We start from the raw sequence: 72,089 nt of genomic DNA on the forward strand, positions 1-72,089 counted from the left end.
GATGACAGGGAGCAGCTGGGATGTTTCTCTCCCCTCCGTGGGTAGGGGGATTTTGGTGGTCCCAGGGCCCGGCGTTGTTGACTGGAAGGTGGATTGCGGGGCTTGGCCGGGTGCAGGGTCGTGAGGGCAGCGCAGTGCCAGAGGGCACGGTGGTACTTACTCAGCCAGTAACGTACACGGAGTCTCTGGTAAAACAAACGGCTGGATGGACGAGTCCCACAGACGGCTGCGACGGTCACTCCCGGTAGGTTGGCGGTAACTGTCTCTCCCTGCACCGGTGTTGTGTTCTCGGCCCCGATGGCTTCGCAGCGATATATTTGCCGGAGAAGCCCCTTTTGCCCGCAGGCGCTGGCCCTGGGAACTCTAGCTGTGGCGGTAGCTGTATTTCCCTTTAGCATGGTAGTGCCCGCTCATTACTAGTTACGAGTACAGAGCACCCGAGCATGGCAGTGCCCGCTCATCACTAGTTATGAGTACTGAGCACCTGAGCATGGTAGTGCCCGCTCATCACTAGTTATGAGTACTGAGCACCTGAGCATGGTAGTGCCCGCTCATCACTAGTTATGAGTACTGAGCACCTGAGCATGGTAGTGCCCGCTCATCACTAGTTACCAGTACTGAGCACCCGAACATACATGACTTATGATAAAGAAGCTGAACCAGAAACAATTTGCAAACCTGTTTCGTTGTGTTGCTCCTCTTCAGTGCAAAGCAGGAGATCTGATTTGGCTGGGTGAAAGTCCTCTGTGGATCTAAGGAATGGCAGGATGTGTAACATTTCTCCTTGCAGACTTGGCGCTCTCTGCAGGGAGAACAGTTCCCCTTTAGACCCGCCAGTCAGAGGCCTCTCTCTCAGCCAAATCAGATCACATACTTTGCACTGAGGAGGGGCAACACAACAAAACATGCCTCTGAAAATCAAGTTTATGTTTTGGCTTCTTATCATAAGTCATGCGGCAGGGCTCGTTAAAGGGTCCACATCAACCATTAGGATTGCCTAAACGCAAGAAGGGGGAGGTGTTGGGGGCGGCGAGCGACAACTGCTTAGTACATTTGTTATTTGTCATTCAGCCATTATAAAGCAGGACGGCGTCCGACACCCCGAGTCGTGAAGACACAAACAGCGACAACATCTCAGTTTTTTAAAATAATTTTATTCCAGTATAATTAACTGTAAAAAATACAGAAAATATAATTTTGACAATTGCATTGATATGAAATCCACCGGATGTTCAGGAGCGGCGGGCGGTGCTGGTGGTGGGAGGGGTCGGAGGGGGGGGCAGGAGACACCGCTTCCGGTCCTGGCACCTCGCGGCAGACAACATCTGAATGCAATCCAAGGCATGAAAAATAAAAATTCCAGTTTACAATTTAAAGAAAACAAAAAGTAACGCAGCACTTACGAAACAAGAGCAAATATTCACCAGGAATGTTATCCGGGATTGGCGGCCCCCTGTGAGGATGGCGCCGGAGGGAGGATGGGGGAGCGTCTGTCCTGTCTCCTACCTATAATGACCGCCCTACTCATAAGGGATTGGGGCGGGGGGGATCTGATAAGAAGACGCCTCCCATGAGGCGCAGGGTTTGGCAACACATTTTTTTTTTCCCTTTTTGAAAGGTCCGAGGACGAGCGATTATGTGCGGCCCCCGCCGGACCCTAACCGTGTATGGCTGCCCTTAACAGTGAGCGAGATGACGGCACCGGACTGTGTCGGGAGCGAAAGATACCGAATGATACTGATCCTCTCTGTACATTATTATGGGATGTGTGTGGGGGAGGGGAAAGAGTAAGGGGGGGGGAGAGAGAGGAGGAAACTGTCTCACGGGATTTACAGCAGCCACATAGATCTGGCTCATTGACTTCTGCAGGGGGGAGTGTTGTGGGCGTGCTCTGTATCCTGTGCAGAGGTCACTGTGCAGGGAGTGAGGGAGGTGTGCTGTGACATCATCTACTGTAAATGACATTACCTATAGTTGAAATTGGAGCGGCTACCACCTCATTGTGACATTTTAGCACCATCTTTGAGTTTATATATTGCTAAAGTCTATAAAAATAGAAGTTATGGGAGACGTACACCAGCAGAATAGTGAGTGCAGCTCTGGAGTATAATACAGGATGTACCTCAGGATCAGTAATGTAATGTATGTACACAGTGACTGTACCAGCAGAATAGTGAGTGCAGCTCTGGAGTATAATACAGGATGTACCTCAGGATCAGTAATGTAATGTATGTACACAGTGACTGCACCAGCAGAATAGTGAGTGCAGCTCTGGAGTATATTACAGGCTGTAACTCAGGATCTGAAATGTAATGTAAGTAAGGAGTGACTGCACCAGCAGAATAGTGAGTGCAGCTCTGGAGCATAATACAGAGATACCTCAGGATCAGTACAGGATAAGTAATGTAGTGTATGTACACAGTGACTGCACCAACAGCATCGTGAGTGCAGCTCTGGAGTATAATACAGGATGTAACTCAGGATCAGTAATGTAATGTATGTACACAGTGACTGCACCAGCAGAATAGTGAGTGCAGCTCTGGAGTATAATACAGGATGTAACTCAGGATCAGTAATGTAATGTATGTACACAGTGACTGCACCAGCAGAATAGTGAGTGCAGCTCTGGAGTATAATACAGGATGTAACTCAGGATCAGTAATGTAATGTATGTACACAGTGACTGCACCAGCAGAATAGTGAGTGCAGCTCTGGAGGATAATAAAATGTATATGTTTAAAAAAAAAGAGACACATAAATTACAGAGTGCCAGAACAGAAGGCTCTTTAAGGGCAGCCATAGATCTCATGATTCTTGTTCGTGAGTAATTAAACCCCCCCAAATTGATTTAGGAGGGTCTTAAATCTATGATTAGCTTGATTTCTACGAGACCCCCACTATTGCCAATTCAAGCAAAAGTAAATTGCCAGGTCCGCACCACTCTTGCTTTCCCTTTGTGGTTACGGCTGCATGATACATTCTTTGGTGACCCTATGGTTTTGCTTCAGCTGCCACGGATGATGAAGACCCCAATAAAGCGTACCCATCAATAAGAGTGACACTTAAACCTCTCCACAGGCGGCTGCAGACACACGCGTAATGTGCAGACTGCGGGGGTCGGCTCTCGGTGGCTGCAGTTGTATTGTGTTCTCTTAGAAATTAAAGTGAATGAAAACCTGCAGCTGCATCTCCCTCCTCTCCCCCTTATCAATTTACTTTTCATGTGCCAAGATAGGTACGCTTTACAAGGTTGCCCACGTGATCATGAAACGTTACTGTAAGATTAGAGAAGGAACGTACCGAGTTTCTTGGCAGGCGGAAATATTGGCAAGCAACGCGGAAACGGCTGACGAACAACCACCGGCAAATAACTGCAAAACACAACATCTAAAAAACGGCAGATAGGAAGAAAAACCGGACAGCTCTATACACCAGATACACGCGCCATTTCTTTCCCGGCCTCTTCGTGTTAAACTGCGAGGAGCTCAGACGTCCGTCTCCTCCTGACCGGGGGGGGGATGTACAGAAGTCTCCCGACGCACGTTTTTCCCTTACACATCCCCTCCCTGTGTCCTCCACGGCGGTTTCTAAAAATTACTTTCAGAACCATTTTCCTTTTCCAGTTTTTTTGTTTTGGTTTTTTTTTTAAATAGCTTTTTTAATTTTTCTATTAAATATAAAAAAAATATGGCCAAACCACACTGAGGCATGCAGCTCCGGAGCTCAGAGTGACGTTAAATAAAGTATATACATTATCTAGTGCTCACAGGAAGGATTAATAGGGGCGCACGGACATTTCTGCTTAGGAGTGATAAGATTTTTTGGTCCACAGATGAGGGATTAAACAAATACTCCAGTCGCACCCAGAGCTGCAATCGGAATTCTGCACCAATCCTGGCTTCCACAGAGCTGCAATCGGAATTCTGCCTATGGAGAGCCCCATGGTACCCCCGAAACTGCAGTATCGGATGGGACTGGAGTAAAAGACGCTAGTAAAATATATATATGTTATCTCAGATAGTAATGAGTAAGGCTCTGCAAGGTGTAGTTTAGGTGTCACATTTTGCCTCGGAGGAAAAAAAAAAAAAAAAAAAAAAAAAAAAAAGGACACCATTATTTTGGCAGTGCTTAAAATATAAATTAGGAAGGGGGAGACCAGGAGAATCTCGCTTTACGGTCTGTCCGGATTAATGCTAAACGATTTAAGTAGAGAGCAAATGAAGGGTAAAGCATGGAGGTGTGTGGGTTGTGATGTCACAGAGTGAAGGGGCGGAGCTTTGTATGGCGGATCAGTGATGTCACTGCCCATCCGGGCTTTTGTTTTAATGCTGTGAAGGGGGAGGGGATTATTTTTTTCCCCCCCTCCAGAAAATAAAGTATAATACAAAATAAATATGAAATGAAGAGGAAGGAAAAAAAAAAAAAAAAAAAAAAAAATATGAGCTCCCATGCGCTACTAGCAACAGGCGGCATCTGCGGAGCCGCGTGTCAGGGACTGACGGCACGAATCTGGGCGCGAATGTCAGGGGAAAATCTGCACATGTAGCAGAGCCGAGCGTGCAAATAACATACGAGATCTGCAACTTCAGACGTGCTGCACTTTAATCCTCTTATTTCCAGGAGGTGCAATAGGAGGACTGGAGAAGAGAAGAGAAAACAGGGTAACTGTTTGGTCTTCTCTAGTCCTTCTATTGCTCCTCCTGGAAATAAGGGGGAAAAAAAACTGGGTCTTCGTACTGACCCGGTCCACACAATATAAGCCCAAACACAACCGTCATTTTATTCCAGGAGGAACTACAGAGGAGTGTCGGCAGGTCACCTTTAAATAAGGGGGGCACATAAAATCCTATGTAGGTCAAGCATGGCACACTCCGCTCTGCTACATCTGTAGGTGCACTATATGGCACTAATATTCTCTCCCTGGGCAGCAGCGGTAAGAATAAAGCCCTGGAATGTGTATACAGGGGGGGCGCGGACCCTCCGGCCCGGATATATACATATAGGCCAGCGAGGTCAAGCGACGGAGGGAAGAAACCCGACAAAAAACACCGGCGGACACAAAGAACTCACGGCCGCAGGGTCCACGGGTGACGCTGGTGAAGGCACCTAGAACCGTTTGCTGTACATTCGAGGGTCCGGTGAACCTGTCTCCACCGCGGCCCCTGCCGCACGGTAACACACACGATACACATCTCTATAGTCACATGCATTGGTCCCGGGTGTGAGCGACAATCATGGCGTGTCGCGGGAAAAAAAAAAAAAAGTCTTATGGAAAAGAAAAATAAGAGAGTCTGTGATGGAATATACATCTCTGTCCCGGGCGGGAGAGTCAGCAGTTCTTCCGGATGTCGGCGTACACCACTGTTTCGGATTTGTTGATCTGGCTGCCGGGTTTTCCCGAGTGATCCAGTTGAGCGTATATTACTGGTCCCTAAAAAAACAGAAGAGAACCAAGTTATTTGAGATATTGCTGCCCGCCGTATGGGAGTCCCCCGGGACAGAGACATCACTGCCCGCCATATGGGAGTCCCCCGGGCCGGAGACATCACTGCCCGCCGTATGGGAGTCCCCCGGGACAGAGACATCACTGCCTGCCGTATGGGAGTCCCCCGGGACAGAGACATCACTGCCCGCCGTATGGGAGTCCCCGGGCCGGAGACATCACTGCCTGCCGTATGGGAGTCCCCCAGGCCGGAGACATCACTGCCCGCCGTATGGGAGTCCCCCAGGCCGGAGACATCACTGCCCGCCGTATGGGAGTCCCCCAGGCCGGAGACATCACTGCCCGCCGTATGGGAGTCCCCCAGGCCGGAGACAACACTGCCCGCCGTATGGGAGACCCCAGGCCGGAGACAACACTGCCCGCCGTATGGGAGGTCCCGAGGTCAGAGACATCACTGCCCGCCGTATGGAGGTCCCCAGGTCAGAGACATCACTGCCCGCCGTATGGAGGTCCCCAGGTCAGAGACATCACTGCCCGCCATATGGAGGTCCCCAGGTCAGAGACATCACTGCCCGCCATATGGAGGTCCCCAGGTCAGAGACATCACTGCCCGCCGTATGGGAGTCCCCGGGTCAGAGACATCACTGCCCGCCGTATGGGAGTCCCCCGGGCCGGAGACATCACTGCCCGCCGTATGGGAGTCCCCCAGGCCTGAGACAACACTGCCCGCCGTATGGGAGTCCCCCGGGCCGGACACATCACTGCCCGCCATGTGGAGGTCCCCAGGTCAGAGACATCACTGCCCGCCGTATGGGAGTCCCCGGGTCAGAGACCTCACTGCCCGCCGTATGGGAGTCCCCGGTTCAGAGACATCACTGCCCGCCGTATGGGAGTCCCCCGGGCCGGAGACATCACTGCCCGCCGTATGGGAGTCCCCGGGTCGGAGACATCACTGCCTGCCGTATGGGAGTCCCCCAGGCCTGAGACAACACTGCCCGCCGTATGGGAGTCCCCCGGGCCGGAGACATCACTGCCCGCCATATGGAGGTCCCCACGTCAGAGACATCACTGCCCGCCGTATGGGAGTCCCCGGGTCAGAGACATCACTGCCCGCCCTATGGGAGTCCCCCGGGCCGGAGACATCACTGCCCGCCGTATGGGAGTCCCCCGGGCCGGAGACATCACTCCCCGCCGTATGGGAGTCCCCCAGGCCTGAGACAACACTGCCCGCCGTATGGGAGTCCCCCGGGTCGGACACATCACTGCCCGCCGTGTGGAGGTCCCCAGGTCAGAGACATCACTGCCCGCCGTATGGGAGTCCCCGGGTCAGAGACATCACTGCCCGCCGTATGGGAGTCCCCCGGGCCGGAGACATCACTGCACGCCGTATGGGAGTCTCCAAGCCGGATACAACACTGCCTGCCGTATGGGAGTCCCCGGGCCAGAGACATCCCTGCCCGCCGTATGGGAGTCTACGGGGCCAGAGAGTCCTCATCAAAGGGGTACTCCCATCTTAGTGATTCATTTAATGATGGCTGGAGTAATAGAGCGGCATCTCCTTCACAGCAGCGCTCTCCGCTCTGAGGGGAGGCTGTACCCAGTCACATTCACTGAATGGATCACCACCACAGCCGGCTGGAAATATCCCTCTGCAGAGGAGGAACCGAAGTAGCGTTGGGGTCCCTCCATTAATTGGATCAGTTGGGGGTGGGGGGGGGAAGGGATGGAAATCCAACCCTACAAAAGTGTCCAATCACTTAAGGGCCGCTCAGACACCACCTGAGCGGGGAAGGCGGAGTCTGATGCGGTAAAATACCGCTACAATGTACAAAGCAGATTGTAACCGACAAATACAGTCTGCTTTCTATATTGTAGCGGTATTTTCCCGCAGACTCCGCCTTCCCCGCGCAGGTGTATGATATCATTTGACATTCTCACTCCGCCCTCAGCAAAGTGATGCATTATGGGACATAAAAAAAAAAGAATAATGGAATAGAATGTATCAATCCCTTATTTTTTTTATGTGCACATACCACCACCTCCAACCACACCACCTTCCCCAGGGTATAATACAATTAATTTTATTTTTTAAGACCTTCAGGGCCTAAAATAATTAAGATTGTGTAACCCTTTAAAGAAATAAGCAATTTGATCCCTTTATAACCCCAAAGCTCTGCTCCAGCAGCGAGAAAACATTTTTTTTAAATTGTATCTGAAAGTGCACTGGGGTGTGACGGCGCACTTACAGCTTCTCTGCCCTGCGCAGTCTTACTCTTGGGTTTGTTTGGGCTCCTACAGATGAGGGTTTGCTTTTTGCAAGTCTTTTAAAGTGTCTTAAAGTGTCGATCCCTTGTTAACTCGGTGTTACGCTATAGCAGTGAGAAATTATTTTTTGAGGTTGTATCTGGAAGTGCATTGGGGTGTGACGGCGCACTTACAGCTTCTCAGGACTGCACAGAGTCTTACTCTTGGGTTTGTTTGGGTTTCTACAGATAAGGGGTTTTTCTTTCCATGTGGATCTTTTAAAGTGTTGATCCCTTTGCTAACCTGGAGTTCTGCTACAACAAAGAAAAATAATTTGTTAAAGATGTATGTGGAAGTGCATTGTGCTGTGACGGTGCACTTACAGCTTCTCAGCCTCGCGCTGTATTTGCTGCCCAGTAGCATCCTTCGCTGGCTGATTAACATGTCGTTGGCGCTGATATGAGGCCAATGACACGTCAATCAGCCAGTGGAGGAAGCTGCTCGGTAGGAAATAAAGTGTGAGGCCGAGAAGCTGTAAGTGCACCGTCACACCCCAATGCACTTGCAGATACAACTTCAAAAAGTGATTTTTCTTTGCTGTAGCAGAGCTCTGGGTTAAGAAACAGATCAACACTGAAGAAAAGAAAAACCCTTATCTGTAGGAGCCGAAGCAAACCCAAGACCCCCAAATATGCTCACCCTCCGCTCCTCTTACTGTCTATAAGACTGCTGTAACAAGCAGAGCACACAGTGAAGTCCTGGGCAGGAGCCTCCACACACGGGATTAATGATCCCTATGATGACCTCCTCGTGTCAGTCGTCTTACTGTGGGGGCAGATAAAGGATTGTTCCTCCCGTATATTTGGATGTCGCGGCCCGTTGCGTACCGTGTAGTAATTTTGCTGTTAGTTGTAACTCCTTTATTCTTTTTGCTCAACCCAAAAATAATCTCTGACAGCGGTGACATTTACATCAGCTCGGAGGTGTCGGAATAATGTGAAGCGCTCCCCGTGCACAAATAGCACAAAGTCGCGGGAGGTGTCGTCCTTCGGCAGTCTCGAAAATTAACGCGAAAAGTGACAAAACCACAGCTCTAAAGTGGAGGAGCGCAATAGGGGATATAAAAGCTCCGGCTCTGCGGTGACGTCACAGCTTCAAGCCTGCTGTTTTTCCGCTGTGTAAGAAAATGATGCACGTTCTCTTGGTCACGGCTCTTGCTCCCTAGCCCCTTGTTGTCCCACTCGCTGTTCGTCCCCCTGGCACCCTCGCTCACCCCAAGTCGCTCGCCCCCAGTCCCTCGCGCCTCTCTCCCTCGCTCGCCCCCAGTCCCTCGCACCTCTCTCTCTCCCGCTCGCCCCCCAGTCCCTCGCGTCTCTCTCCCGCTCGCACCCCAGTCCCTCGCGCCTCTCTCCCGCTCGCACCCCAGTCCCTCGCGCCTCTCTCCCGCTCGCCCCCCCAGTCCCTCGCGCCTCTCTCCCGCTCGCCCCCCAGTCCCTCGCGCCTCTCTCCCGCTCGCCCCCCCAGTCCCTCGCGCCTCTCTCCCGCTCGCCCCCCAGTCCCTCGCGCCTCTCTCCCGCTCGCCCCCAGTCCCTCGCGCCTCTCTCCCGCTCGCCCCCAGTCCCTCGCGCCTCTCTCCCGCTCGCCCCCAGTCCCTCGCGCCTCTCTCTCCCCCAGTCCCTCGCCTCTCTCGCTCGCCCCCCCCCCCCAGGCCGTCGTGTCTCTCACTCGCCCCCCCAGGCCGTCGTGTCTCTCGCTAGCCCCCCCCAGGCCCTCGCCTCTCTCGCTAGCCCCCCCAGGCCCTCGTCTCTCTCGCTCGCCCCCCCAGGCCCTCGCCTCTCTCGCCCCCCCCAGGCCCTCGTCTCTCTCGCTCGCCCCCCCCCCCCAGGCCGTCGTGTCTCTCACTCGCCCCCCCAGGCCCTCGCCCTCTCGCTCGCCCCCCCCCAGGCCCTCGTCTCTCTCGCTCGCCCCCCCCAGGCCCTCGTCTCTCTCGCTCGCCCCCCCCCCCAGGCCCTCGTCTCTCTCGCTCGCCCCCCCCCCCAGGCCCTCGTCTCTCTCGCTCGCCCCCCCCCCCAGGCCCTCGTCTCTCTCGCTCGCCCCCCCCCCAGGCCCTCGTCTCTCTCGCTCGCCCCCCCCCCAGGCCCTCGTCTCTCTCGCTCGCCCCCCCCCCCAGGCCCTCGTCTCTCTCGCTCGCCCCCCCCCCAGGCCCTCGTCTCTCTCGCTCGCCCCCCCCCCCAGGCCCTCGTCTCTCTCGCTCGCCCCCCCCCCCAGGCCCTCGTCTCTCTCGCTCGCCCCCCCCCCCCAGGCCCTCGTCTCTCTCGCTCGCCCCCCCCCCCCAGGCCCTCGTCTCTCTCGCTCGCCCCCCCCCCCCCCAGGCCCTCGTCTCTCTCGCTCGCCCCCCCCAGGCCCTCGTCTCTCTCGCTCGCCCCCCCCCCCCCCAGGCCCTCGTCTCTCTCGCTCGCCCCCCCAGGCCCTCGTCTCTCTCGCTCGCCCCCCCAGGCCCTCGTCTCTCTCGCTCGCCCCCCCCAGGCCCTCGTCTCTCTCGCTCGCCCCCCCCCAGGCCCTCGTCTCTCTCGCTCGCCCCCCCCCAGGCCCTCGTCTCTCTCGCTCGCCCCCCCCCAGGCCCTCGTCTCTCTCGCTCGCCCCCCCCCAGGCCCTCGTCTCTCTCGCTCGCCCCCCCCCCAGGCCGTCGTGTCTCTCGCTCACTCGCTTACCCCCCAGGACGTCGTCTCTCTCGCTCACTTCGCTTACCCCCCAGGACGTCGTCTCTCTCCTGCTCGCCCCCTGTCCCTCGTTTCTCTCACTCTCTTTTCTCTCTATTAAAGCAACTGATCTAGCAATAACGATTTCAGGATCCTGGTCCAGTGGTCGCATCGTTGGTCTGTGGATGCCGGACAGAGCCTCCTCTTCTGATTACGAGGCCCAGCAACGTCCTTACGCTTCAGGGTGACTCACAGATGATGTTGGTGCCGGCAGGTAGGAGGTGGTTTGGAGGGCACTGATCCAATCTACTAGTTAATATCTGTAATACCACTTTAAGTGACGTTGTAAAGGACGGACAGGTCCATGGAGAGCAGGGTCCACATCTGTTGGCAAACATTAAGCTTTGCCCGTCGTGGACAATTCCTTTAAAAACACAATGAACAGCAGGACCCCCCCCCCCCCCTTGCTCCCAAAGCTGAAGAAAACCATAGCGCAGACAGACGAGCGACACTCAGCATTTACCTGAACGGTTCCAGAGGGGGCGCTGGTTACCAAAGCCTCAGTGTCAGAGGGAGACCGGCATGGCGGCTGCTTAACGGGGGACATCAAGCTTTCCGTCTGGCCGCTGTCCCCGCTGCTAGCAAGCCACGGAACGGTGGAACGTGCGCAGGTGCAAATGAAGCCGGACAATAAGGAAAAAATGGCAGAACGGTAGAAATGATGACGAAGACAAATAAGAAAAAAAAAAAAAAAAAAGGCAGAAAAATAGAAAGAAGGGGGAAAAAAAAAAGACAAAACAAAAAACACAAAACAAAATGATGAAATAATGAGGAATGTGCAACAACAACAAAACAAACACAAAAATCACAAAAAAATGGCGTCTAACAGGACTAGGGGGGTGTAACACAACACAGGGGGGCACTCAACACCGGACGTGGAAAACGATGTAAGCACTACACACAGCGGCACCGACAGAGCGAAGGCCCCCGGTAATGAATAGGGTTCCCTACACAGAACGAGGGCCCCCGGTCATGAATGAGGACCACTAGACAGAACGAGGGCCCCCGGTCATGAATGAGGACCACTAGACAGAACGAAAGCCCCCGGTAATGAGTGAGGACCACTGGACAGAACGAGGGTCCCCTATAATGAATGGGCACCCCCGGTAATGAATGAGGACCCCTGGTCATGAATAATGATCACTAGACAGAACAAGGGCCCTCAGTAATGAGTAAAGGCCCCTAGACAGAACGAAGGCCCCCGGTCATGAATGAAGACCCCTAGTCAGTACGAGGGTCCCCAATAATGAATGAGGGCCCCATGTCATGAATGAGGACCACTAGACAGAACGAGGGCCCCCGGTAATGATTGAGGTCCCCTACACAGATCACAGAACGAGGGCCCCCAGTAATGAGTAAGGGCCCCTAGACAGAACGAAGGCCCCCGGTCATGAATGAGGACCACTAGACAAAACTAGGGTCCCTGGTAATGAATGAGGGCCCCTACACAGAACGAGGGCCCCCGGTAATGAATGACGGCCCCTGGTCATGCATGATGACCACTAGGAAGAACGAGGACCCCCCAGTCATGAATGAGGAAGCAAAACTAACAGTGAATGTCCAGAGTAAGAAGGTATAAACTGCCCCTCTCCCCCCGGGTTGCGTCTTGCACTAGAACCTGACCCCCATTGACACTTTCTTACCCAGGACTGTCCCTTTAATGGCGATTCCCAATTATTTACATCTATATAAAAGCGGAATCTTGTGCTGCCGCCTATACGCTCGTCACCCCCCAGAGCTGAATTCACAGTGGCGCTTTATGCCGCTTTCACACACTGCCGTTCACCGTCTGAGTCTGGACCGGACGTCAGTCTCCTGACACCTCATTGGGATAAATGAGGGATGAGGAGACCTGCGGCCGGTCCAGACAACGCTGCCCGTGCTCAGACCGCAAAAGCTTATCTCACAATGTGATCAGCTGTAATCTGTTGGCTCGGATCGTTGCTTTATCGTACCCTGCTTGCTGACTGTCTCCAATGGATTGGAGACTTTCTAGAATATGTCCTTGTGCTGCGTTTCTGTAAGTGACTATCTTAGGGGAATGTCCTTAGTGGCGCCCTCATCCGCGCTTTTTTGTGAATTCTGGTCCCCGGCATCTTCTGAGCAAATCACAGGACAAGTGAGGAGCTTCTCAGGAACTGCAGGTGAGCATTAGATTGGGCTCCTCACTGCCGCAGCCTCCGACACTTATCACTACGGACCATGTACTAGATGCAAAGCAGGAAACAGGTGGAAAGGAGACATGCGGAGATAAGAGCAGCACACCGGGGGGGGGGGGGGGGTGCATGGAGCAATTACAGGCAAGCAAACACATAGAATACATAAGTACCAGCCTGCGGAGCAGTTACCATGAGAGAAATACAGCAGCTACAAGGCCTGAATCCACCGTCTACGTCGTGTATGGGCTCTGGAAGGGAGAGCGAGAGAGCGGCATTGTGCGGAGGAGGAGGAGGAGGAGGAAAGGTCCGGGGATCATGCACCGTCCATCAGCACCGAGGGTCAGACGTGTTTAGTGGAGGAAGAAAGAAGTAAAAAGACCCCCGAATCACCAAGCCATGCAATCCCCCCAGATTAATCCGAGCGGTCGTTCATGCAGGGTACATGTCCGGGTCACTGGCCCCCTATATTAGATACCTGACATCGGTGCCCGGGACACGGCTCCTACAATCATACGGACTGACCCTGGACCTATGGGACTTGTGCGACCACGAATGGGGTCTCATGACGTTCTCAAAAAAAAACAAAAAAAAAAAAACCTTCCTAAAAAAAGATGGCTGCTCACTTTTTTTTTTTTCGGGGGGTTGGGGGGGGGGGGGGCAGCCATGTTTTTCAAATCTCGAAAGACCCCTTTTAACCTTGGCTGATAGCGGTAGGTCTGTATTTAAAGCCACCGGTGGTGAGAAAAATGGGAGCAATTTGGGTTCTCCATAAAGGGGACACCCCCCTCCCCCCGTGTGCGCCAATCTACAAATGTCCATACGAGGCACCCGTAGGACAACCCCTTTAAGACCAACATTCCAGGTCAATCTCATTTTCGGCATTGGATTTATAGGGTCGTCCACTATAGACCTTGTTAGGCTGGGCCCATCTGACGCGAGTGCATCGGATGCGATCTCCTAGCTCCCGCTGTGCTGCGAGTGTAAGCCGAGTGTCATGCCACTATGATCCGATCCGGTCATCAGAGCACAGCTGAGGAGGAGAGGGAGGGATTAATCCCCCTATCTCCTCCATTATCAGCCTGTGCGTATATCGCACTGCACTCCGGTGTCATCTGAGTGCAGTGCGATGTTTCTCTCGCACCCACAGACTTGAATGGGTCCAAGTGAATACGGATCAGATTCCAACCACAGCATGCTGCGATTGTGTTCTTGATCCAATTAGGGCTGAAAAAAATAATCGCAGATGGGAACGGCCCCATAGAGTAACATGGGTCCAGGTGGAATGCAATTTTCTTTATCGCATTCCACTTGTGTGCCCTAGGCCTTAGAAGAAAACTATCGATGGCGATCAGAATCGCACATGTGACATGTGTATTTGAAGAAGAGGACACATGCACAATATCTGAGGATTTTGAGAAATGCGCGAGTCGTAACCACATTGGCGCCGCTCGCTTCCGGGAACGGGTTCTGGACGTCATCAGATAGTTATCCTATTAAGAATGTATATTAAAAGGGATAGATGATAAATGTGTGACCTCTGTGGGACCCCGCGAAGGCCCCTGTGTGAATGGAGCAGTAATGAGCAAGTGCCACCACCGCACATGCTCACTATCGCTCTAGTCACACAAGACAAATTGGGACCTCCAGTTTTTGTTTTTTTTAGGGGGGGGGGGGGGTCTGGGAGGTCCCAGGGGACATTTTTTAGCCCCCTAACGACCCACAATCAAACATTTTTCATCTTTAAAAAAGAATTCATAACTCCAGGATGATTTGATAGCGGGCAGCGTGCCACACACATACCAGGGATCATTCTGTGTACAGTTTCCTGGCACAGTGCCACTCCCGAGCAGAAGGCTGGCAGGCACGACGACTCCTTCCCCAGCACCTGGACGGGAGTGTCTCTGCACGGGGAACAAGCCCCCAAGATCGGCAAGTAAGGGCACATCCTTGCGATGTTTTTCTTCCCGCTGCCCTCCTTCCTTTGCTCCCTTTACAGGAAACCCACACAAAACAATACAAAAGGCCGATCTGACACCGCAAAATTGTCATGCAAACCACTTCTGCAAAAAAAAAAAAAAAAAACCCAAAAGCACTGACTGGCGATGGGCTCATCTTTCCCCTGGCAAAGGGCACTCAGAATATAATCAGGGAGGTAAAACCTTGTGTACTGCAGAAACAGCACAATAATAAGTCACATAATAATAATAAAATTATTATTTATATATAATAAAATGTGTATTATATATATATATATATATCTACTTTAATAATTTAATAATTAGTAATTTAATATTAATTATATAATATATACATTTTATGATATACATTATATAATATTTATATAATATATATAATATATATATATATATATAATATATATATATATATAATATATATATAATATATATATATATATATATAATATATATATATATATATATAATATATATATAATATATATATATATATATATATATATATATATATATATATATATATATATATATATATATATATATATATATATATATATATATATATATACACACATACATACACATATACATATATATACATATATATACACATACACACATATACATACATATATATATATACACACACACACACACACATATGCATACATGTATACACACACACACACACACACACACACACACACACGTCTTATATACAGGCAGTGGCAGGGACTCACCCGGTGTAATTCTGTTTAGTCCTTTTCTTTTTGGTGATGACCACTGCAAACACAATGATGGCGATGACGAGCAGGCCGCCGATAGCCGCGCAGATCATGCCAACCAGAAAGGGGACATTGGACACGGGGAGATTATCTGGAAGACGAGAGACACATCTTTAACCCCTTAACGACCACAGTTAGTAAAATTACGTTCCAAGCAGTCAGTGTAATCGCCGCCGGTTGTGGCGGGTATCATCGCACATGTCAGCTGATTAGAACAGCTGACATGTGTGCCTCGCAAGCACAAGTGGATCTGCGTTCCACCCGTGCATGTAACCACTTAAAAGGTCACCAATCACCAGGATTTTCGTATATTACCTAAAGCCAGTGCTATACTGGCACTATCAGGCTGATTCTATACATACCTGTAGAGGTCAGCTCGGATGTATAGGTTTTGAAATAAAGTAAAAGTTTATAAAATCGTCAGTTTCTTGAGTGACAGCAGCTGGGGGAGTATTCAGAGTTATCCCCTCCCCCTGTTAGAATTAGCATAAGTATTATACAATCGACCTAGCAGGACCTGTGGTGAGGTCATACCCATGTGACCAAAAGGGGTGGGGCCTCAGCCAACAAAATGTTGCCTCCTGATATCAGCTTCGTTGGCTGAGGTCCCGCCGCTTCTGGTCACATGGGTATGACCTCACCACAGAAGGGGCGGGGCATCACACCCACACATCAGTTTTACCATATAGTGAACACTGAATAAAATACCCCTAAAAACAATATTTTTTTTGCAATTTTTCCTTTACGCTATATGGTAAAACTTATGGTTTCGTTTAAAAGTACAACTTATCCCGCACAAAAAAAGCCCTCATATGGCAAGATTGACGGAAAAAAAATAAATAAAAATCGGCCGGGGTGAAAAGGTTAAAGAGGCAAAATCTTGCAAAGTCTCCTAAAAAAAAAAAAAACAAAACAAAAACACAACGCCCTCACCCTTCTCCACGACCCGCAGCTTTATCTGCTTGGGGGAATTGAGAATATCGGGAGGATTCATGACGGAGCAGCTGTAGGTGCCGTTGTCCTTGAAGGTGATCTTATCGATCCTGATAGACACGTCCTTGTTATTGATGTCTCCGGCCCAGGTCACCCGATCTTTAAAACGTGCCAGACCTCCTTGGAACTCCTTCCCACTGATGAAGTAGAAAATCTACAAAAAAAAAAAAAAAAGTGGACAGAAATATCAGAACTGAACTCGGGAAACTTTGTACCTGCTCCTTACTGTAGATTCTAACTTCAAACTTACAGGAGGTTGTCTTGGGCCGCGCTAGGAGGGGGGTTCTCTTGGGCCGCTCTAGGTGGGGGATTCTCTTGGGCCGCTCTAGGTGGGGGATTCTCTTGGGCCGCTCTAGGAGGGGGGTTCTCTTGGGCCGCTCTAGGAGGGGGGTTCTCTTGGGCCGCTCTAGGAGGGGGGTTCTCTTGGGCCGCTCTAGGAGGGGGGTTCTCTTGGGCCGCTCTAGGAGGGGGGTTCTCTTGGGCCGCTCTAGGAGGGGGGTTCTCTTGGGCCGCTCTAGGTGGGGGATTCTCTTGGGCCGCTCTAGGAGGGGGGTTCTCTTGGGCCGCTCTAGGAGGGGGGTTCTCTTGGGCCGCTCTAGGAGGGGGGTTCTCTTGGGCCGCTCTAGGAGGGGGGTTCTCTTGGGCCGCTCTAGGAGGGGGGTTCTCTTGGGCCGCTCTAGGAGGGGGGTTCTCTTGGGCCGCTCTAGGTGGGGGATTCTCTTGGGCCGCTCTAGGAGGGGGGTTCTCTTGGGCCGCTCTAGGAGGGGGGTTCTCTTGGGCCGCTCTAGGAGGGGGGTTCTCTTGGGCCGCTCTAGGAGGGGGGGTTCTCTTGGGCCGCTCTAGGAGGGGGGGGTTCTCTTGGGCCGCTCTAGGAGGGGGGGTTCTCTTGGGCCGCTCTAGGAGGGGGGTTCTCTTGGGCCGCTCTAGGAGGGGGGGTTCTCTTGGGCCGCTCTAGGAGGGGGGTTCTCTTGGGCCGCTCTAGGAGGGGGGTTCTCTTGGGCCGCTCTAGGAGGGGGGTTCTCTTGGGCCGCTCTAGGAGGGGGGTTCTCTTGGGCCGCTCTAGGAGGGGGGTTCTCTTGGGCCGCTCTAGGAGGGGGGGGTTCTCTTGGGCCGCTCTAGGAGGGGGGGTTCTCTTGGGCCGCTCTAGGAGGGGGGTTCTCTTGGGCCGCTCTAGGAGGGGGGGTTCTCTTGGGCCGCTCTAGGAGGGGGGTTCTCTTGGGCCGCTCTAGGAGGGGGGGGTTCTCTTGGGCCGCTCTAGGAGGGGGGGTTCTCTTGGGCCGCTAGCATCTGCATAAGAAGGTGAATGGCACGGACAATGTTACATCAGCGTCGGGAAGTGTGCGTGAGGGTTGGGTGTCGTGTGCCTGTCGTATACATTAGGCTATGATATGTGGGTGATAGCTGGGGTCCGGCAGAGGGGGAGACGTCATCACCTCCCAATATAACACTCAACTAAAGAAAAAGAGCAAAATTGTCTGAACTGATCAACCATCACAAAGGGGGGGTGGGGGGGGTAGTGAAATGCTAAATTACAGCGCCCATGCCCCTAGGGGCATCTGATAGTCACATGCACAATCCAGGCAGCCCTATTAGGAAGGTTTTTATTTTTGCTGCGTTCCGATTGGCTCTCAGGTTCCATCCTGGGCGCTAAAAAAGAGGCACAATCCAATCGAGTCTACTAGAAAAAATTTTCCTACCACGCCGCCGGCTGCGGTGGAGCCTTCCTCTATATACGTCCACGTGATGGAGGTTGTGACGCTCGTCACCTCTGTAGACTTGAAGGTGCAGGGTAATCTTGCGTACGTGCCGTTCTCCACGAATAATTCGTTTGGTGCGTAGACTTCCAACGCCCCCGCATAATGCACTGAGGGAAGAGCAAGGAAGGAAACACTCAATGCAATAGCCACAAAAGTAGAACGTTCTCTACATACACGATTCCAGGACTGGGCTGTCAAAAACAGCAGCAAGCGGGGCTTGGCTCCAATCGCTGCCACTACAGGCAGACGTCAGCTATATAACACCTGGACCCGGCTTGGGAAGGGGTTTCAGAGAGTGTTAATGCACCCATTAAGGGTTTTATGGAGGGGTGGGGTTACCTATGGTCTATGCTTTGTAAAGGCAGACGTGTCGCCTCCTGCAGCTCCATCTCCCTCCTGGGAGAGGATCAGGACGCCAGCAGAAAACTTCACAATCTGCTTCCAAGAAGGCGGCGCGCAGAGTGTACGTGGCTGGCAGGCTACGAAAATGGACAGGCCGACTGTACTAACCCCCTCCATCTGTAGAGCGCACCTCCAGGTATGGAGCATATCCAGCGTGCAGTTACCTTACACCTGACTGCGGGGGCTCAAGGAGGTAGCATCCGAGTCATAAAAAAGCCCACCACTATGTGCGGGGGTCCGGCCACCCCCACCATGCAGAAAACAACATTACACATGTAGACATTAGCAGCGAATGTGACGTCACAGCTACAAAACGTCACCACGGAGGACATTGCCTTTAAGAGCGGCCTTAAAGGGACCCCACAAGACGTCCGGACAAATGAAAAGGTAAAAACGCTGATGTAATTCCCCCCCCGAGTTTTGTGAAAGCCGCCTGCGATGTACATAATGGAGATTTTCCTCTGGTTGCCATGGTTACAGCCAGGGCCATTATATATGTATACGGTTTTATTACTGTCTACGCTAGGTGCAGATCTTTACAAATATAAAACTGTAACAGGAGATACCTCACAAGGAAGGGCCTTTTATTTTTTTTTTATTCCTAAATAAAATGCACATACAAGAAAGAAATGTAATGGAGACAGTCAAGGCTGGAAATGTAGCCATGGCAACCAAATGGGAAAACCTCCATGCTTTACACTGTAGGCTGCATCCATAATAAATAAAAAACAAAAACAAACATACACTCATACATACTAATATATTATATATATACACATATACATATACATACACACACACACACACACCTAAATAAGTGCAGCTCTGGAGTATAATACAGGAGATAACTCAGGATCAGTAATGTAATGTATGTACACAGTGACTGCACCAGCAGAATAGTGAGTGCAGCTCTGGAGTATAATACAGGAGGTAACTCAGGATCAGTAATGTAATGTATGTACACAGCGACTGCACCAGCAGAATAGTGAGTGCAGCTCTGGAGTATAATACAGGAGGTAACTCAGGATCAGTAATGTAATGTATGTACACAGCGACTGCACCAGCAGAATAGTGAGTGCAGCTCTGGAGTATAATACAGGAGGTAACTCAGGATCAGTAATGTAATGTATGGACACAGTGACTGCACCAGCAGAATAGTGAGTGCAGCTCTGGAATATAATACAGGAGGTAACTCAGGATCAGTAATGTAATGTATGTACACAGTGACTGCACCAGCAGAATAGTGAGTGCAGCTCTGAAGTATAATACAGGAGGTAACTCAGGATCAGTAATGTAATGTATGTACACAGTGACTGCACCAGCAGAATAGTGAGTGCAGCTCTGAAGTATAATACAGGAGGTAACTCAGGATCAGTAATGTATGTGCACAGTGACTGCACCAGCAGAATAGTGAGTGCAGCTCTGGAGTGCAAGAAAAGATAGCACTCATTGGCTTCTGTAGAGGACATACCTTTCCTGTGTATTACCCTGACTGTCCTATGATTATGATGCTGTGTAATGTGTATTTTCTCCTGCGGTTGCTCTTCAGGGATCCTCGGGATTTGCTGCCAGATTCCATCACATTTTACAGCCGATTGTTCAGAAACCTTTTCATCAAAAAAATGAGACTATCCAAAGTTGACATCTTTAATTCTGTCCTATTTCCATATGTAAATGCGCACTGTGGGATTTTCTTCTAGGAACTGATTCCTGTAAGGATTGCTTCTGGAGGTTTATTATGGGATGGAGCGACGCTGGCATTTCCCTCCTGTAACTCATTAGACAGCGACATCTCGCCAGCATTCAGCAAAGGATTGCATGAAATACAGAACAAACATAAAAAGGAAAGCGTCTGAGTAAGCCAGCCTCTGCAGATCGGTCACCTCTGCCAGGAACGAGCGGCCGCACACAGGGCAGTGAATCACAGCCGGGCAGCGCTCCTCTACAGACATCATTGATGATTTTGGTGGCATTCGGTCCCTTCTATGGACCCTGTCCCGGGTTTCGTCACACCCTGCAGCAGCTTCAGAGTACAGGCTGCAGTAAACTCCTGACACCAGAGGGGGCAGTGCTGCTGTCACTACTGGGGAATACAGAAAGAGTGGACTCAGGAGTAGTAATGGGCGGACCCGGACTGTAAAAGTCATTCCGGGTGTTTGATCCGGATCCAGCACTCGAGACGTTAAAAAAAAAAAAGAAAAAAAAAAAAAAAAATGAAGCGAGCGCTTCATAATTTACCGAGGGTCCGGCGCAGCTGTGAACTGCTCAAGCCTCCCTGGGCCGCTCATTATTGCTCATACATATGCGCTGCTTTCCCCGCCCACTAGCCGTCCTAGCATCTGTGATTGGTTGCAGTCAGATACGCCCCCAGCCTGTGTGACAGCGCCTGGCTGCAACCAATGACAAGTGCTGTGTGGGTCAGAACCATGATTCATGTAGCAGGGGGTTTCATGATGAGCAGAGGAGGACACATAGCGGACGCAGCTAATCCTGAGCCTCTTGCTTTGTGAATCATGAAGCAGGCGGCCCTGGATGAGCAGAGGAGGACACAATCTCAGAGGCAGAGATCCGCTCATCCCTCCCCTCATCTAGGGGTCTTACCCCCAGACCCCGGCTTCTATTATAAACAACTCCATGCCCACGTGGACTTAGAAAAAGAATATTTATTCGAAACCAGGCTGCATTGTGAACACGCCCCCCCCCGATCACATGACAAATGACATCATACCTGGAAGGAGCCCGTACATTCTAGCATCTACCTTTATTTTTAGTACACGATCTAGTCGCACGCAGCTCCGGAAGTGAATGTGCGACCTGGAAGCAGTGGCCCGCCATGACACATAGCTCCATTGTGTACACCGCTTGCGCTCCTATCCCCCTATCCCTTCCACCAACATTTTTAATTTTTGTTCCCATAGACTAAAATGGGGACCGGATTCCAGAGCGGAACCGGATTTTTTTTTTTTTTTTTAAATTAGCATGGACCCGCTGGTCTCCGTTTCCTGCAAGTTTGCCCAGTTCTACTCAGGAAACATTGCCAAGGAGGTCCTGATATAGGAGCTCTGTGACTACTGCTCTCCGCTGACTTCGTGCACCGAGGCTCTGTTCTCAAGATCCCACATCAATAAGCAAGAAAGGTCCCAGATTAGACAAGCCCTTTAAACATTGTGTGATACATCTCCCAGGATGCAAACTCACAGAGAAAATGCAGCTGCATCCCCCTCCTCCCTACAATTGGGGTCATCGCACGACAGCTGCAGCCCTGTGTAACGGTTCCCCGTTGGCTTCTGCTGTTGTGACAGAGGCAGGAGTCACGATTCGTGGCCACAGATGGAAAAACCACAGGCATGAATAGCCGGTCAGATCTCCATGAATCATGAGGGGCCGGGCAGGTGATTGGCAGCCTGTGCTGGGAGTTGTAGTGTCACAGTTAGGCTAATCTGCAGATAACCGGCTGATATACACGGGCGATTATAAACCGCTGCGGTCAATTACCAGAGTCAGAGGATCCAGGCCCCATGAACAAACCGAGACTCAGTGATCTAAGCGAAACCGCACGAGATAAGATGCACAATCGCGTGAAGCCGTCCATTAATCTTCCTGCTCCTCATTCTTAAAGAGCCACAATCCTGCGTCTAGCTGAATAAGACACATGGCGGACCTATGGACCTTCTGTTTGTCAACCCTCTGACAACACTTCCTGTCCTGTGCTTTGGCCATTCATCAGAAGAACAGTCACTGCCTGATGGCGGACGTCTGTCCATGTGCCTGGACATGCTCACCGTGATCCATGTCTGGTGGAGGCATGAAAAGTGCAGGCTATCCCGAAACACCCAAGTTACCTCCTGTATTATACTCCAGAGCTGCACTCACTATTCTGCTGCTGCAGTCACTGTGTACATACATTACATTACTGATCCTAAGTTACTTCCTGTATTATACTCCAGAGCTGCACTCACTATTCTGCTGGTGCAGTCACTGTGTACATACATTACTGATCCTGAGTTCCCTCCTGTATTATACTCCAGAGCTGCACTCACTATTCTGCTGGTGCAGTCACTATGTACATACATTACATTACTGATCCTGAGTTACCTCCTGTATTATACTCCAGAGCTGCACTCACTATTCTGCTGGTGCAGTAGAAGAATGCAGCCATTGTTTTGTAATTTATGCAATATTATGGTACCAGAAAAATGCGGCAAGGAGCGAGTGTGACACATACAAATAACTCATTACCAAAAATAAACCCAATATTTACACACAACAGCTACAAACTCTGCAAGGTAAAATAGAAATTCCCTGCACTGACGACCCAAAATGGAGCCACAATCTGACCAAAAAGAGCACAGAGGCGAAGAAGAGACGGCAGCGCAAACCTCACTGTGTTATATGGGGGCGATCTGAGGACGGCCGGACCTTACATCCTGCAGGAAACATCCCGGAGCATCAAAGAGGCTCCGCAGGAAACGTGATCAATGTCCTATAGAAAGTCGCGCGGCCGGAGGCTCGGAAAACACAGAACAAACCCAAAAACAAAGCCCTGGGACCTGCTCTGCTATCAGTCTCTATAGACTTATGTGGGGTTTCTGGTGGCCAAAAACTGAGGTTTTCAAGTGTTATTCGTAAAAGTTTTGGAAACTTTTTTTTTTCTTTTTTTTATGTTTGTTTTAAGCATTTTTCGTGTTTTCATTAATCCATTAAGCAATAAAACTAAACTAAAATATTTTTGTAGTTTTCCAACTGACTTGTATTGTGACGTATAGAGCGGCTTCATAGTGCAAAACACCTGAACTGACAGGTCAAACAACGTTTTTATTACGTCTTAGGGCTTTGTGCCCACGTTGCGTTTTTAGGTGCAGAAAATCTGCATATAACGCATGTTGTGGCTGGAAAAAAGAAAAAAGAAAAAAAAAACAGCTGAAAAAACCCCATTTTTTAATTGCATTTGTGTTTTTTCCACGCTTTTTTTACCATGCTTCTTTTTGTGGGGGTTCAGGTACTGTACCCCCGCAGTCGCTGCCGGGTCACCAGCTCACCTTACAGCCGGGACCCGACTCTCGCTGCCAGGAACTCTGCCCGGCAGTTTCGCCCCCTGAATACTGCGATCAGTGCGATTGTAGCGAGAGGAATCACTGACCTGTCCCTGGCAATCGGGTCTCTGTAATGCGATCACAGGGACTCTTATCGCTGACATGGTAAACCTTGGGTTGTCATTGTGCGACCCCGGGTTACTGAGGTACAGATTGCCTCACAGACCAGGGCACCTACGTCACCGGAGTTCCCTCTAGCAAGGTTTCAGGGTAAAGACCGTGAGGCCTAGGTGCAGGGAACCCCAGTGATGTCACAAGGTGAACTGAGTTCATGCCAGCTGATCCGCAGGAAATCCCGGTGATCCGTCGACATGAACTCGATTCACCTTGTGACGTCGCCAGGGTTCCCTGCACCTAGGCCTCGTGGCCTTTACCGCAGGACCTTGCTGGTGACGTAGGTGCCCTGAAAGCAGGGAGAGTTCATGCCAGCGGGATCTGCAGGAGACCCCGGTGATCCACTGGCATGACCTTGATACACCTTGTGATGTCACCGAAGTTCCCTACAGTAAATCCCCCGCTGTAAAGACCACGAGATGAGGCTGCAGAGAACCCCAGTGATGTAAAAAAAAAAAAAAAAAAAGGCAATGTGGGCATTACACACGCGTTTTTTTCCCAGCATTTTTCACTGACTCCTTTGAGGGCATTGGGAAAAAAAACAGCGTAAAAAAAAAAAAAATTGACACGCCGCTTTTTTTCAACTGCAAGGAAAGAAGCAGCGTGTGCACAGCACGTCAGGATTCTCAAGACTTTGCTGGGATACATTTCCCATGCCATTAATGAAAAGAAGCAAGGAAAAAAAAAGCCGCGTGGGTACAAGGCCTTATTTTTTAAGCAGAAGTGCACTAAAAAGACATCCATAAGTCTGTGCGCACGTGGCCTTATGGTGCCCTGTAATATTCACCTGGTGGAAAAACTCCAAGGTTTATGTCAAATACTTCTCTGGTTTCAGGAAGTAAAAGCAAAGAGTAATTCTCTAACATAAATGTATCATTATTCACAAGATACTTGTCACCATCCGGGAACTATGTAACAACCCAAAGCGGAGACTGTGTCCTTTGGAAATGCAGCATACACGAGAGCCGGGGGATAAAGACTACAACTCCCAGCATTGCCCAAAAGCCCCAGGGGGAAGCCGTTACCCTGAAGATGGGTGTTACACAATGTTCACTGAGCAAAAATCCAGCGTTGGGTGCAAGGGCAGCAGTGAGGGGCGACAGAGACCATACCTGTGACACTGCACATTCATTAGCTTGTTAGTACACCCACAGGGGGGTGCTTACATGCTAAGGGGGCCGACTAGCCAAGGGAATTAACGCCTTTGTGATTAGTCCCTGCGCTCATTAGCATATTATAAATAATCTTAAGGGTTTGTGCGCACACTGCAGTTTTGTTTCTCCAGTGAAAAATGCACCTATGGACGGAAAAAAAAAAAAAACAAATAAAATGTATGCATTTTTGCCCCTGAGATTTTTTTTTACATTGTCAATGGCAAAACGCAGGGAAAACGCAGAAAATAAGTGACATGCTGCATCTTTTTTTTCTGCAAACAAAACTGCAGGGAAAAAAAGAAGCAACGTGTGCACTGCCTTTTGGATTTCTCATAGACTTTGCTGAGGAAGGTCATACATGCAGTTTAGGACCACAAACTGAACCAAAAATGCAAAAAAAAAATAAAAAAAAATAGTAGTGTGCGCACAAGGCCTTAAAAATACTTTTTCTAAAGATCTCTTTATCTATGCGAGTGTATACAGGGACGGTTAGGCAGGGATTAGCAATATGCACCCAGAACTGCTCGAAATTCTGGATGCATATTGCACCTGACAGGTTCCCTTTAAAAAAAATTAAAAATTGGAAACTTATTAAAAATTTTGTGCTACTTTCTCCACTTAAGAAAATTAAAAAAAAAAATGGCCAAGGCTTAACTGGTCAACAACATTTCTGCACTAAAAACACAACATAAAACACAAGTTTTTGCAGTGTTTTTGATGCCTTTTTCTTGGAGTTTTTCCTGCACATTGGAATGAGTGAAAAATGCTGCAAAAACTCGGGACGAATTGACCTGCAAATTCACATAACACCAGGAGAAAAATCAAGAGCGAGCACGAGACGTCAGAAACCTCAATCACTTTGCTGGCACTAGGAAAAGCTTCAGTTTTTTACGACAAACCTGCAAGAGAATAAAAAAAATGCAACAAAAAAGCAGCAAGTAGTGTGTGAACAGACCCTTACTATAAGGCCTAAGCCACACGGCGAGAAAAACGGTGCGAGTGGAGTGCGATAAAACATCGCATTCTACTCGGTCCAATTTTAGCCTGTGTGTCAGCACACGAGCGATTATTTTCTCAGCCCTAATCGGTCCGAGAAAACAAATCACAGCATGCTACAACTGTAATGCGAGACTCTTGCTCTCAAACCCCATTCAAGTGTATGGGCCAAGAGAAAAATCGCACTGCACTCGCGGTACATCGGTGTACCATGAGTGCAGGGCAAGAACGGCAATAGCTGGCTATGGAGGAGAGAGGGAGATAAATTCCTCCCTCCCCTCCTCAGTGCCGGCCCGCCCGCCCCTCCGCAGCTGAGGTGCACTCGCACAGTCGGACCTCAGTTGCAGGGATACTCGCATAACACTCGGCCCTGCTGTACTGCCAGCGCGAGTCGAGTGGCATGCGAAATTCGCAGTAATTCCCGTGCGGCCCCGGCCTTACTGGGGTAAATGGAAGTGCTAATCCACTTCAGCTCATGGTTGGTGCAATTTCAGCTGGTGGGACACGGATGGCCCAAAGAGCTGACAATTTGTTTTTAAGGTGTAAAAAAAAAAACAACCAAAAAACAAACACTCATTAAATTTGTACTTGTGAGAGAGATAGAGATGTATGCATGTGTAAATATTTATATATATATATATATATATATATATATATATATATATATATATATATATATATATATATATATATATATATACATACATACATACATACATACATACATACACACACTATATTCATTTGTTGCGCGTTTTATTTGTTGGTAACAACAAAACAAAAAAAAAAAAAAAAGCACAATGGACTAAATTTGGATATCTAGAGTGTGTGAAAAACACTGAAAGAATAGACTCTCTGCATATATAATATTATATACACACACACACACACACACACACACACACACAGTGGAACCCTGGATTATGAGCATAATTGGTTCCAGGATTGTGCTCTTAAACCAAGTTACTCTTATATCAAAGCAAAGTTTCCCATAGGAAATAACTGAAACGCAGACAATTCGATCCACTACCCAAAAATATTGACTGTATATATACAAACTTATTACAGTAATACAATATAATGTATTGTATTCACATAAAATTATCACAGTCACTAATACACAATACTGTGCAGTAAAAACCAAAGCAAATTAAACTGACTGTACTTTAGCTTACAACAGAATTGTTGTTGTGTGGGAGGTACAGTACAAGCAATGTGCTGCACTGGTTATCAATAAAGAGGGCAATACTGTATCCACAAATGCAAATGGATAAATATGCTATGTAGTATATACTGTACAACGGTATACAGAACATATGTACAGAAAGTTACCTCCAGAGAGGGTCAGAGCGCAGTGAAAGGACGGAACTGAAAGTGTGCACGGTAAGTATTTGCTCTTATTGCAAAGCATTGCTCTTAAACCAAGTTACAAATTTGTAAAAAGCTTTGCTAGTCTTGCAAAACGCTCTGAAACCAAGTTACTCTTAATCCAAGATGTGTATATATAATATATATATATATATATATATATATATATATATATATATATATATATATATATATATATATATATATATATATATATATATATATATATATATATATATATATATATATGTGTGTGTGTGTGTGTGTGTGTGTGTGTGTGTGTGTGTGTATATATATATTATATTATATATATATACACACACACACAGTGCCTACAAGTAGTCTTCAACCCCCTGCAGATTTAGCAGGTTTGATAAGATGCAAATAAGTTAGAGCAGGATTTATTAACAGATGCATAAATCTTACAAACCAACAAGTTATGTTGCTCAGTTAAATTTTAATAAATTTTCAACATAAAAGTGTGGGTCAATTATTATTCAACCCCTAGGTTTAATATTTTGTGGAATAACCCTTGTTTGCAATTACAGCTAATAATCGTCTTTTATAAGACCTGATCAGGCCGGCACAGGTCTCTGGAGTTATCTTGGCCCACTCCTCCATGCAGATCTTCTCCAAGTTATCTAGGTTCTTTGGGTGTCTCATGTGGACTTTAATCTTGAGCTCATTCCACAAGTTTTCAATTGGGTTAAGGTCAGGAGACTGACAAGGCCACTGCAACACCTTGATTTTTTCCCTCTTGAACCAGGCCTTGGTTTTCTTGGCTGTGTGCTTTGGGTCGTTGTCTTGTTGGAAGATGAAATGACGACCCATCTTAAGATCCTTGATGGAGGAGCGGAGGTTCTTGCCCAAAATCTCCAGGTAGGCCGTGCTATCCATCTTCCCATGGATGCGAACCAGATGGCCAGGCCCCTTGACTGAGAAACAGCCCCACAGCATGATGCTGCCACCACCATGCTTGACTGTAGGGATGGTATTCTTGGGGTCGTATGCAGTGCCATCCAGTCTCCAAACGTCACGTGTGTGGTTGGCACCAAAGATCTCGATCTTGGTCTCATCAGACCAGAGAACCTTGAACCAGTTTGTCTCAGAGTCCTCCAAGTGATCATGAGCATACTGTAGACGAGCCTTGACATGACGCTTTGAAAGTAAAGGTACCTTACGGGCTCGTCTGGAACGGAGACCATTGCGGTGGAGTACGTTACTTATGGTATTGACTGAAACCAATGTCCCCACTGCCATGAGATCTTCCCGGAGCTCCTTCCTTGTTGTCCTTGGGTTAGCCTTGACTCTTCGGACAAGCCTGGCCTCGGCACGGGTGGAAACTTTCAAAGGCTGTCCAGGCCGTGGAAGGCTAACAGTAGTTCCATAAGCCTTCCACTTCCGGATGATGCTCCCAACAGTGGAGACAGGTAGGCCCAACTCCTTGGAAAGGGTTTTGTACCCCTTGCCAGCCTTGTGACCCTCCACGATCTTGTCTCTGATGGCCTTGGAATGCTCCTTTGTCTTTCCCATGTTGACCAAGTATGAGTGCTGTTCACAAGTTTGGGGAGGGTCTTAATTAGTCAGAAAAGGCTGGAAAAAGAGATAATTAATCCAAACATGTGAAGCTCATTGTTCTTTGTGCCTGAAATACTTCTTAATACTTTAGGGGAACCAAACATAATTCTGGTGGTTTGAGGGGTTGAATAATAAATGACCCTCTGAATAAACTTTTCACAATTTAAAAAAAAACAAAAAAAAAACAACATTCTTTTTTGCTGCATTTCACACTTCCAGGCTGATCTACAGTCCAAATGTCACAATGCCAAGTTAATTCCCAATGTGTAAACCTGATAAATCTGCAGGGGGTTGAATACTACTTGTAGGCACTGTAAATATATATCACATACATGTGTATGTATACATACATACACACGTATATATAACACAAGAAATCCCATTCACTTTGCTGGTAACTGTAAAATGCAGTGATTTTGCTGCAGAAAAAGCTGCTGCAATAACTCCCAGCAAGGCTTTGCACATGGGGTGTGAATACTTTATTTATTGCTCAGTGCCATGTTCTGCCACAACCACAGAAAGCGGGCGTCCGGGTGCGAGGAGCCGGAGACGCCGGAGGAGCTGCGATGTTCCTGGGGAGTTTCATCATCACAAATTAACCACAGCAGAAGTTTTGGAGAAGTGAGAAATAAAGCGGTGGCTGTAATGAGCCGCACTCACTTTCCCCCCACCTCGTATTAATATTCATTATTCATAAAGCAGAAGGCAATGACTGCAGCAGATCTGAAGAATAAAGCCTCACTGTTCATCAGGGAATCCATTCCCAATTACGAGTGCAGGCTATTGCTCCCTGATGTCAGCCATTTCAGTCTAAACCTATTAATAATAAAAATTACAGTGAAAGAGCTGGGTAAACCGGCCTCTGGTCATTACACCACATCGCCTGTGTTACAGATAAGGCATATCAGCTGCTTCTCTGCCGATTAAAAGGTAACTGGCCCTTTAAAAGAGGTTCTTATTCCTGCACATAAATTTCCAAAAGCAACAAAACGCGCAGATTTCCAAACGCATTTAGCACCACAGACCGAAGGGGCATTAGTGGGCAGAGGGGCAACAGATAATGCCTCACTTCCCCTGTGGTGGCGCTAAAGGGAAACTGAACACTTGGCGTCCTGGTCATTCACAGGGACTGTCCCACGGGTGAGCCACTGGGCCCCTGCGCAGGAGTGGGACCCCCACCCCCTGTACGATCAGCGGTCAGTTGTGTGAAGTCTACACCCAGAGGGTCACTGACAGGTGAAGGACAAACAGAACCTCGCGGTCGCTCATGACAAGACCCTCTGGGCTCGAGCAGAAGTCCATGGATCTCGGTGTAATGCTCGGACTGACCACGGCTCTCCTGACCCCAGAGTCACACATTTCTATACATGTCTTTATGACGTCAGTCCGGGCACTGGACCGAGCTCCACGGACGTCTGCCCCGGTCCCCGGAGACTATCACCACTTTCAAAGCTCAAAAATGCCAGAAGTTAAGGGATTTTACTATTCTTGATGTTAGTTTTTGCTGAATGTACATGGGGTTTATTTACCAGCATTTCCCCAGAAATATAGAACTGACAACAACAAAAAACAAACAAAAAAAAACACACCAAGAAATAAATAAAACTTAATGACCTAAAATTTAAAAAAAAAAAACAAAAAACAAAAAACAGAAAAAAACCTCCTGTGTATGCGGCCTGTTCAAAAAAATTTTATTTTCTTAAATAGAAAAATCAGTCCTCTCTGAATTTGCTAGTAGTGATTTCCTTCTAAAAACTATTATTCTCAGGTGCTGCACTCACTATTCTGCTGGTGCAGTCACTGTGTACATACATTACATTACTGATCCTGAGTTACCTCCTGTATTATACTCCAGAGCTGAACTCACTGTGTACATACATTATATTACGGATCCCAAGTTAGGTCCTGTATTATACTCCAGAGCTGCACTCCCTATTTTGCTGGTGCAGTCACTGTGTACATACATTACTGATCCTGAGTTACCTCCTGTATTATACTCCAGAGCTGTACTCACTATTCTGCTGGTGTAGTCACTGTGTACATACATTACTGATCCTGAGTTACCTCCTGTATTATACTCCAGAGCTGTACTCACTATTCTGCTGGTGTAGTCACTGTGTACATACATTACTGATCCTGAGTTCCCTCCTGTATTATACTCCAGAGCTGCACTCACTATTCTGCTGGTGCAGTCACTGTGTACATACATTACTGATCCTCAGCTACCTCCTGTATTATATTCCAGAGCTGCACTCACTATTCTGCTGGTGCAGTCACTGTGTACATACATTACTGATCCTGAGTTACCTCCTGTATTATACTCCAGAGCTGCACTCACTATTCTGCTGGTGCAGTCACTGTGTACATACATTACATTACTGATCCTGAGTTACCTCCTGTATTATACTCCAGAGCTGAACTCACTGTGTACATACATTATATTACGGATCCCAAGTTAGGTCCTGTATTATACTCCAGAGCTGCACTCCCTATTTTGCTGGTGCAGTCACTGTGTACATACATTACTGATCCTGAGTTACCTCCTGTATTATACTCCAGAGCTGTACTCACTATTCTGCTGGTGCAGTCACTGTGTACATACATTACTGATCCTGAGTTACCTCCTGTATTATACTCCAGAGCTGTACTCACTATTCTGCTGCTGTAGTCACTGTGTACATACATTACTGATCCTGAGTTCCCTCCTGTATTATACTCCAGAGCTGCACTCACTATTCTGCTGGTGCAGTCACTGTGTACATACATTACTGATCCTCAGCTACCTCCTGTATTATATTCCAGAGCTGCACTCACTATTCTGCTGGTGCAGTCACTGTGTACATACATTACTGATCCTGAGTTACCTCCTGTATTATACTCCAGAGCTGCACTCACTATTCTGCTGGTGCAGTCACTGTGTACATACATTACATTACTGATCCTGAGTTACCTCCTGTATTATACTCCAGAGCTGCACTCACTATTCTGCTGGTGCAGTCACTGTGTACATTACATTACTGATCCCAAGTTACATCCTGTATTATACTCCAGAGCTGCACTCACTATTCTGCTGGTGCAGTCCCTGTGTACATTACATTACTGATCCTGAGTTACCTCCTGTATTATACTCCAGAGCTGCACTCACTATTCTGCTGGTGCAGTCACTGTGTACATACATTACTGATCCTCAGCTACCTCCTGTATTATATTCCAGAGCTGCACTCACTATTCTGCTGGTGCAGTCACTGTGTACATACATTACTGATCCTGAGTTACCTCCTGTATTAAACTCCAGAGCTGCACTCACTATTCTGCTGCTGCAGTCACTGTGTACATACATTACTGATCCTGAGTTACCTCCTGTATTATACTCCAGAGCTTCACTCACTATTCTGCTGGTGCAGTCACTGTGTACATACATTACATTACTGATCCTGAGTTACCTCCTGTATTATACTCCAGAGCTGCACTCACTATTCTGCTGGTGCAGTCACTGTGTACATACATTACATTACTGATCCTGAGTTATCCCCTGTATTATACTCCAGAGCTGCACTCACTATTCTGCTGGTGCAGTCACTGTGTACATACATTACATTACTGATCCTGAGTTATCCCCTGTATTATACTCCAGAGCTGCATTCACTATTCTGCTGGTGTAGTCACTGTGTACATACATTATTGAATCTGGATTATAATCTTCCCCTATTGAGTAAATTTGGCAGAAATCAATGGATTTCCACTGGAGGATCCGGACCCCGCATTTCAGGTTCTCTCTCTGCTTGCTGTCAGTGAATGGAAAATACACCGTTTTTTTATCTCCTCACAGCAGCGGTTTCGTTACAGTATCACACTGAGATAAACAGACTCAGGGCTCAGGCAGAAAACATTATAAAAGGACGAGACCTCCTCACACTGAGCGCAGATACGACCCCATTCACAAAGCCATACGTGCCAGGCACAGCCGGGCTGACAATGGTGGCCATATTACCGCAGCTGCCGCCTCCCACCGACCGAGGCCTCCGCCAGCCCCGGCCCCCGAGCGTCACTCACCCGCACACAGCACCGCGAGCAGCAGAGGACGCAGCCCGCGCCCGGAGCCCGACACCCGAACCGCAGCCATTGCCTCAGGACGGCCGCTTCTCTGCCGATGTCCGAAACCCGCCCTCTCTGCAACGGAGCAGACTCGCCATTGGCCAGGAAACCGCCCCTCAGGTTACCATTGATCAATTCTATTGGTCGGAAGGAGTGTTAATCAAACGAAGACAAAGTAGAATTTGATTGGCTACAGGATGGGAAGCTTTGATTGGCTCGTTTTAGGCGACGTCAATAGGGAGGGACATACAGGCCACGGGGGCGGGGCGAAACCTGCTGTGATTTGACGTCGAGTATCGGAGTGACGCGGCGGCTGCGAGAGGTCACGAGTTCGAATCCAGGGGAAGGAAATAAGTGTAGTTTATTATATTTTGCTGCTTAATTATTATTATTATTATTATTATTAATTATTTTAGATACATATTATTAATTATTTTTATAATAATCATCATCATTATTATTATTATTATTATTATTATTATTATTAATAATAATAATAAAAAAGATAATGCTAATAATAATATATATAAATTGCAAAATCACAAGAAATGTCTCAAATGCCAGCAGAATAGTGAGTGCAGCTCTGGAGTATAATACAGGAGGTAACTCAGGATCAGTAATGTAATGTATGTACACAGTGACTGCACCAGCAGAATAGTGAGTGCAGCTCTAGAGTATAATACAGGAGGTAACTTAGGATCAGTAATGTAATGTATGTACACAGTGACTGCACCAGCAGAATAGTGAGTACAGCTCTGGAGTATAATACAGGAGGTAACTCCGGATCAGTACAGGATCAGTAATGTAATGTATATACACAGTGACTGCACCAGCATAATAGTGAGTGCAGCTCTGGAGTATAATACAGGAGGTAACTCAGGATCAGTAATGTAATGTATGTACACAGTGACTGTACCAGCAGAATAGTGAGTGCAGCTCTGGAGTATAATACAGACGGTAACTCCAGATCAGTACAGGATAAATAATGTAATGTATGTACACAGTGACTGCACCAGCAGAATAGTGAGTGCAGCTCTGGAGTATAATACAGGATGTAACTCAGGATCAGTAATGTAATGTATGTACACAGTGACTGCACCAGCAGAATAGTGAGTGCAGCTCTGGAGTATAATTCAGGAGGTAACTCAGGATCAGTAATGTAATCTATGTACACAGTGACTGCACCAGCAGAATAGTGAGTGCAGCTCTGGAGAAATAATATAGGCGGTAACTCAGGATCAGTAATGTAATGTATGTACACAGTGACTGCACCAGCAGAATAGTGAGTGCAGCTCTGGAGTATAATACAGGAGGTAACTCAGGATCAGTAATGTAATGTATGTACACAGTGACTGTACCAGCAGAATAGTGAGTGCAGCTCTGGAGTATAATACAGACGGTAACTCCAGATCAGTACAGGATAAATAATGTAATGTATGTACACAGTGACTGCACCAGCAGAATAGTGAGCGCAGCTCTGGAGTATAATACAGGAGGTAACTCAGGATCAGTACACGATCACTAATGTATGTACACAGTGACTGTACCAGCAGAATAGTGAGTGCAGCTCTGGATTATTATACAGGATGTAACTCAGGATCAGTAATGTAATGTATGTACACAGTGACTGCACCAGCAGAATAGTGAGTTCAGCTCTGGAGTATAATGCAGGAGGTAACTCAGGATCAGTACAGGATAGTGTATTTTTGTTGACTTCTATAATGAAACATTGCATTGACCTTGTCTGATGTAGATTCTGTATTTATTTAGGAGTTCTGCTCTGAGGGCTGGTTGGGAATTTAGTCCAAAGTTTGTATTACTTTGGAATTTGGTGTGGGCTGGGTAATCAGAGCGGTATGATCAGAGCTCTGTATTTATTTAGGGGGTCTGGTCTGGGCTGTGTATTTTTGGGAGGGGGGACTGGGATCACAGAAGGGCTGATAGGACTCAGTAGGGAGTATATAGTCTGGAGCTGTATTTCGCCTCTTCCTTTATCTCTACCTGATCTTTCATTCCTGCGTCTGCTCTTTTATTTACAGTAAATCCTCCGTGGTTCAGGTTGATCAGTTTTTCATATATTTCACCCTTTAGAGTACAATCCTCGATCTCTGGGTAGCTGTACTTTTGGGGTCTGTATATATTCAGGGGTCTGGTCTGGGCTATGTGCATGGTACAAGTGGCTGAGCTGCAATACCACACACAGCCTGTAGTCAGGTGTGGCGCTCTTCTGGTTGTTTTTAATCTTTTGTGTCTCCTTTAAAACATATTTTTTTTCTACCTGACGAGGTTAAAATAGAAGGAATCATATTCATAGAGGACGTGTGTGACATTCTGGTACTTTCCTGACAATTGTCTTTCTTTTTGGGCTGGGGGAGGGGAGGATTATTGAGGGCAGTGATTTGTAATTAGCCCGTACGTCATACAATATACTTCTTCCTTACCCAGGGACATTCATTTCCACTTTTCAGGGGCGTCAATATTATTGCTTCATCCTCATTGCACTCAGGTCACTTCCAGTGAAATGTCAGGACAGAAACTCAGCACCCCCCCCCCTCCCCCGCAATATGTACTACCATGGAAAGGATCAACTAATCTAGAATGGTACTGTCTCTTTAAGAAATAAATTGTATCAAATCACGCTAACTTATTTTTTATTGGCTGAGGTATGAGACCACGCCCCCTAAATGTCATGTGATCCAGCTGTCTCCTCCCATCTGACGTATGAGGGTAAAATGACTGCTGGTAAAACGACTCCTATTTATTACTTTATGGGGAAAAAATACACAAATATAGTCAGAAAGACGATATATTAATAAAAAAAGAGGGATTGAGTACAGTGGAGGATCCCTTTAAGGTTTAATAATATGGTGGTAAGGCCCCTTTAAGCTGCATATTCCTGCCGCAGGACAATAATGGGGATGATGAGAGATCTGGACTCCGACCAAGACTCCACCTGCCCCAGGAGGAAAGAAGGAAGGAAAGCAAGGAGGAGAAGCCGTTCACCTCCAAGACGTCCAACACTCGTCCTACAGAGCCCCCCATACCAGGGATAACTACAGAGCCCCCCATACCAGGGATAACTACAGAGCCCCCCATACCAGGGATAACTACAGAGCCCCCCATACCAGGGATAACTACACAGCCCCCCATACCAGGGATAACTACACAGCCCCCCATACCAGGGATAACTACAGAGCCCCCCATACCCGGGATAACTACAGAGCCCCCCATACCTGGGATAACTACAGAGCCCCCCATACCAGGGATAACTACACAGCCCCCCATACCAGGGATAACTACAGAGCCCCCCATACCAGGGATAACTACAGAGCCCCCCCATACCAGGGATAACTACAGAGCCCCCCATACCCGGGATAACTACAGAGCCCCCCATACCAGGGATAACTACAGAGCCCCCCATACCAGGGATAACTACAGAGCCCCCCATACCAGGGATAACTACAGAGCCCCCCATACCCGGGATAACTACAGAGCCCCCCATACCAGGGATAACTACAGAGCCCCCCATACCAGGGATAACTACAGAGCCCCCCATACCAGGGATAACTACAGAGCCCCCCATACCAGGGATAACTACAGAGCCCCCCATACCCGGGATAACTACAGAGCCCCCCATACCAGGGATAACTACAGAGCCCCCCATACCAGGGATAACTACAGAGTCCCCCATACCAGGGATAACTACGGAGCCCCCCATACCAGGGAAAACTACGGAGCCCCCCATACCAGGGATAACTACAGAGCCCCCCATACCAGGGATAACTACAGAGCCCCCCATACCAGGGATAACTACAGTGCCCCCCATACCAGGGATAACTACAGAGCCCCCCATACCAGGGATAACTACAGAGCCCCCCATACCAGGGATAACTACAGAGCCCCCCATACCAGAGATAACTACAGAGCCCCCCATACCAGGGATAACTACAGAGCCCCCCATACCAGGGATAACTACAGAGACCCCATACCTGGGATAACTACAGAGCCCCCCATACCAGGGATAACTACAGAGCCCCCCATACCAGGGATAACTACGGAGCCCCCCATACCAGGGATAACTACAGAGCCCCCCCATACCCGGGATAACTACAGAGCCCCCCATACCAGGGATAACTACAGAACCCCCCATACCCGGGATAACTACGGAGCCCCCCATACCAGGGATAACTACGGAGCCCCCCATACCAGGGATAACTACGGAGCCCCCCATACCCGGGATAACTACAGAGCCCCCCATACCCGGGATAACTACAGAGCCCCCCATACCAGGGATAACTACGGAGCCCCCCATACCAGGGATAACTACAGAGCCCCCCATACCCGGGATAACTACAGAGCCCCCCATACCCGGGATAACTACAGAGCCCCGCATACCCGGGATAACTACAGAGCCCCCCATACCCGGGATAACTACAGAGCTCCCCATACCAGGGATAACTACAGAGCCCCCCATACCAGAGATAACTACAGAGCCCCCCATACCTAGGATAACTACAGAGCCCCCCATACCTGGCATAACTACAGAGCCCCCCATACCAGGGATAACTACAGAGCCCACCATACCAGGGATAACTACAGAGCCCCCCATACCAGGGATAACTACAGAGCCCCCCATACCTGGGATAACTACAGAGCCCCCCATACCAGGGATAACTACAGAGCCCCCCATACCTGGGATAACTACAGAGCCCCCCATACCAGGGATAACTACAGAGCCCCCCATACCAGGGATAACTACAGAGCCCCCCATACCAGGGATAACTACAGAGCCCCCCATACCAGAGATAACTACAGAGCCCCCCATACCAGGGATAACTACAGAGCCCCCCATACCAGGGATAACTACAGAGACCCCATACCTGGGATAACTACAGAGCCCCCCATACCAGGGATAACTACAGAGCCCCCCATACCAGGGATAACTACGGAGCCCCCCATACCAGGGATAACTACAGAGCCCCCCATACCCGGGATAACTACAGAGCCCCCCATACCCGGGATAACTACCGAGCCCCGTATACCCGGGATAACTACAGAGCCCTCCATACCAGGGATAACTACAGAGCCCACCATACCAGGGATAACTACAGAGCCCCCCATACCAGGGATAACTACAGAGCCCCCCATACCCGGGATAACTACAGAGCCCCCCATACCAGGGATAACTACAGAGCCCCCCATACCAGGGATAACTACAGAGCCCCCCATACCAGGGATAACTACAGAGCCCCCCATACCAGGGATAACTACAGAGCCCCCCATACCTGGGATAACTACAGAGCCCCCCATACCAGAGATAACTACAGAACCCCCCATACCAGGGATAACTACAGAGCCCCCCATACCAGGGATAACTACACAGCCCCCCATACCAGGGATAACTACAGAGCCCCCCATACCAGGGATAACTACAGAGCCCCCCCATACCAGGGATAACTACAGAGCCCCCCATACCAGGGAAAACTACAGAGCCCCCCATACCAGGGATAACTACAGAGCCCCCCATACCAGGGATAACTACAGAGCCCCCCATACCAGGGATAACTACAGAGCCCCCCATACCAGGGATAACTACAGAGCCCCCCATACCCGGGATAACTACAGAGCCCCCCATACCAGGGATAACTACAGAGCCCCCCATACCAGGGATAACTACAGAGCCCCCCATACCAGGGATAACTACAGAGCCCCCCATACCAGGGATAACTACGGAGCCCCCCATACCAGGGATAACTACAGAGCCCCCCATACCAGGGATAACTACAGAGCCCCCCATACCAGGGATAACTACAGTGCCCCCCATACCAGGGATAACTACAGAGCCCCCCATACCAGGGATAACTACACAGCCCCCCATACCAGGGATAACTACAGAGCCCCCCATACCAGGGATAACTACAGAGCCCCCCATACCAGGGATAACTACAGAGCCCCCCATACCAGGGATAACTACAGAGCCCCCCATACCCGGGATAACTACAGAGCCCCCCATACCAGGGATAACTACAGAGCCCCCCATACCCGGGATAACTACAGAGCCCCCCATACCTGGGATAACTACAGAGCCCCCCATACCAGGGATAACTACAGAGCCCCCCATACCAGGGATAACTACAGAGCCCAGCATACCAGGGATAACTACGGAGCCCCCCATACCAGAGATAACTACAGAGCCCCCCATACCAGGGATAACTACAGAGCCCCCCATACCAGGGATAACTACAGAGCCCCCCATATCAGGAATAACTACGGAGCCCCCCATACCAGGGATAACTACAGAGCCCCCCATACCAGGGATAACTACAGAGCCCCCCATACCAGGGATAACTACAGTGCCCCCCATACCAGGGATAACTACAGAGCCCCCCATACCAGGGATAACTACGGAGCCCCCCATACCAGGGATAACTACAGAGCCCCCCATACCAGAGATAACTACAGAGCCCCCCATACCAGGGATAACTACAGAGCCCCCCATACCAGGGATAACTACAGAGCCCCCCATACCTGGGATAACTACAGAGCCCCCCATACCAGGGATAACTACAGAGCCCCCCATACCAGGGATAACTACGGAGCCCCCCATACCAGGGATAACTACAGAGCCCCCCATACCAGGGATAACTACAGAGCGCCCCATACCCGGGATAACTACAGAGCCCCCTATACCCGGGATAACTACAGAGCCCCCCATACCAGGGATAACTACAGAGCCCCCCATACCAGGGATAACTACAGAGCCCCCCATACCAGGGATAACTACAGAGCCCCCCATACCAAAGATAACTACAGAGCCCCCCATACCAGAGATAACTACAGAGCCCCCCATACCAGGGATAACTACAGAGCCCCCCATACCAGAGATAACTACAGAGCCCCCCCATACCAGGGATAACTACAGAGCCCCCCCATACCTGGGATAACTACAGAGCCCCCCATACCCGGGATAACTACAGAGCCCCCCATACCCGGGATAACTACAGAGCCCCCCATACCAGGGATAACTACAGAGCCCCCCATACCAGAGATAACTACAGAGCCCCCCCATACCAGGGATAACTACAGAGCCCCCCATACCTGGGATAACTACAGAGCCCCCCATACCAGGGATAACTACAGAGCCCCGCATACACGGGATAACTACAGAGCCCCCCATACCCGGGATAACTACAGAGCCCCCCATACCAGGGATAACTACAGAGCCCCCATACCAGAGATAACTACAGAGCCCCCCCATACCAGGGATAACTACAGAGCCCCCCATACCTGGGATAACTACAGAGCCCCCCATACCCGGGATAACTACAGAGCCCCCCATACCAGGGATAACTACAGAGCCCCCCATACCCGGGATAACTACAGAGCCCCCCATACCAGGGATAACTACAGAGCCCCCCACACCAGGGATAACTACAGAGCCCCCCATACCAGGGATAACTACAGAGCCCCCCATACCCGGGATAACTACAGAGCCCCCCACACCAGGGATAACTACAGAGCCCCCCATACCAGGGATAACTACAGAGCCCCCCACACCAGGGATAACTACAGAGCCCCCCATACCAGTGATAACTACAGAGCCCCCCATACCAGGGATAACTACAGAGCCCCCCATACCAGGGATAACTACAGAGCCCCCCATACCCGGGATAACTACAGAGCCCCCCATACCAGGGATAACTACAGAGCCCCCCATACCAGGGATAACTACAGAGCCCCCCATATCAGGAATAACTACGGAGCCCCCCATACCAGGGATAATTACAGAGCCCCCCATACCAGGGATAACTACAGAGCCCCCCATACCAGGGATAACTACAGTGCCCCCCATACCAGGGATAACTACAGAGCCCCCCATACCAGGGATAACTACGGAGCCCCCCATACCAGGGATAACTACAGAGCCCCCCATACCAGAGATAACTACAGAGCCCCCCATACCAGGGATAACTACAGAGCCCCCCATACCAGGGATAACTACAGAGCCCCCCATACCTGGGATAACTACAGAGCCCCCCATACCAGGGATAACTACAGAGCCCCCCATACCAGGGATAACTACGGAGCCCCCCATACCAGGGATAACTACAGAGCCCCCCATACCAGGGATAACTACAGAGCGCCCCATACCCGGGATAACTACAGAGCCCCCCATACCCGGGATAACTACAGAGCCCCCCATACCAGGGATAACTACAGAGCCCCCCATACCAGAGATAACTACAGAGCCCCCCATACCAGGAATAACTACAGAGCCCCCCATACCAGAGATAACTACAGAGCCCCCCATACCAGGGATAACTACAGAGCCCCCCATACCAGAGATAACTACAGAGCCCCCCCATACCAGGGATAACTACAGAGCCCCCCCATACCTGGGATAACTACAGAGCCCCCCATACCAGGGATAACTACAGAGCCCCGCATACCCGGGATAACTACAGAGCCCCCCATACCCGGGATAACTACAGAGCCCCCCATACCAGGGATAACTACAGAGCCCCCCATACCAGAAAAAACTACAGAGCCCCCCCATACCAGGGATAACTACAGAGCCCCCCATACCCGGGATAACTACAGAGCCCCCCATACCAGGGATAACTACAGAGCCCCCCATACCCGGGATAACTACAGAGCCCCCCACACCAGGGATAACTACAGAGCCCCCCATACCAGGGATAACTACAGAGCCCCCCATACCCGGGATAACTACAGAGCCCCCCATACCAGGGATAACTACAGAGCCCCCCATACCAGGGATAACTACAGAGTCCCCTATACCAGGGATAACTACAGAGCCCCCCACACCAGGGATAAATACAGAGCCCCCCACACCAGGGATAACTACAGAGCCCCCCATACCAGGGATAACTACAGAGCCCCCCATACCAGAGATAACTACAGAGCCCCCCATACCACGGATAACTACAGAGTCCCCCATACCAAAGATAACTACAGAGCCCCCCATACCAGGGATAACTACAGAGCCCCCCATACCTGGGATAACTACAGAGCCCCCCATACCCGGGATAACTACAGAACCCCCCATACCAGGGATAACTACAGAGCCCCCCATACCCGGGATAACTACAGAGCCCCCCATACCAGGGATAACTACAGAGTCCCCTATACCAGGGATAACTACAGAGCCCCCCATACCAGGGATAACTACAGAGCCCCCCATACCAGAGATAACTACAGAGCCCCCCATACCCGGGATAACTACAGAGCCCCCATACCAGAGATAACTACAGAGCCCCCATACCAGGGATAACTACAGAGCCCCCCATACCAGGGATAACTACAGAGCCCCCCATACCCGGGATAACTACAGAGCCCCCCATACCAGGGATAACTACAGAGCCCCCCATACCACGGATAACTACAGAGCCCCCCATACCAGAGATAACTACAGAGCCCCCATACCAGGGATAACTACAGAGCTCCCCCCATACCTGGGATAACTACAGAGCCCCCCATACCAGGGATAACTACAGAGCCCCCCATACCAGGGATAACTACAGAGCCCCCCATACCAAAGATAACTACAGAGCCCCCCCATACCACGGATAACTACAGAGCCCCCCATACCACGGATAACTACAGAGCCCCCCATACCAGGGATAACTACAGAGCCCCCCCATACCAGGGATAACTACAGAGCCCCCCATACCAGGGATAACTACAGAGCCCCCCATACCAGAGATAACTACAGAGCCCCCCATACCAGGGATAACTACAGAGCCCCCCCATACCAGGGATAACTACAGAGACCCCCATACCACGGATAACTACAGAGCCCCCCATACCAGGGATAACTACAGAGCCCCCATACCAGGGATAACTACGGAGCCCCCCATACCCGGGATAACTACAGAGCCCCCCATATCAGGGATAACTACAGAGCCCCCCATACCAGGGATAACTACAGAGCCCCCCCATACCAGGGATAACTACAGAGACCCCCATACCACGGATAACTACAGAGCCCCCCATACCAGGGATAACTACAGAGCCCTCATACCAGGGATAACTACGGAGCCCCCCATACCCGGGATAACTACAGAGCCCCCCATACCAGAGATAACTACAGAGCCCCCCATACCAGGGATAACTACAGAGCCCCCCATACCAGAGATAACTACAGAGCCCCCCCATACCAGAGATAACTACAGAGCCCCCCATACCAGGGATAACTACAGAGCCCCCCATACCAGAGATAACTACAGAGCCCCCCCATACCAGAGATAACTACAGAGCCCCCATACCAGGGATAACTACAGAGCCCCCCCATACCTGGGATAACTACAGAGTCCCCCATACCAGGGATAACTACAGAGCCCCGCATACCCGGGATAACTACAGAGCCCCCCATACCCGGGATAACTACAGAGCCCCCCATACCAGGGATAACTACAGAGCCCCCCATACCAGAAAAAACTACAGAGCCCCCCCATACCAGGGATAACTACAGATCCCCCCATACCTGGGATAACTACAGAGCCCCCATACCCGGGATAACTACAGAGCCCCCCATACCAGGGATAACTACAGAGCCCCCCATACCCGGGATAACTACAGAGCCCCCCATACCAGGGATAACTACAGAGCCCCCCTCACCAGGGATAACTACAGAGCCCCCCATACCAGGGATAACTACAGAGCCCCCAATACCAGAGATAACTACAGAGCCCCCCATACCACGGATAACTACAGAGTCCCCCATACCGGAGATAACTACAGAGCCCCCCATACCAGGGATAACTACAGAGCCCCCCATACCTGGGATAACTACAGAGCCCCCCATACCCGGGATAACTACAGAACCCCCCATACCAGGGATAACTACAGAGCCCACCATACCAGGGATAACTACAGAGTCCCCTATACCAGGGATAACTACAGAGCCCCCCATACCAGGGATAACTACAGAGCCCCCCATACCAGGGATAACTACAGAGTCCCCTATACCAGGGATAACTACAGAGCCCCCCATACCAGGGATAACTACAGAGCCCCCCACACCAGGGATAACTACAGAGCCCCCCATACCAGGGATAACTACAGAGCCCCCATACCAGAGATAACTACAGAGCCCCCCATACCCGGGATAACTACAGAGCCCCCATACCAGAGATAACTACAGAGCCCCCATACCAGGGATAACTACAGAGCCCCCCATACCCGGGATAACTACAGAGCCCCCCATACCCGGGATAACTACAGAGCCCCCCATACCAGGGATAACTACAGAGCCCCCCATACCACGGATAACTACAGAGCCCCCCATACCAGAGATAACTACAGAGCCCCCATACCAGGGATAACTACAGAGCCCCCCCCCCATACCTGGGATAACTACAGAGCCCCCCATACCAGGGATAACTACAGAGCCCCCCATACCAGGGATAACTACAGAGCCCCCCATACCAAAGATAACTACAGAGCCCCCCATACCACGGATAACTACAGAGCCCCCCATACCACGGATAACTACAGAGCCCCCCATACCAGGGATAACTACAGAGCCCCCCCATACCAGGGATAACTACAGAGCCTCCCATACCAGGGATAACTACAGAGCCCCCCATACCAGAGATAACTACAGAGCCCCCCATACCAGGGATAACTACAGAGCCCCCCATACCAGAGATAACTACAGAGCCCCCCATACCAGGGATAACTACAGAGCCCCCCCATACCAGGAATAACTACAGAGACCCCCATACCACGGATAACTACAGAGCCCCCCATACCAGGGATAACTACAGAGCCCCCCATACCAGGGATAACTACGGAGCCCCCCATACCCGGGATAACTACAGAGCCCCCCATACCAGGGATAACTACAGAGCCCCCCATACCAGAGATAACTACAGAGCCCCCCATACCTGGGATAACTACAGAGCCCCCCATACCAGAGATAACTACAGAGCCCCCCATACCACGGATAACTACAGAGTCCCCCATACCAGGGATAACTACAGAGCCCCCCCATACCAGGGATAACTACAGAGCCCCCCCATACCAGGGATAACTACAGAGCCCCCCCATACCTGGGATAACTACAGTGCCCCCCATACCAGGGATAACTACAGAGCCCCCCCATACCTGGGATAACTACAGAGTCCCCCATACCAGAGATAACTACAGAGCCCCCCATACCAGGGATAACTACAGAGCCCCCCATACCAGGGATAACTACAGAGGCCCCCCCATACCAGAGATAACTACAGAGCCCCCCATACCCAGGATAACTACAGAGCCCCCCATACCAGGGATAACTACAGAGCCTCCCATACCAGGGATAACTACAGAGCCCCCCATACCAGAGATAACTACAGGGCCCCCCATACCAGGGATAACTACAGAACCCCCCATACCAGAGATAACTACAGAGCCCCCCATACCAGGGATAACTACAGAGCCCCCCCATACCAGGGATAACTACAGAGTCCCCCATACCCAGGATAACTACAGAGCCCCCCATACCCGGGATAACTACAGAGCCCCCCCATACCTGGGATAACTACAGAGTCCCCCATACCAGAGATAACTACAGAGCCCCCCATACCAGGGATAACTACAGAGCCCCCCATACCAGGGATAACTACAGAGGCCCCCCCATACCAGAGATAACTACAGAGCCCCCCATACCCAGGATAACTACAGAGCCCCCCATACCAGGGATAACTACAGAGCCCCCCATACCAGGGATAACTACAGAGCCTCCCATACCTGGGATAACTACAGAGCCCCCCATACCAGGGATAACTACAGAGCCCCCCATACCAGGGATAACTAGAGAGGCCCCCCCATACCAGAGATAACTACAGAGCCCCCCATACCCAGGATAACTACAGAGCCCCCCATACCAGGGATAACTACAGAGCCTCCCATACCAGGGATAACTACAGAGCCCCCCATACCAGAGATAACTACAGGGCCCCCCATACCAGGGATAACTACAGAACCCCCCATACCAGAGATAACTACAGAGCCCCCCATACCAGGGATAACTACAGAGCCCCCCCATACCAGGGATAACTACAGAGCCCCCCCATACCAGGGATAACTACAGAGTCCCCCATACCAGAGATAACTACAGAGCCCACCATACCAGGGATAACTACAGAGCCTCCCATACCAGGGATAACTACAGAGCCCCCCACACCAGGGATAACTACAGAGCCCCCCATACCAGGGATAACTACAGAGCCTCCCATACCAGGGATAACTACAGAGCCCCCCATACCAGAGATAACTACAGGGCCCCCCATACCAGGGATAACTACAGAACCCCCCATACCAGAGATAACTACAGAGCCCCCCATACCAGGGATAACTACAGAGCCCCCCATACCAGGGATAACTACAGAGCCCCCCATACCCGGGATAACTACAGAGCCCCGCATACCCGGGATAACTACAGAGCCCCCCATACCAGGGATAACTACAGAGCCCCCCATACCAGGGATAACTACAGAGCCCCCCATACCCGGGATAACTACAGAGCCCCCCATACCCGGGATAACTACAGAGTCCCCCATACCAGGGATAACTACAGAGCCCCCCATACCCAGGATAAGGACGGATCCTGCGTCTAACGGACGCAAACGCATGCGAACGCAGGTGGACGCGAGTCCATTGAAAATGCATTGAAGTGAAAACGGATTTGCACAGGATCCGTACTTCCGTTAAAATAACGTTTTCAACGGATGTTAAAAAGACGTAGTGTGAAACCAGCCTAAACTACAGAGCCCCCCATACCAGGGATAACTACTGAGCCCCCCATACCAGGGATAACTACAGAGCCCCCCATACCAGGGATAACTACACTGCCCCCCATACCAGGGATAACTACAGAGCCCCCCATACCCGGGATAACTACAGCCCCCTCATGACCCAGCAGAGCCCCCCATGATCCAGAAGTGCCCACCATGATCCAGAAGTGTCCTCCATGATCCAGCAGTGCTTCTATGACTCAGCAGTGCCCCCCGTGATCCAACAATGCCCCCATAACCCAGCAGTGCCCCCCATGACTCAGCAGTGCCCCCCATGACCCAGCAGTGCCCCCCATGACTCAGCAGTGCCCCCCATGACCCAGCAGTGCCCCCCATGACCCAGCAGTGTCCCCCATGACTCAGCAGTGCCCCCCGTGACTCAGCAGTGCCCCCCAAGACCCAGCAGTGCCCCCCATGACTCAGCAGTGCCCTCCATGACCCAGCAGTGCCCCCCATGACTCAGCAGTGCCCCCCATGACTCAGCAGTGCCCCCCATGACTCAGCAGTGCCCCCCCATGATTCAACAGCCCCCCTGATCTGGCCATATTATAATAAGCAGCTTCTCTGACGCTAGAAGAAGAATTCCAACTATTTTTGATTTTATTTATTTTGTCTTTTTAACTTTTTAAACGTTTTCTAAACCCAATCTTCTGATGATAATCCCCGGGTGGTGGATTCCTCTCTATACAAGGTGACTCGCTGCTTCCTCTCTATACGAGGTGACTCGCTGCTTCCTCTCTATACGAGGTGACTCGCTGCTTCCTCTCTATACGAGGTGACTCGCTGCTTCCTCTCTATACGAGGTGACTCGCTGCTTCCTCTCTATACGAGGTGACTCGCTGCTTCCTCTCTATACGAGGTGACTCGCTGCTTCCTCTCTATACGAGGTGACTCGCTGCTTCCTCTCTATACGAGGTGACTCGCTGCTTCCTCTCTATACGAGGTGACTCGCTGCTTCCTCTCTATACGAGGTGACTCACTGCTGCCTCTCTATACGAGGTGACTCGCTGCTTCCTCTCTATACGAGGTGACTCGCTGCTTCCTCTCTATACGAGGTGACTCGCTGCTTCCTCTCTATACGAGGTGACTCGCTGCTTCCTCTCTATACAAGGTGACTCGCTGCTTCCTCTCTATACGAGGTGACTCGCTGCTTCCTCTCTATACGAGGTGACTCGCTGCTTCCTCTCTATACAAGGTGACTCGCTGCTTCCTCTCTATACGAGGTGACTCGCTGCTGCCTCTCTATACGAGGTGACTCGCTGCTTCCTCTCTATACAAGGTGACTCGCTGCTTCCTCTCTATACGAGGTGACTCGCTGCTGCCTCTCTATACGAGGTGACTCGCTGCTTCCTCTCTATACGAGGTGACTCGCTGCTGCCTCTCTATACGAGGTGACTCGCTGCTTCCTCTCTATATGAGGTGACTCGCTGCTTCCTCTCTATACGAGGTGACTCGCTGCTTCCTCTCTATACGAGGTGATTCGCTGCTTCCTCTCTATACGAGGTGACTCGCTGCTTCCTCTCTATACGAGGTGACTCGCTGCTTCCTTTCTATACGAGGTGACTCGCTGCTTCCTCTCTATACGAGGGGACTCGCTGCTTTCTCTCTATACGAGGTGACTCGCTGCTTCCTCTCTATACGAGGTGACTCGCTGCTTCCTCTCTATACGAGGTGACTCGCTGCTTCCTCTCTATACGAGGTGACTCGCTGCTTCCTCTCTATACGAGGTGACTCGCTGCTTCCTCTCTATACGAGGTGACTCGCTGCTTCCTCTCTATACAAGGTGACTCGCTGCTTCCTCTCTATACGAGGTGACTCGCTGCTTCCTCTCTATACGAGGTGACTCGCTGCTTCCTCTCTATACGAGGTGACTCACTGCTGCCTCTCTATACGAGGTGACTCGCTGCTTCCTCTCTATACGAGGTGACTCGCTGCTTCCTCTCTATACGAGGTGACTCGCTGCTTCCTCTCTATACAAGGTGACTCGCTGCTTCCTCTCTATACGAGGTGACTCGCTGCTGCCTCTCTATACGAGGTGACTCGCTGCTTCCTCTCTATACGAGGGGACTCGCTGCTTCCTCTCTATACGAGGTGACTCGCTGCTTCCTCTCTATACGAGGTGACTCGCTGCTTCCTCTCTATACGAGGTGACTCGCTGCTTCCTCTCTATACGAGGTGACTCGCTGCTTCCTCTCTATACAAGGTGACTCGCTGCTTCCTCTCTATACGAGGTGACTCGCTGCTTCCTCTCTATACGAGGTGACTCGCTGCTTCCTCTCTATACAAGGTGACTCGCTGCTTCCTCTCTATACGAGGTGACTCGCTGCTGCCTCTCTATACGAGGTGACTCGCTGCTGCCTCTCTATACGAGGTGACTCGCTGCTTCCTCTCTATACGAGGTGACTCGCTGCTTCCTCTCTATACGAGGTGACTCGCTGCTTCCTCTCTATACGAGGTGACTCGCTGCTTCCTCTCTATACGAGGTGACTCGCTGCTTCCTCTCTATACGAGGTGACTCGCTGCTTCCTCTCTATACGAGGTGACTCGCTGCTTCCTCTCTATACAAGGTGACTCGCTGCTTCCTCTCTATACGAGGTGACTCGCTGCTGCCTCTCTATACGAGGTGACTCGCTGCTTCCTCTCTATACGAGGTGACTCGCTGCTGCCTCTCTATACGAGGTGACTCGCTGCTTCCTCTCTATATGAGGTGACTCGCTGCTTCCTCTCTATACGAGGTGACTCGCTGCTTCCTCTCTATACGAGGTGATTCGCTGCTTCCTCTCTATACGAGGTGACTCGCTGCTTCCTCTCTATACGAGGTGACTCGCTGCTTCCTCTCTATACAAGGTGACTCGCTGCTTCCGCTCTATACGAGGTGACTCGCTGCTGCCTCTCTATACGAGGTGACTCGCTGCTTCCTCTCTATACGAGGTGACTCGCTGCTTCCTCTCTATACGAGGTGACTCGCTGCTTCCCTCTATGCGAGGGGACTCGCTGCTTTCTCTCTATACGAGGTGACTCGCTGCTTCCTCTCTATATGAGGTGACTCGCTGCTTCCTCTCTATACGAGGTGACTCGCTGCTTCCTCTCTATACGAGGTGACTCGCTGCTTTCTCTCTATACAAGGTGACTCGCTGCTTCCTCTCTATACGAGGTGACTCGCTGCTTCCTCTCTATACGAGGTGACTCGCTGCTTCCTCTCTATACGAGGTGACTCGCTGCTTCCTCTCTATACAAGGTGACTCGCTGCTTCCTCTCTATACGAGGTGACTCGCTGCTTCCTCTCTATACGAGGTGACTCGCTGCTTCCTCTCTATACGAGGTGACTCGCTGATGCCTCTCTATACGAGGTGACTCGCTGCTGCCTCTCTATACGAGGTGACTCTCTGCTTCCTCTGTATACGAGGTGACTCGCTGCTGCCTCTCTATACGAGGTGACTCGCTGCTTCCTCTCTATACGAGGGGACTCGCTGCTGCCTCTGTATACGAGGTGATTCGCTGCTTCCTCTGTATACGAGGTGACTCGCTGCTGCCTCTCTATACGAGGTGACTCGCTGCTGCCTCTCTATACGAGGTGACTCGCTGCTGCCTCTGGATACGAGGTGACTCGCTGCTGCCTCTCTATACAGGTGACTCGCTGCTGCCTCTGTATACGAGGGGACTCGCTGCTGCCTCTCTATACGAGGTGACTCGCTGCTGCCTCTCTATACGAGGTGACTCGCTGCTTCCTCTCTATACGAGGTGACTCGCTGCTGCCTCTCTATACGAGTGACTCGCTGCTTCCTCTGTATACGAGGTGACTCGCTGCTTCCTCTCTATACAGGTGACTCGCTGCTGCCTCTCTATACGAGGTGACTCGCTGCTGCCTCTCTATACGAGGTGACTCGCTGCTGCCTTTGTATACGAGGTGACTCGCTGCTTCCTCTCTATACGAGGTGACTCGCTGCTGCCTCTCTATACGAGGTGACTCGCTGCTTCCTCTGTATACGAGGTAACTCGCTGCTGCCTCTCTATACGAGGTGACTCGCTGCTTCCTCTGTATACGAGGTGACTCGCTGCTTCCTCTCTATACGAGGGGACTCGCTGCTGCCTCTCTATACAGGTGACTCGCTGCTGCCTCTCTATACAGGTGACTCGCTGCTGCCTCTCTATACGAGGTGACTCGCTGCTGCCTCTCTATACGAGGTGACTCGCTGTTCCTCTCTATACGAGGTGACTCGCTGCTGCCTCTCTATACGAGGTGACTCGCTGCTGCCTCTGTATACGAGGGGACTCGCTGCTGCCTCTGTATACGAGGGGACTCGCTGCTTCCTCTGTATATGAGGTGACTCACTGCTGCCTCTCTATACGAGGTGACTCGCTGCTTCCTCTGTATACGAGGGGACTCGCTGCTTCCTCTCTATACGAGGTGACTCGCTGCTGCCTCTGTATACGAGGTGACTCGCTGCTTCCTCTGTATATGAGGGGACTCGCTGCTTCCTCTCTCTATACGAGGTGACTCACTGCTGCCTCGCTATACGAGGTGACTCGCTGCTTCCTCTCTAACGAGGTGACTCGCTGCTTCCTCTCTATACGAGGGGACTTGCTGCTGCCTCTCTATACGAGGTGACTCGCTGCTTCCTCTCTATACGAGGTGACTCACTGCTGCCTCTCTATACGAGGCGACTCGCTGCTTCCTCTCTATACGAGGGGACTTGCTGCTGCCTCTCTATACGAGGGGACTCGCTGCTTCCTCTCTATACGAGGTGACTCACTGCTGCCTCTCTATACGAGGCGACTCGCTGCTTCCTCTCTATACGAGGGGACTCGCTGCTGCCTCTCTATACGAGGGGACTTGCTGCTGCCTCTCTATACGAGGCGACTCGCTGCTTCCTCTCTATACGAGGTGACTCGCTGCTTCCTCTGTATACGAGGGGACTCGCTGCTTCCTCTTCTGCAGGTGAAGCTGGAAATCTCCTTATTATCACTTTCTTCTGCATTTTTCGGACTCTTGTGTCCTGTCCCTTTAATAGACTTTATCCGCCTGTTATTATTTTTTACATTTTTTGCTCACAGATGTTGTGTCACTTTGCTGCACATCCCCCTCCCGGGAGCGGAATCAGGAGGACGCCAGCGGAAAACCGCACAAACAATCTGCTTCCTGGACGCGGAGCAAACAGCACACGTGGCCGGCGGACTGTAGATCTCCACGGGGCTGACCATCCTGTGCTCACTCCGAGAGTGTATAGTGCCTCCGTATGTGGTATACACAGTATGTATATATATATATATATATATATATATATATATATATATATATAAAAGAACTCTTTTAAACAATTTTTTTATCTCTACTGGCTAACACGGTACAAAGAGATATATATATATATATATATATATATTATATATATATATATATATATACGTGACAAGGGGGGGCGCAGCATCACAGAGGATTGTCCTGTGAACGGTCGATATAGACACTTTGCATAAAATCTTGCATAAGTCATTCATGCAAGATAAGATACTTGATGTACTATATATTTTATTTGGTAAATTTGCTTCTTTCTCCATTTATGAGCCACTTCTCTCCCTCCTCTGCAGATTGCCGCTGCCTATTAAAGTGTATGGGGAGTGGAGGATGTAAGAGGCAGGCAGATAATAGAGAGAGGCTCAGACACACATAGACTGTATAAACAATTAACAACAACCCACTACACATGGTGGACAATGTGCTACTACCCAGTACATAGATGGTACATAGGATTAATTAGATATATAAAATGGAACCACCACTGTGCAGGTATGGACTACTAAGGGCTATTCGCTGTTTGGACAAGACAACAAGGAAGGAAAAAACGATCAGACGCCCAGATAATTTATAATAGAATAATTTATTATTATAAAGTGCACATGCAATGAGTGGAGCAGAAACAGATTGCCGCTGCCTATTAAAGTCTATGGGGAGTGGAGGATGTAGGAGGCAGGCAGATAATAGAGAGAGGCTCAGACACACATAGACTGTGCAGATAGATTTACATCTAGTGTTTTATCTCGTATCAGTGATGGATTTACAGCTACACTGCTCAATACAGATGAATAATGTCCTCCATGCTGCTTTGCTTTCTAGTGTTTTATCTCATCCCAGAGCTGAAATGACAGCTACACTGCTCAATACCGCTGAATAATGCCCTCCATGCTGCTTTGCTTTCTAGTAAGCGTTTTATCTCACCCTGCTCAATACAGCTGAATAATGGCTTCCATGCTGCTCTTCTTTCTAGTAAGTCTTTTATCTCATCCCAGAGCTGAAATGACAGCTACACTGCTCAATACCGCTGAATAATGCCCTCCATGCTGCTTTGCTTTCTATTAAGTGTTTTATCTCATCCCAGAGCTGAAATGACAGCTACACTGCTCAATACCGCTGAATAATGCCCTCCATGCTGCTTTGCTTTCTATTAAGTGTTTTATCTCATCCCAGAGCTGAAATGACAGCTACACTGCTCAATACCGCTGAATAATGCCCTCCATGCTGCTTTGCTTTCTATTAAGTGTTTTATCTCATCCCAGAGCTGAAATGACAGCTACACTGCTCAACACCGCTGAATAATGCCCTCCATGCTGCTTTGCTTTCTATTAAGTGTTTTATCTCATCCCAGAGCTGAAATGACAGCTACACTGCTGAATACCGCTGAATAATGCCCTCCATGCTGCTTTGCTTTCTAGTAAGTGTTTTATCTCATCCCAGAGCTGAAATGACAGCTACACTGCTCAATACCATTGAATAATCCCCTCCATGCTGCTTTGCTTTCTATTAAGTGTTTTATCTCATCCCAGAGCTGAAATGACAGCTACACTGCTCAATACCATTGAATAATCCCCTCCATGCTGCTTTGCTTTCTATTAAGTGTTTTATCTCATCCCAGAGCTGAAATGACAGCTACACTGCTCATACAGTGGAATAATGTCCTCCATGATGCTTTGCTTTCTATTAAGTGTTTTATCTCACCCCAGAGATGAATTGAGAGCTACACTGCTCATACAGTGGAATAATGTCCTCCATGCTGCTTTGCTTTCTATTATGTGTTTTATCTCACCCCGCTCAATAGAGCTGAACAATGGCCTCCATGCTGCTCTTCTTTCTATTAAGTGTTTTATCTCACCCCAGAGCTGAATTGACAGCTACACTGCTCAACAGCTGAAAAATGTCCTCCATGCTACTTCTTTATTTATTTTAATCGCTTATACAGCCACATTAATTCCACTGCGTTTTACAATCATCACTTTCCCCATTGGGGCTCATAATCTAAACTGCCCATCAGTAGTGGACTGTGGAGCAAAAATAGAGAAAATCCACATAAACATGGGGAGAACATAGACACTATGCCCCATATAGTCCTTGGTGGGATCTGAAATAGGACCTGTCACTGCTAAGTACCAGTGCTAAGCATCTTGCTTTTTTCTAGAAAGTGTTTTATCTCCCCCACTGTTTGTATTCCGTACTGCTGCGTAATGTTCTGTATGATGCTCCTTTCTAGTAAATGTTTTATCTCACCCCAGTGCTTGATTCACAGTTACACTGCTTGTTACTATTATATAATGTCCTCCATCCTACTTCTTTCTAGTGTTTTATTTCACCCCAATGTTGTGCAGTATAATGTCCTTCTTGCTGCTTCTTCCTGTAAGTGTTTTATCTCACCCTAGTGCTTGATTCACAGTTACACTGCTTGTTACTATTATATAATGTCCTCCATCCTACTTCTTTCTAGTGTTTTATTTCACCCCAATGTTGTGCAGTATAATGTCCTCCATGCTGCTTCTTTCTAGTAAATGCTTTATCTCACCCCAGTGTTGGATTCATAGTTATACTGCTCCAGCGCTGCTATATAATGCCCTCCACGCTACTTCTTTCCTGTAAGTGTTTAATCTCACTCCAGTGTTGTAGTCACAGTTACACTGCTGAGTATTGCTGAATAATGTCCTCCATGCTTGTAACGCTCGCTGCTGGAGATGGTATAAGCGGTGAGCAGGAGTGGAACCACTGGAACATAGGGGAACCTGGGCTTACCCTTTAAATAGGGAGGGGCTTGACTATGTGCCCCATCATGAGGCAGAAGCCAGGTGCCACTCCCAGGGTATTGACCGGGACTGTGGCAGCTGACCCCAACGACCGGGTCGGACTCAGGTGAGAACAAGCAGAGTCTCTAGTGTAGACCGGGGATCCACCAAGATGGCTGAGATATACAGCACAGCCAGGACGGAGAGGTACAGTCACTTGTATAGACAGGAACCCCCGGACGTCTGAGGCAGATAGCGACGGTCAGGATGGACAGTATAGGCAGGAACCACCAGGGTTGCTGAGGCACATGGCACAGCCGGGGTTGAGCGGACACCGGAGTACAGACGGACCGGGAGACAGAACTGGAAGCAAAGCAGACAAGGGGACCTGGCTAGAGAACAAACCACTAAATGAACACATTGATCAGGGCACCTCTCTGTTATGATCTGGTCACCGTGGACGGTCACAAAAATCCCACAAAAACACAAGAGTAGTTGGAACCTGAGCTGACCGCAATCCCCTATCTGTCAGACCACACTAGAAGTAGCCATGGAGCATTCCTAAAAACACCTAGATGCCTCGTCACAGCCGGAGAAACTTACTACGCCTCACAAATAGAAATGAGGAAACCTATCTTGCCTCAGAGCAGTCCCCAAAGGAATAGCAGCCCCCGACATATAAAGCCAACGGTGATGTCAGAAAACACAATACACAGATTGGAAATATAGATCAGCAAAGGCGAGACCCGACTTCCTAGATAGAACAGGACAGATAACTGATTGCGGTCAGTGCAAAACCCTGCGGAAAAATACCAGTCTCCTGATATACAAAAAAACCCTGAGACCACACGGTCTCTCCCCTAACTATATCAGGTACTCTTGTAAATAATGTGAGAAACAAAATACCAAAAAAAAAATACAAGAAATACAAAAGTGCAAATAATCAAATAGAACAGGGAGAATCTCCCTTTTCTTGCAGTGGAACCTGCAAAGGGGGAACCCCCCCATGCTCATCAAAACAGAAAGACAATTCCTCCCCTGCAAGAAAACAGACCTTAAGCAAAATGAAAAAAACCACAAACACCCTTAGGTGTGGATCAGGCAATAAAGCAAAGAACTTACAACTTATCTGGAATTGAACAGGCACAGGAAAAATGGAAGGACAAACTCCAAGCCAATTCAGAGACTGAGGATAAACATCCATCATCGGCCCCAGCCAGCAAACACTGCTCTTCTATATAGCCCAGGCTGATCTGGAATTGGGCTTCCCAAACTCCCAATTAACCCCCATACCTGTTGAGTCACAGTCAGCCTCACCCCCAGTCCTGACCACCAGAGGGAGCTCCAAACCATCACCCCCTCGGATGACAGTCACAACACCTTCCCTAGTGGGAAGACTGCCTTAAGGACTCAGTGACTCTCAGCGATAGGCTGAGAGGCACTTTCAGGGAATGACACGCTGGCCCTTTAAGAGAAGGGCAGCAGTGCGTGCACATGCCCTAGGAGCACTCCCGGAGGGTTCATGCGGCATGCACAGGTTCTGGGGGAAAGGAAGGAGGAAACATCTACCTGGAGGACCGCGGGGAATCCGTGCAGTGTGGTGTGGGCTGGGCCTGCAAGGACACCAGTGCTACAATGCTGCTTCTTTCTTGTAAATGTTTTATCTCACCCAAGTGTATTCACAGATACACTGCTCAGTACTGCTCTATAATGACCTCCATGCTATTTCTTTCTTGTAAGTGTCTTATCTCACCCCAGAGCTGAATTCATAGTTACACTGCTCAATAGGTGTATAATGACCTCCATGCTACTCCTTTCTAGTAAAGTGTTTTATCTCCCCCCCAGTGCTGGATTCACAGTTACACTGCTCAATAGGTGTATAATGTCCTCTATACCACTCCTTTCTAGTAAGTGTTTTATCTCCCCCCAGTGCTGGATTCACAGTTACACTGCTCAATAGGTGAATAATGTGATTTATACCACTCCTTTCTAGTAAGTGTTTTATCTCACCCCAGTGCTGGAGTCACAGTTACACTGCTCAATAGGTGTATAATGTCCTCTATACCACTCCTTTCTAGTAAGTGTTTTATCTCACCCCAGTGCTGGAGTCACAGTTACACTGCTCAATAGGTGTATAATGTCCTCTATACCACTCCTTTCTAGTAAGTGTTTTATCTCACCCCAGTGCTGGATTCACAGATACACTGCTCAATAGGTGTATAATGTCCTCTATACCACTCCTTTCTAGTAAGTGTTTTATCTCACCCCAGTGCTGGATTCACAACTATCCCGTAAAGTAATGGTCTATAATTCAATCTTTGCTGTTGCTGCCAGAACCTGTGCTATATAGAAACAGGAGAGCAGGAATCCCTCCTCCCTGAGTGTGCCGTGTATGGGAGACAGCACACACCAGTTCAGAGACAACTGAAAATTAGAGACAGAGGCTGCATAGCGAAAACTGATGAAAAAGTGCAGGATACAAGTTATAAAATTGCCAAAAATTATCATATATATATATATACACAACAAATTGGAAAAAGTCACTTCAAACAACAAGTACATATTTTTGGAAAATCCACCTTAATCAACAGCTCTAAACAAGAAAAACAGAATTATTATCATTTTTTATCAGTTTTTCTTTAGAAAAAAATCATAGAATAGAAAAACATATTTAGCCTTCAGGACACGGCAGATATCCAACACTTTGTAGTGTCTGCAAAGGGTTAATGAATGGACAGAAACTCGGCACAAGGAATGCTGAACTGTGCAAAAGGCCAAACTGTCTCATCATATCTCACAGAGGAAGCGCAGGATAAATGTCTCATATTCACAGATCCATGACAAATAATGCAACAATCATTACTCACTAAAGAGGGATGTCTGTATGACTAATATCATCAACTGAAGGAGAGGACAGCAGACAGGATCTTATCATGTATCTCTGTATACAGGGAGCTCCCCCTAGTGGTGGCTACAGACAGGATCTTATCATGTATGTCTGTATACAGGGAGCTCCCCCTAGTGGTGGCTGCAGACAGGATCTTATCATGTATGTCTGTATACAGGGAGCTCCCCCTAGTGGTGGCTGCAGACAGGATCTTATCATGTATCTCTGTATACAGGGAGCTCCCTCTAGTGGTGGCTGCAGACAGGATCTTATCATGTATCTCTGTATACAGGGAGCTCCCTCTAGTGGTGGCTGCAGACAGGATCTTATCATGTATCTCTGTATACAGAGAGCTCCCCCTAGTGGTGGCTGCAGACAGGATCTTATCATGTATCTCTGTATACAGGGAGCTCCCCCTAGTGGTGGCTGCAGACAGGATCTTATCATGTATCTCTGTGTACAGGGAGCTCCCCCTAGTGGTGGCTGCAGACAGGATCTTATCATGTATCTCTGTATACAGGGAGCTCCCTCTAGTGGTGGCTGCAGACAGGATCTTATCATGTATCTCTGTATACAGGAAGCTCCCCCTAGTGGTGACTGCAGACAGGATCTTATGTATCTCTGTATACAGGGAGCTCCCCCTAGTGGTGGCTGCAGACAGGATCTTATCATGTATCTCTGTATACAGGAAGCTCCCCCTAGTGGTGACTGCAGACAGGATCTTATATCTCTATATACAGGGAGCTCCCCCTAGTGGTGGTTGCAGACAGGATCTTATCATGTATCTCTGTATACAGGGAGCTCCCCTAGTGGTGACTGCAGACAGGATCTTATATCTCTATATACAGGGAGCTCCCCCTAGTGGTGGTTGCAGACAGGATCTTATCATGTATCTCTGTATACAGGGAGCTCCCTCTAGTGGTGGCTGCAGACAGCCTCTTATCATGTATCTCTGTATACAGGGAGCTCCCCCTAGTGGTGACTGCAGACAGGATCTTATATCTCTATATACAGGGAGCTCCCCCTAGTGGTGGTTGCAGACAGGATCTTATCATGTATCTCTGTATACAGGGAGCTCCCTCTAGTGGTGGCTGCAGACAGCCTCTTATCATGTATCTCTGTATACAGGGAGCTCCCCCTAGTGGTGGCTGCAGACAGGATCTTATCATGTATCTCTGTATACAGGGAGCTCCCCCTAGTGGTGGTTGCAGACAGAATCTTATCATGTATCTCTGTATACAGGGAGCTCCCCCTAGTGGTGGCTGCAGACAGGATCTTATCATGTATCTCTGTATACAGGGAGCTCCCCCTAGTGGTGGCTGCAGACAGGATCTTATCATCTATCTCTGTATACAGGGAGCTCCCCCTAGTGGTGGCTGCAGACAGAATCTCATCATGTATCTCTGTATACAGGGAGCTCCCCCTAGTGGTGGTTGCAGACAGGATCTTATCATGTATCTCTGTATACAGGGAGCTCCCTCTAGTGGTGGCTGCAGACAGCCTCTTATCATGTATCTCTGTATACAGGGAGCTCCCCCTAGTGGTGGTTGCAGACAGGATCTTATCATGTATCTCTGTATACAGGGAGCTACCCCTAGTGGTGGCTGCAGACAGGATCTTATCATGTATCTCTGTATACAGGGAGCTCCCCCTAGTGGTGGCTGCAGACAGGATCTTATCATGTATCTCTGTATACAGGGAGCTTCCCCTAGTGGTGGCTGCAGACAGGATCTTATCAGGAATCTCTGTATACAGGGAGCTCCCTCTAGTGGTGACTGCAGACAGAATCTTATCAAGAATCTCTGTATGCAGGGAGCTCCCCCTAGTGGTGGCTGCAGACAGGATCTTATCATGGAAGTCAATTTCACAACCTGTTCAGGATCTAACAGGAAAGGGGACACTTTTAGACTTAATTTTAACCAATAATTTGGTCATAATAAAAAATAAACAGGTTGGGGTGCACTTGGGTTATAGTGATTTATAGTAGAGGGCATCTTGAATAGGAGCTGTGCACAATATATACCCTGTGGGAATAAACAAGCTAGAAATAAGAGGAAAGGGGCGCAATATATGACAAAAAAAAGCATTTAGAGTATTAAGATGTTAATGATGAGACATTAAATAATGATAGAAAATAAAAAAAATGTGTAAAAATAAAATCAAGGCAGCAAAGATTGAGACAAAGAGACTCATTGTCTGGGAAAAAGTAAAAATAATCCAAAAATAGGGCGGGGGTCTTTATTTAAATAAACTTTTGTTTGCCTGTGTGTTTTTTTTTATAACTTTACACTCACTGGATTAGTAATGGGGGTGTCTGATAGACACTGCTCCATTACTAATCCATGGGCTTGATGCCAGCTATCAATTTACAGCTGATATCAACCCAAAAAGTATTGGGGAAGGTCCGGCATGGGGCAAGACACACAACAAACGGATTTCATTACAACAAAAAAGGGGCAAACCGGGGACACTATGTATAACAACGGTGGATGCTGGTGTTAGGGAAGAGGATGATGGTACACCTCCTGTACTCAGCGGCAGCTGCACCCTGCACTTCTAGCCAGTCCCTATAGAGGTTCCTCACCTGTCACCAAGCAGGATACCTGAAACCCTGAGAGACCCTGTAATAACCCTGGCTAGTGAGCTGGCAGGTGAGGAGCGCTTGTCCCACCATGGAACTAATACAACACAAAAGGAAGGTAGAACAGACAGGGAAATAACAAAGGATAAAGACCAGATTTGTGGCTGCAGTCAGATGCTATGACTGCAGCCTAGACCGCTTCACAGCAACAACGGCTCAGCAACTCCTTCCACCTCGAGGCCTAGCTACAGAATGGTTCAGAATAACCAGCGCCCTCTACTGGGAGACATGACCCTATATAGTGGAAGGGAGTGGTCACCAACTGGAAGCAACTGAAGCTTGGAGTCAGAAAGTGCTGGAAAGTAAAACTGATATTAACCCTTTCACACCAAAGGAAAGGGAATTACGTTTAATGTGAAACATAGAGAGACTCAGGCCCAGATCCTGTCACTTGTCATAGGAGCATCTAATATGATGCACCACTTCTGGGGCAGCTGCGGCCTGCTATTTCTAGGCTTGGAAGGGACCAATAACTTTGGGCCTTTCCACCCTTTTCATTCCAGCCCCCAGCTGTCCGCTGTACATGCACTGGTTATCAAAAATAGGAGGAAGCCCACGTCGTTTTTAATTTATTCCCTATCCACATTTGTTTGACTGGCTTTAGGATTTCTATATGATCGACTGGCAGTAATTACATTGGGATTCCCACCAAAAAAACCCAAATCCTTTGCCCTAAAGACTCAGTCTCTCCATCTCTACGCCATACAGCCCAGTTCCATCTTTCTCTTCACAGCATTGAGAGTCGATATGTGGAAGCAAAAATCTCCAAACCTTAAAGATTTCAAGTATGTGATTTCACAACTCTGGAAAATATTCTCCTCATACCGAGAGGAGGAGGCCAACGACACCAGCAGTGATTACTACAGATTACACACCAGATGTTCCTGATATCCACACAAAACCCATGAATCTTCAATAACTGAGCAAAGAATGCACAAACCAGGAATTCACAAGACAAATGGGGAGTAACGAAATCATGTATAGCATAAATAAAGAGAAGGCGGCAAAGAATATCAGTCACCAGGAATATAACTACTATAATACTGCCCCCTATGTACAAGAATATAACTACTATAATACTGCCCCTATGTACAAGAATATAACTACTATAATACTGCCCCCTATATACAAGAATATAACTACTATAATACTGCCCCTATATACAAGAATATAACTACTATAATACTGCCCCTATATACAAGAATATAACTACTATAATACTGCTCTATGTACAAGAATATAACTACTATAATACTGCCCCCTATGTACAAGAATATAACTACTATAATACTGCCCCTATGTACAAGAATATAACTACTATAATACTGCCCCTATGTACAAGAATATAACTACTATAATACTGCCCCTATGTACAAGAATATAACTACTATAATACTGCCCCTATGTACAAGAATATAACTACTATAATACTGCCCCTATGTACAAGAATATAACTACTATAATACTGCCCCTATGTACAAGAATATAACTACTATAATACTGCCCCCTATGTACAAGAATATAACTACTATAATACTGCCCCTATGTACAAGAATATAACTACTATAATACTGCCTCTATGTACAAGAATATAACTACTATAATACTGCCTCTATGTACAAGAATATAACTACTATAATACTGCTCCTATGTACAAGAATATAACTACTATAATACTGCTCCTATGTACAAGAATATAACTACTATAATACTGCCTCTATGTACAAGAATATAACTACTATAATACTGCCCCTATGTACAAGAATATAACTACTATAATACTGCCCCTATGTACAAGAATATAACTACTATAATACTGCCACCTATGTACAAGAATATAACTACTATAATACTGCCACCTATGTACAAGAATATAACTACTATAATACTGCCCCCTATGTACAAGAATATAACTACTATAATACTGCCACCTATGTACAAGAATATAACTACTATAATACTGCCCCCTATGTACAAGAATATAACTACTATAATACTGCCCCTATGTACAAGAATATAACTACTATAATACTGCCCCTATGTACAAGAATATAACTACTATAATACTGTCACCTATATACAAGAATATAACTACTATAATACTGCCACCTATGTACAAGAATATAACTACTATAATACTGCCCCCTATGTACAAGAATATAACTACTATAATACTGCCCCTATGTACAAGAATATAACTACTACAATACTGCCCCTATGTACAAGAATATAACTACTATAATACTGCCCCCTATGTACAAGACTATAACTACTATAATACTGCCCCTATGTACAAGAATATAACTACTATAATACTGCCCCCTATGTACAAGACTATAACTACTATAATACTGCCCCTATATACAAGAATATAACTACTATAATACTGCTCCTATGTACAAGAATATAACTACTATAATACTGCCCCCTATGTACAAGACTATAACTACTATAATACTGCCCCTATGTACAAGAATATAACTACTATAATACTGCCACTATGTACAAGAATATAACTACTATAATACTGCCCCTATGTACAAGAATATAACTGCTATAATACTGCCCCTATATACAAGAATATAACTACTATAATACTGCCACTATGTACAAGAATATAACTACTATAATACTGCCCCTATGTACAAGAATATAACTGCTATAATACTGCCCCTATGTACAAGAATATAACTACTATAATACTGCCCCTATGTACAAGAAAATAACTGCTATAATACTGCCACTATGTACAAGAATATAACTACTATAATACTGCTCCTATGTACAAGAATATAACTGCTATATTAATGCCCCTATATACAAGAATATAACTACTATAATACTGCCACTATGTACAAGAATATAACTACTATAATACTGCCCCTATGTACAAGAATATAACTACTATAATACTGCCACTATGTACAAGAATATAACTACTATAATACTGCCCCTATGTACAAGAATATAACTGCTATAATACTGCCCCTATATACAACAATATAACTACTATAATACTGCTCCCTATATTCAAGAATATAAGTACTATAATACTGCCCCCTATGTACAAGAATATAACTGCTATAATACTGCCCCTATGTACAAGAATATAACTACTATAATACTGCTCCTATGAACAAGAATATAACTACTATAATACTGCCCCTATGTAGAAGAATATAACTACTATAATACTGCCCCTATGTACAAGAATATAACTACTATAATACTGCCGCTATATACAAGAATATAACTACTATAATACTGCCCCTATTTACAAGAATATAACTACTATAATACTGCCCCTATGTACAAGAATATAACTACTATAATACTGCCCCTATGTACAAGAATATAACTACTATAATACTGCCGCTATGTACAAGAATATAACTACTATAATACTGCCCCTATGTACAAGAAAATAACTGCTATAATACTGCCACTATGTACAAGAATATAACTACTATAATACTGCTCCTATGTACAAGAATATAACTGCTATATTAATGCCCCTATATACAAGAATATAACTACTATAATACTGCCACTATGTACAAGAATATAACTACTATAATACTGCCCCTATGTACAAGAATATAACTACTATAATACTGCCACTATGTACAAGAATATAACTACTATAATACTGCCCCTATGTACAAGAATATAACTGCTATAATACTGCCCCTATATACAACAATATAACTACTATAATACTGCTCCCTATATTCAAGAATATAACTACTATAATACTGCCCCCTATGTACAAGAATATAACTGCTATAATACTGCCCCTATGTACAAGAATATAACTACTATAATACTGCTCCTATGAACAAGAATATAACTACTATAATACTGCCCCTATGTAGAAGAATATAACTACTATAATACTGCCCCTATGTACAAGAATATAACTACTATAATACTGCCGCTATATACAAGAATATAACTACTATAATACTGCCCCTATTTACAAGAATATAACTACTATAATACTGCCCCTATGTACAAGAATATAACTACTATAATACTGCCCCTATGTACAAGAATATAACTACTATAATACTGCCGCTATATACAAGAATATAACTACTATAATACTGCCCCTATGTACAAGAATATAACTACTATAATACTGCCGCTATATACAAGAATATAACTACTATAATACTGCCGCTATATACAAGAATATAACTACTATAATACTGCCGCTATATATAAGAATATAACTACTATAATACTGCCGCTATATACAAGAATATAACTACTATAATACTGCCCCCTATGTACAAGAATATAACTACTATAATACTGCTCCTATGTACAAGAATATAACTACTATAATACTGCTCCTATGTACAATAATATAACTACTATAATACTGCCCCCTATATACAATAATATAACTACTATAATACTGCCCCTATATACAAGAATATAACTACTATAATACTGCCCATATGTACAAGAATATAACTACTATAATACTGCCCCTATGTACAAGAATATAACTACTATAATACTGCCCCTATGTACAAGAATATAACTGCTATATTACTGCCCCTATATACAAGAATATAACTACTATAATACTGCCACTATGTACAAGAATATAACTACTATAATACTGCCCCTATGTACAAGAATATAACTACTATAATACTGCCACTATGTACAAGAATATAACTACTATAATACTGCCCCTATGTACAAGAATATAACTGCTATAATACTGCCCCTATATACAACAATATAACTATTATAATACTGCTCCCTATATACAAGAATATAACTACTATAATACTGCCCCCTATGTACAAGAATATAACTGCTATAATACTGCCCCCTATGTACAAGAATATAACTACTATAATACTGCCGCTATATACAAGAATATAACTACTATAATACTGCCGCTATATACAAGAATATAACTACTATAATACTGCCGCTATATACAAGAATATAACTACTATAATACTGCTCCTATGTACAAGAATATAACTACTATAATACTGCTCCTATGTACAAGAATATAACTACTATAATACTGCCCCTATGTACAAGAATATAACTACTATAATACTGCCGCTATATACAAGAATATAACTACTATAGTACTGCCGCTATATACAAGAATATAACTACTATAATACTGCCGCTATATACAAGAATATAACTACTATAATACTGCCCCCTATGTACAAGAATATAACTACTATAATACTGCTCCTATGTACAAGAATATAACTACTATAATACTGCCCCCTATGTACAAGAATATAACTACTATAATACTGCTCCTATGTACAAGAATATAACTACTATAATACTGCTCCAATGTACAAGAATATAACTACTATAATACTGCCCCCTATGTACAAGAATATAACTACTATAATACTGCCCCCTATGTACAAGAATATAACTACTATAATACTGCCCCCTATGTACAAGAATATAACTACTATAATACTGCTGTAGGAATCAATGTGGCAGCTATCTGCCCCTGTCTTAAGCCTGCCATAGTTCCCAGTTAGGGTGGGGTAGGAGAGGGGACGCAGGGAGTGTTTTTTTCCTTAATATGCAGTCATAAATTCTTCATTTTTGCTTTCATATATGAACCACTGAAATGTATGTATGGGGCGCCCATTATTCATGAAGACTATAAATATACAAACACTCCAGAACCCTCCGGAGATTGTTAACAATCACATTTGTATACTTCTTCTGTTCTTTCTGGCTGTAATCTGAATCGTAGAAAATGTGTAAATTATAGGGAGGGTCAATGTCAGACCCCAGAAACACAAAAACACACATGACATATAGAATTCTGTGCACACAATTCTTTGTCATCCTTTTTCTATTTCAACCTTTTCCTTTCTTTTTCCTCCAATTTCTATTCTTCAAAAAATCAGAAACACCTAGAAATTGTTTGATTATGAATGAAGATTCGGATAAATCCATCATCAGAAAAAAAAATTCCAATTGTGTTTTTTCATTTTTTTTCATCTTTTATTGGCTGCGTTTGTGAAGGTGCAGCATGTCAATTCTTTTAGCATTTTGTCCCTGTGTTTCGGAGGACTGGCAGATCAATCCCCCGCTGACTCGGGGTCAGCGGAGGATTGATCCCTGGTATCTGGCCGGATGCCGGTCCCCATATAAAGTCTATAGGGATCAGAATCCGACGCTAAGGGGTAAGAACAAGCGCTTCATACTTACCGATCAACCTGGGCGGCTGTCACCCTGCTCCTGCTGCCGTTCATTCCCTTCCCGGGCCGCTCATTACCTTCATTGAATATTCACTGCTTCCTCCTCCTACTGGCATCTGTGATTGGTTGCAGTCAGACGCGCCCCCACACTGAGTGACAGCATCTCACTGCTTCCAATCACAGACGCCGGTGTGTGAATCTATATCACACAGTAAAATACTAAAATAAAAAAATAAATTGGCGTAGAGTCCACCCATATTATGATACCCTGCACAGATAAAGCCCATGGCTACAGGCTGCAGCCCCCAGCCGTGTACTTATCTTGGCTGGATATCAAAATAGGAGGAAATGCATGTGGGTTATTTTTTTTTTTAATTATTTAAATAATATAAAAACATGGCGTGTGGCCCCCAAATTTTGATACCCAGCCAAGATAAAGCCCAACAGTTGGGAGCTGGTATTCTCAGACTGGGGAGGCCCATGGTTATTGGGCCGCCCCCCAGCCTAAAAATATCAGCCTGCAGGCGTCCGGAAATTAGCACATCCATTAGAAGCAACAACCTGAGGACTTTACTTGGCTCTTCTCGATTACCCTGGGATGGTGGCAGTCGGGGTAATCAGGAGTTAATGGCAGCGCACAGTTACCACTAAGCCCTAGGTTAGTAATGGGATGCCTCTATGAGAGCCCCATCACTACTCTGTAAGAGAAAGTAAATAAACACAAACAACCAAAAATTCCTATATGAAAAAAAAGACAAAAAAGCCTCCTCTTTCACCACTTTATTAAGCCCCAAAACACCCCCGCAGGTCCGACGTAATCCACCCAAGGTCCCATGACACTTCAAGCACTGCTACATCTGAATTCACACCGAGTGGTCATAGAACATGACTGCCCGCTGTGAGGTTCTGGCAGTTCATTTTCCAGCAGGACTTGGCCCCTGTCCACACTGCCAAAAGTACCAACACCTGGTTTACTAACCACAGTATCACTGTGCTTGATTGGCCAGCAAACTCTCCTGACCTAAACCCTATAGAGAATCTATGAGAGACACCAGAGCCAACAATGCAGACGAGCAGAAGGGAGCTATCAAAGCAACCGGGGCTTCCATAACACCTCAGCAGTGCCACAGGCTGATCGCCTCCAGGCCACATTGCCGCATTGATGCAGTAATTCATGCAAAAGGACCCGACCAAGTATTGAGGCATTTACTGTACAGACTTCTCAGGAGATGCCAACATTTCTGAGTGTAACATCATTTTTGCAGTTGGTCTTATATAATATTCTAATTTTCTGAGATAATGACTTTCGGGTTTTCATTGGCTGTAACCCATAATCATCAACATTAACAGAAATAAACACATGAAATAGATCCCTCTGTGTGTAATGACTCTATATAATATATAGGAATAGATCCCTCTGTGTGTAATGACTCTATATAATATATAGGAATAGAGACCTCTGTATGTAATGACTCTATATAATATATAGGAATAGATCCCTCTGTGTGTAATGCCTCTATATAATATATAGGAATAGATCCCTCTGTGTGTAATGACTCTATATAATATATAGGAATAGATCCCTCTGTGTGTAATGCCTCTATATAATATATAGGAATAGAACCCTCTGTGTGTAATGACTCTATATAATAAATAGGAATAGATCCCTATGTGTGTAATGATTCTATATAATATATAGGAATAGATCCCTCTGTGTGTAATGACTCTATATAATATATAGGAATAGATCCCTCTGTGTGTAATGACTCTATATAATATATAGGAATAGATCCCTCTGTGTGTAATGACTCTATATAATATATAGGAATAGATCCCTCTGTGTGTAATGACTCTATATAATATATAGGAATAGATCCCTCTGTGTGTAATGATTCTATATAATATATAGGAATAGATCCCTCTGTGTGTAATGATTCTATATAATATATAGGAATAGATCCCTCTGTGTGTAATGACTCTATATAATATATAGGAATAGATCCCTCTGTGTGTACTCTATATAATATATAGGAATAGATCCCTCTGTGTGTAATGACTCTATATAATATATAGGAATAGATCCCTCTGTGTGTAATGACTCTATATAATATATAGGAATAGATCCCTCTGTGTGTAATGACTCTATATAATATATAGGAATAGATCCCTCTGTGTGTAATGACTCTATATAATATATAGGAATAGATCCCTCCGTGTGTAATGATTCTATATAATATATAGGAATAGATCCCTCTGTGTGTAATGATTCTATATAATATATAGGAATAGATCCCTCTGTGTGTAATGACTCTATATAATATATAGGAATAGATCCCTCTGTGTGTACTCTATATAATATATAGGAATAGATCCCTCTGTGTGTAATGACTCTATATAATATATAGGAATAGATCCCTCTGTGTGTAATGATTCTATATAATATATAGGAATAGATCCCTCTGTGTGTAATGATTCTATATAATATATAGGAATAGATCCCTCTGTGTGTAATGACTCTATATAATATATAGGAATAGATCCCTCTGTGTGTAATGACTCTATATAATATATAGGAATAGATCCCTCTGTGTGTAATGACTCTATATAATATATAGGAATAGATCCCTCTGTGTGTAATGATTCTATATAATATATAGGAATAGATCCCTCTGTGTGTAATGACTCTATATAATATATAGGAATAGATCCCTCTGTGTGTAATGACTCTATATAATATATAGGAATAGATCCCTCTGTGTGTAATGACTCTATATAATATATAGGAATAGATCCCTCTGTGTGTAATGACTCTATATAATATATAGGAATAGATCCCTCTGTGTGTAATGACTCTATATAATATATAGGAATAGATCCCTCTGTGTGTAATGATTCTATATAATATATAGGAATAGATCCCTCTGTGTGTAATGACTCTATATAATATATAGGAATAGATCCCTCTGTGTGTAATGACTCTATATAATATATAGGAATAGATCCCTCTGTGTGTAATGACTCTATATAATATATAGGAATAGATCCCTCTGTGTGTAATGACTCTATATAATATATAGGAATAGATCCCTCTGTGTGTAATGACTCTATATAATATATAGGAATAGATCCCTCTGTGTGTAATGACTCTATATAATATATAGGAATAGATCCCTCTGTGTGTAATGACTCTATATAATATATAGGAATAGATCCCTCTGTGTGTAATGACTCTATATAATATATAGGAATAGATCCCTCTGTGTGTAATGACTCTATATAATATATAGGAATAGATCCCTCTGTGTGTAATGACTCTATATAATATATAGGAATAGATCCCTCTGTGTGTAATGACTCTATATAATATATAGGAATAGATCCCTCTGTGTGTAATGACTCTATATAATATATAGGAATAGAACCCTCTGTGTGTAATGATTCTATATAATATATAGGAATAGATCCCTCTGTGTGTAATGATTCTATATAATATGTGTTTCCTTTTTTTATTGATTTACTGAACTAAAGTAACTTTTTGATGAATTTCTAATTTCTTGAGATGCACTTGTATCCGTCAATTCTTTCTATTTATCATCTATTCTAGCCATTATCCTATCCTTTCATATTTTGTTTCTCCTTTAAAAAACGCATTAACAAAATGTGGCAAAACACGTGTTTTTTCCTGCATTTTTCTGGCCACAAGCTGCGTTTCTGTGATCACAGCTAAAAAGGTGCACTCAAGATGCAGCGTGCGGACATAGCCTAACCCTATCTTTTGTATGGAGGCATCTAATCAGCATGTGCAAAGGTTATTGCAAGGGGGAGGAGGAGGTGAGCTGTGACATCTCCTATTGTGATTGTCTGCGGTGTCTGTAAAATAGACACATTTAACTTCTCACACTTACAACACCATAGAGGTAATGGTTGTCATTCAAAACTACAACTCTTTGTGAAAAAAAACAAAAAAATGTCCCTCGGGCTATATTCACACGACCGTCCCGTTTTTACGTTCCGCAAAAAACGGTCCTGTTTTTTCACGGCTGCATCCATGTGACATCCGTTCCATTCTGTATACGGGCCGTGATTCATCCGTGTGCCTTCCGATTTTTTTGCGGACCGCAAAAAAGGTAAGCAGCTAGATAGATAGATATAGATAGAGGGAGAGATAGATAGAGGGATAGATAGATAGAGAGATAGATAGATAGATAGATAGATAGATAGATAGATAGAGGGATAGATAGAGAGATAGATAGATAGAGGGATAGATAGAGAGATAGATAGATAGATAGATAGATAGATAGATAGATAGATAGATAGATAGATAGATAGATAAAGGGATAGATAGAGGGAGAGATACATAGATAGATAGATAGATAGATAGATAGATAGATAGATAGATAGATAGATAGATAGATAGATAGAGAGATAGATAGATAGATAGAGGGATAGATAGATAGATAGATAGATAGATAGATAGATAGATAGATAGAGGGATAGATAGATAGATAGATAGATAGATAGATAGATAGATAGATAGATAGATAGATAGATAGATAGATAGATAGATAGATAGATAGATAGATAGATGGATAGATAGAGGGATAGATAGATAGATAGATAGATAGATAGATAGATAGATAGATAGAGGGATAGATAGATAGATAGATAGATAGATAGATAGATAGATAGAGGGATAGATAGATAGAGGGATAGATAGATAGATAGATAGAGGGATAGATAGATAGATAGATAGATAGATAGATAGATAGATAGATAGATAGATAGATAGATAGATAGATAGATAGATAGAGGGATAGATAGATAGATAGATAGATAGATAGATAGATAGATAGATAGATAGATAGATAGATAGATAGATGGATAGATAGAGGGATAGATAGATAGATAGATAGATAGATAGAGGGATAGATAGATAGATAGATAGATAGATAGATAGATAGATAGATAGATAGATAGATAGATAGATAGATAGAGGGATAGATAGATATAGATAGATACAGTTAGGTCCAGAAATATTTGGACAGTGACACAAGTTTTGTTATTTTAGCTGTTTGCAAAAACATGTTCAGAAATACAATTCTATATATAATATGGGCTGAAAGTGCACACTCCCAGCTGCAATATGAGAGTTTTCACATCCAAATCGGAGAAAGGGTTTAGGAATCATAGCTCTGTAATGCATAGCCTCCTCTTTTTCAAGGAACCAAAAGTAATTGGACAAGGGACTCTAAGGGCTGAAATTAACTCTGAAGGCGTCTCCCTCGTTAACCTGTAATCAATGAAGTAGTTAAAAGGTCTGGGGTTGATTACAGGTGTGTGGTTTTGCATTTGGAAGCTGTTGCTGTGACCAGACAACATGTGGTCTAAGGAACTCTCAATTGAGGTGAAGCAGAACATCCTGAGGCTGAAAAAAAAGAAAAAATCCATCAGAGAGATAGCAGACATGCTTGGAGTAGCAAAATCAACAGTCGGGTACATTCTGAGAAAAAAGGAATTGACTGGTGAGCTTGGGAACTCAAAAAGGCCTGGGCGTCCACGGATGACAACAGTGGTGGATGATCGCC

General features: G+C 47.0%; 1 protein-coding gene across 2 annotated transcripts; it reads right to left on the bottom strand.

Moving 5' to 3' along the window:
- Positions 1 to 1,134: 1,134 nt before the first annotated feature.
- MPZL1 (myelin protein zero like 1) lies at positions 1,135 to 32,999 on the bottom strand. Of its 2 annotated transcripts, none has more exons than XM_075334908.1 (6): positions 32,875 to 32,999; positions 18,057 to 18,223; positions 16,300 to 16,513; positions 15,322 to 15,457; positions 10,910 to 11,021; positions 1,135 to 5,431 (listed from the first exon to the last, which is right to left on the bottom strand). In XM_075334908.1, exons 1-6 carry the CDS (start codon positions 32,942 to 32,944, stop codon positions 5,330 to 5,332), a joined length of 801 nt encoding a protein of 266 aa, XP_075191023.1. In that variant the 5' UTR covers positions 32,945 to 32,999; the 3' UTR covers positions 1,135 to 5,329. The 2 variants fall into 2 exon arrangements, with proteins under 2 accessions (XP_075191023.1, XP_075191022.1); XM_075334907.1 differs by having other exon boundaries at positions 10,910 to 11,024.
- Positions 33,000 to 72,089: the final 39,090 nt, after the last annotated feature.

The sequence above is a fragment of the Anomaloglossus baeobatrachus genome, chromosome 2 (genome assembly GCF_048569485.1).
Source record: "Anomaloglossus baeobatrachus isolate aAnoBae1 chromosome 2, aAnoBae1.hap1, whole genome shotgun sequence".
NCBI lineage: Eukaryota > Metazoa > Chordata > Amphibia > Anura > Aromobatidae > Anomaloglossus > Anomaloglossus baeobatrachus.

Excerpts from the sequence above, each read along its gene's own strand:
- MPZL1 (XM_075334907.1), bottom strand. The coding sequence starts at position 32,944 with ATGGCTGCGGTTCGGGTGTCGGGCTCCGGGCGCGGGCTGCGTCCTCTG. Across the intron at positions 18,224-32,874 it reads GCTCGCGGTGCTGTGTGCGG|TGCATTATGCGGGGGCGTTG; the intron begins GTGAGTGACGCT and ends CTCTTCCCTCAG. Across the intron at positions 16,514-18,056 it reads CCACCGCAGCCGGCGGCGTG|ATTTTCTACTTCATCAGTGG; the intron begins GTAGGAAAATTT and ends TTTTTTTTGTAG.